Source organism: Dioscorea cayenensis, chromosome 16, assembly GCF_009730915.1.
Source record: "Dioscorea cayenensis subsp. rotundata cultivar TDr96_F1 chromosome 16, TDr96_F1_v2_PseudoChromosome.rev07_lg8_w22 25.fasta, whole genome shotgun sequence".
NCBI lineage: Eukaryota > Viridiplantae > Streptophyta > Magnoliopsida > Dioscoreales > Dioscoreaceae > Dioscorea > Dioscorea cayenensis.
In genome coordinates, this window is record NC_052486.1 from 16,391,534 (window position 1) to 16,463,622 (window position 72,089).

Sequence of the window (72,089 nt, forward strand, 5' to 3'; positions counted from 1 at the left end):
CCTTGTACTTAGAGCCTTGAGGAGTATACTTTGGGTTGACTTGAGTGAGCTCACACACTTTCACGATTTCGGGTTTGTTGTCCTTTTTTATTCAAGTTTTTAGCTAGAGCTTCGATTTTCTATGTTTACTGTTGAAATTTCCCTTACTTGTAGAATGCTCTCTTTGCATACTTTGGTGAACCTAAGGCCAAGAACTTCCAATATTTCCTTCATCTATGCACAAAATGTTTAATTTTTTTGCTTGAGGACAAGCAAAAAGCTTAAGTGTGGGGAGTTTGATAAGTGCTTTGTGCGATATGAATGCTGAAGCATTCTTTCCTTATGTTAAGCATTACATTTCTCGGGTTTTTTACACTAATATGTGTTTTTTTATGTTACTTTTTATGCGAGGGTTGGGTTGTGAGGCCGATTATGAAGGAAAAAAGCCAATGTGGATCATAATGCACCGATTTTGGAGGAAATCATGCTAAGGTTGAAACGCGAAGACATAGGTCGGGTGTGAGATGCTAGAGTGTGTGCCAACCTCCTCGTATTTGAGTGAGCATAACCATTTGGAGTGGCACAAGGGCAGTCATACTCAAGCATTCTGACTTATGCATATAGAACAAGATCTCCACCAACTTTTCCATCATTGAAGAAGCAAAACGATCCACGACGTGAACGTGTGCCCGTTTACGTTACCTCGATGAAAGTATGGATTCGGGAAGTATTTTCGAGGCCGGATCTCGTAGGCGAGCACCGTAGCAACACCGTAGTAAAAGCACTGTAGAGCACTGTTCACAGCCGGCCGAGAAAGCTACAAAACAGAGAATCCACACGGGCGTGTGGAATTTCCAAATGGCCGTGTGAAAAATCCACATGGACATCTACAGGGGCGTGTGGATCCCCGATTCCAGCCCTATTTAAAGCCCATTCAGCCCCGATTTCAGCATTCTTTTCTCCATCTTTTCCCCAACTTGAGAGAGGGCTTCGGCTAGGGTTTTGAGAGGTATTGGCTAGGGTTTTGGAGAGGTTCTACAGCTTCGACATCGTAATCTCTTTGGAAGAAGGTTGGTAGGGGAGCTTCCGTCGAGGCGTATCCTACACCGGACAAGGGGATCTTCAGACGATGAGTAGAGGACTTTCCACAAGACCATCGACACAACTATCGAGGGGGTTTTCCATGGATTAATTGCTTTTACATTCTATTTCTTTAATTGTACTTAGCTCCATGGAGAGCTAAACCCCTAGTGAGTACTTGGGTATTTGTGAACCCTAGGATGTATTCATTTCTTTGAATCTCTTTATTATACTTTCAATTAATTGATGTTTATTGTGAGTTCAAACCTTGAATGATTGATTGTGTGAATACTCCCCTAGAGTGACACTAGGGTTGAGAGTTCTTCTTGGTAACATTGTGAGTGAGTGACACACCACGAGTGATAGACAAAGCTAGGTTGGAGAGGATTGAGAGGGTGAGTCGAGAGGTACAAGAGCGTCCTATTTCCCCTCCGATGTGTTAGATTCTACCTCTGTTCCTCGAGTTCTTTGCGGCCACAATAGAGTAAATGTTGTAAGGGATGACCTTCCGCTGGGGATTAGGTGCGGGTGCAACGGAGTAAAGCGTAGAAGTGATCTTAGTATCTAGGGCTTAATTGTGGTTAGGGACCTTCCGCCTGGACCAAAGGGTTGGGTTTACAATTAGGATGAGATTTAACACTTGGAATGCCTAGAACTTATTGCAATTCTATGCGAGTGCGAGGTTCAAAGGTTATTCAATCTCTCCTCCGGGACATGTATAGAGTTAGGCATAGTTGACCTTAGATTTGGGACTATGTAATTTATGATTTCCATGACTCACTTGCATTGATTAGGAAGCATAATAGAGGGTTCTTGCACTTGAAATGATTGTCCTAGGTGGAGCAATGTCTGGGTACCCCATTTTTATCGATTGTCTTACCGTCTCCTTTACTTGTGCTCTCTTACTTGTTGTTTTTACTTTTGAGAATTGAATCATTGTCATACATATCACTATTCATCTTTCACATAGCTAAGAAGTGAATTAAGTGTTTTTATTCCCTACTCCCGGTGGATACGATACCTGCTCATCCGGGATTATTACTTCGACAAACCCGTGCACTTGCGGGATATACGCAAGAGCACATTGTCAAATTTCTGCACAGGCATGGATAATTTCCACACGCCCGTATGGATTCTCTAGAATTCTCTTTTTCAGCCAGCTGTAAACAGTACTTGCTACAATAATTTGCTACATTATTTTCTACAAAAGCCTACTATAGTATCGTCCCGAAACACTCCCAAATCCATGTTTTCATCGTGGTAACATCAACGAGCACACGTGTACATCATAGATCGTTTTGATTTTTCAATAACCAGCCTCATTGGTGAAGATCTTACTATCAATGCACAAGCTGGGATACTCGAATGTGACTAAATTTGTGCCCCTCCAAACCATTGTGCTAGCTTGAATACTCGGAGGTTGGCACATATTGTCGCATCTTGAACCCGACTTATGTCTTCGCGTTTGACCCTTCTCAAGATTTCCTCCAAATAGTGCATTCATGATCTACATTGGCTTCTTTATTTAACATTCAGCTTCACAACCCTATATGCATGAAAGTAACACAAATGCACAAGTATTACCACTAAAACCTGATAAAGATAATGCTCATCATAAGGAAAGAACACTTTGCATTCTTATCACACAAGCACTTATCAGCGTGTGTCTTCCCTAGATGACTCAGAAAAATTTCTACAACACTTATACATATACAGAGACTTCATAAAACACTGAAAATTTGACCAGAGACTCATAAAAGCATGCTCAGACGACCTAAAACTTTACCAATCACATTTAACCACACTAAAAACACCAATGATCCATGAAAAAACACAATAATAGCATGTAAAGATCAAGACACCAACACTAAAGCTCTTATTCATGGACAAATTAAACTACTATCTAGAAAAACAGTAAAGACTTGGGTTGTCTGCTAAGAAGCGTTTGTTTAGCATTACTAAGCTTGACGGAACTATCTTTACCTCACGGAGGTTCATGAATGAATGTTGCCCTCTTACCTACAACTTGAAAGCACGATTAACACAATTTTTTAAAGGTAGAGGGAGATTTATCAAGTTTGTTACCACACAAGGGTTCGTCACCCTTATATCGTGAATGCTCATCCCCACTAGCATTGGGGCGCTTCTTGTGACATATCCTTAATCTCTTAAACTTTTGAATCATCCTCTTCATGACTCTCACGGTAGGTTATACCTTGTCCTCTAGACCAAGTGATAAAACTTCTTTATTCTCCACCTCTTGATCTAGCCACCCCTCCAATGGGTCCGGACTCATCATTTCCTGCACATATTTATCGATTAACTCATCAGTGGTGTCAAGAAAATAAATAGTATCATCAAAATCAAGAGAATGTCACATGGCTTCGGCTAGGCAATTTGTCAACTTATCATCACCAACTCGTAATGTTAACTCCCTACCGTCTATGTCAATGATAGCTTTAGAAGTGTGTAAGAATGGCCTCCCACGTATCAATGGAACCTAGAAATCCTCATCAACATCTAACACCACAAAGTTCACAGGAAAGATGTACTTAGCAACCTTCATAAGTATATCTTCAATGATGCCCTCGGATGTCCAACTGATCGATAAGCCAATTAAAGTGTCATCCGAGTGGGCCTAGGTTCTCCCAAGCCTAGCTTCTGAATGAATGTATAAGGCATGACATTGATGCCAGCCCTTAAATCCGCTAATGCTTTTTCTTCACCCAAAATGCATATTTTTTTACAACACCGCAGAACATGAATCATCTAAAATTACATATGCACTCTCCTCCAACTTTCTCTTATTGGTTAAGAGATCTTTGAGAAACTTTGCATAACTGGGCATTTGAGACAACGCCTCTAAAAATGGGATGTTGATGTGCAACTGCTTGAATAGACTTAGGAACTTCTTGTATTGCTCATTATTTTGGTCATTCTTCAACCTTAGAGGATAAGGGATTCTTGGCTTGTAAGGTGGGGGTGCCACCTCTTTCTCTTTAGCTCTCTCCTCAATCTCTACTTCCTTGGGTGACTCAACCATTGTCTTCTCGATAGAGAGCCTACTCTCAACTTCACGACCACTTCTCAAAGTGATCGCCTTCACATGCTCTCTTGGGTATGTCTCCGTGTTGCTAGGCAAACTCCCTTGACGTCTTTCCGAAAGTGACTTCGCAATTTGACTGACTTGATTCTTCAAGTTGTGCAATGATGCAGTATGGTTATGAAGTGTGGCTTCAACCGATTGGAATCTCATATCCGATGATTGAATGAACTTGGTCAATGCTTTTTCTAAATCATTCATCCAGTTCTCCAACCCTGAAACTCTATTCTCCATGTTCAAAGCTTGCTATTGTTGTTGGAAACCCGGTGGTGCCATGGCCTTTCTATTGCCCTTGATTACTTTAAGAAAGGTTCTGGTGACTCCTCTACCTCGAATTGTAGGTATTGCTCTATGGATTTCCTTGAACTCTCATTGTATTGCCTACAAAATCCACCTGTTCCACTGAAGATGTACAACCAATAGCAATCGGGCAATCAGATGAAGCGTGTCCTCTCCCACATCCAGTACAACTCATCACAGCTGCCAATGTAGGGAAGTCAGAGTGTCTAACTTCTTACTCAAGGACTCAACCTGGACTGCTAATGATGTTACCGCATTAATCTCATGAAGTCCGGGTACCTTCTTCTTGTCTCAAGAGTTCCACTGATATATGTTCATAGACATCTCTTCAATGAGCTGTTACGCTTCTTCGGGGGTCTTACTATCTAAGGTACCTCCTGCTGTAGCATTAAGTAATTACTTCGTGCTTGGGTTCAAACCATTGCTGAAAGTATGGATAATCATCTACTCGGGGAACCCATGTTGAGGACATTTCCGCAGAAGATCCTTAAACCTATCCTATATCTCAAAAAAGAGATTCCAATTCTGTTTGCACAAAAGAGGATATTTCATTCCTGAGCTTCACAGATTTTTTGGGAAGGAAATATTGGGTAAGAAAAGCTTCTACCATCTTCTCCAAGTAATGATCGATGCTCTAGGTAATGAATGTAGCTATTACTTTGCTCTCCACTTCAAGGAAAATGGGAAGGCCCTCAACTTGATAGCATCATCTGTAACACCATTAATCTTGAGCATGTCGCACACTTCTAAGAAGTTCTCAATATGATTGTTTGGATCCTCGTAGGCCAAACCATTAAACTGTGTCGACTGCTTTAACATCTGGATGAAGCATGGCTTGAGCTCAAAACTCTTCGCTGTAATCGGTGGCCGCACAATACTAGATTGCGTGCCAAGAACTGCGAGTCTTGCATAATCTGAGAATGTCCTCTGATGCTTATAAGTTCTTGTGTATTAGTAATATAAAGTATTCTTTTCTTACGATGAGCATTACTTTTCTCAGATTTTATCTCTAATACATGTGTATTTGTGTTCTTTTGTGCATGTAGAGTTATGGAGACAAATATAGAAGAAAGAAGCCAAAGAAGATTGTGAGTGCACTTAGTTGATGAAATCTTGGAGTGAACAAACGTGAAGACACAAGTTGTGCTTAAAGACATGTGAGTGTGTGCCAACCTCCGTGTTGTTCAAGGAAATATGCAAATTGGAGGGGCACAAAGGCAATCACACTCATGTGTTCCGATTAGTGTAAAGCTAGCAAGATTATCGTCTAATGTGCTTTTATTTGAAGATGCAACAAAATCTACATCGTAGACATGCGCCCATTTATGTTGCCTCGATGAAAAGTGTGGATTCGGGAGTATTTTGGCAAAGTACTTTAGTAGGTTACTGTAGTAAATCACTACAGTAATTAACTGTAGTAAATCACTACAGTAATTTACTGTTCATAGGCCCCATAAAATCAATTTTCTGCAGATTCACAAGGGCGTGTGGAAATTCCATATGCCCGTGAAGATACCCGATTCTAGCCCTATTTAAGTCTCGATTTCAGCCCAATTTCAGAATCCTCTTTTCCATCTTTTGGCTATCTTTTCTCAACCTTTGGAGGCACTCACGGCTGCGGTTTGGAGAGGCTTCAGCTAGGTTTTGGAGGGGTTTACAGCCTTTGACATCGAGTTTCCTTCATAAGAGAGTTATTGGGGAAGTTTTCATCGGCACCGATCCTGCGAGGTATACCCTAGGCTTGATGAGGGGACCTTTGGAGAAGACGCTGCCACTCCACATGACCATCGACACAAACACCAAGGTGTTTTATTCATGGATTTAATATTTTTACTTTTGATTTCATTATTGATTGTATTTTGCTCCATGGACAGCTAAACCCCTAGTAGGTACTTGGACTTGTAAACCCTAGGGTGATGTTATCTCTTTGACCTTTTATTATGCTTCCTTTAATTGATCTTTTAATTGAGTTCTAATCTTGAATGCTTACTGAGTTGATTTTCCCTTAGAGTGACACTAGGGTTGAGAATCCATTTTGGTAATTCTTGTGGATGAGTGACACACCATGATGGTTAGACAATACCAAATTGGAGAGGGTTGAGAGGGTGAGACGAGGGGTAGCGAAGCATTCCTTTCCCTTTTGGCGTGATTTATCTTACCTCCACGTTTCAAGAGTTCTTTACGGTCACAATAGAGTAAAGTGCTAAGAGATGAACTCCGCTGGGCCTTCGTTGCACAAGCAATAGAGTGAAGCGTTGAAGTGATCCTCAGTATCTGGGGCTTAATTGTGACTAGGGGTCTTTCACCTGGACCAAAGGGTTAGATCTATTTTAGGGAATAGGGTTTATCACTTGGAATCCCTAGAGCCTAAAGCAACCTAGCAAAGTGTGAGGTGTCGAGACTTGGAGATTTCTCCACTGGGGCATAGTATAGGGTTTGTCACTGTTTATCTCAAGTTTTGGGACCATGTGTTTAAGGATCTCCATGACTCATTAAGCATTAGTTATGGAACATAATGATTGGTCCCCTTGCATATATCCCGCAAGTGCACGGGTTTGTCAAAGTAATAATCCCGGGTGAGCGGGGTCGAATCCACAGGGAGTAGGGAGTAAAGACACTTAATTCGATTCTTAGCTATGTGGAGTATGAAAAATGATAAGTGTGGTAATGATTCAATTCTCAGAAATTAAAAGCAACAAGTAAGAGAGCGAAAGTAAGGAGGCAAGGCAATCGATAAAGATGGGGTACTCGGATGATGCTTCACCTAGGATAATCGCTTCAAGTGCAAGAACTCTCTATTATACTTCCTAATCAATGCAATGGTGAGTCGTGGAAATCCTTACATACATAGTCCCAAATCTAAGGTCAACTATGCCTAACTCTATACATGTCTCGGAGGAGAAATCGAACAATCTCAACACCTCGCACTCGCATAGAGTTGCAATGAGCTCTAGGGATTCCAAGTGATAAATCTCTTCCTAGATTCGGACCTAACCCTTTGGTCCAGGCGGAAGGTCCCTAGCCACAATTAAGCCCTAGATACTAAGATCACCTCAACGCTTCACTCCATTGCACGCGCAACTAGGCCCCAACGGAGGTTCATCCCTTAGACCATTCACTCTATTATGGCCGCAAAGAACTCGAGGAACGGAGATAGAATCTATCACGTCGGAGGGGAAAGGGGATGCTCCTGTACCTCTCAACTCACCCTCTCAACCCTCTCCAACCTAGCTTTGTGTAACGCTCGTGGTGTGTCACTCACTCACAAGGTTACCAACAAGAACTCTCAACCCTAGTGTCACTCTAGGGGAAATGTTCATACAATCAAGCATCCAAGGTTGGAACTCACAATAAACATCAATTTATTGAAAGCATAATAAAGAAGTTCAATGAAATGAATACATCCTAGGGTTCACAATCACCCAAGTACCCACTAGGGGTTTAGCTCTCCATGGAGCTAAGTACAATCAAAGAAATCGAATGTAAAAGCAATGAATCCATAAAGAAACCCCCTTGATGGTCATGTCGATGGTCTTGTGGAAAGTCCTTTACTCGTCGTCCAAAGATTCCTTCGTCCGGTATAGGATACGCCTCGACGGAAGCTCCCCTACCAACCTTCTTCCTCAGGAATGACGATGTCGGAGCCATAGAACCTCTCCAAAACCTTGGCCAATACCCCTCAAAACCCTCGCCGAAGCCCTCTCTCAAGTTGGGGAAAAGATGGAGAAAAGAATACCAAAATCAGGGCTGAATCGGCTTTAAATAGGGCTGGAATCGGGCAACTCCAAGGGCGTGGACGCTACACGCTCCCGTGCGGAATTTCCACACGGGCATGGATAATTTCCACACGCCCGTGTGGATTCTCTGTTTCTCTGATTTCTCGGCCGGCTATGAACACTGCTGCTACAATACATTCTACAGCTCTCTGCTACAGTCTTTAACCTGAATAGCTTCCCAATTCCATATTTTCATCGGGGTAATGCAAACGGGCACACATTCCCATCGTGAATCACTTGCTTCTTCAATAATATATATGTTGGTGGAGCTCCTGTTCTTATATGCATAAGACAGAATGCTCGAGTGTGACTGCCTTTGTGCCTCTCCAAATGGATGTACTCACTCGAATGCGAGGAGGTTGGCACACACTCTAGCATCTCACACCTGTCATATGTCTTCGCGTTTGAACCTTAGCAAGATCTTCTCCAAAATAGGTGCATTATGATCCACATTGGCCTATTTCCTTCATACTCAGCCTCACAACCATACCTGCATAAAAGTAACATAAAAACACACATATTAATGTAAAAACCTGAGAAAAGTAATGCTCAACATAAGGAAAGAATGCTTCGCATTCATATCACACAAGCACTTATCACTCATTAAGCATTAGTTATGGAACATAATGATTGGTCTTGCACATAAAACAATAGTAGTAGGGTGAGCAATGTCCGGATGCCCCATTTATCGTCGATTGCCTATCCTATCTTTGATTTGCGCCTCCTTCTTCTTTTCTTATTTCTATTTGCACTGATTCTTATTCACATCATTATCGATTCATCTTCATTCTAGTTAAACAGCAATCTTTGTGTTTTTAATTACTATTTCCTGTGGATTCAACTACCCACTCACCGGGGTACTATTACTTTGACAAACACGTGAACTTGTGGTACATACGCAAAAGGGCGTTTGTCAAGTTTTTGGTGTCGTTGCCGGGGAATAGATGTTTTAGAAACACTTTGGACTTTGATATTTTAACTATTCACCATTTATTCTATTTCACACTTTCTTATTCTTTCATCATTCTCATTTGTTTCTTTTTCGTGATTTCAGGAAGAATGATTAACATGCCCGAATTATTTGACACAATCATAGGAACGGTTGATGATATAGAATAGAAAGTTTAGATATTTGCAGTACAGTCCAGTTCGTTTTGTTCCCTACAAGAGCAATTCACCATCAACCACCCCATGGAAGGATCAGTTGTTGATTGCATGGACAGAATTCAGGATCAGAGTTGTGAGTTAGATATTGTGCTGGATCAGTTTGAAAAGTCCGCATTGGCATCTATGAGCAATCATTTGGAAGAAAGTTTAGAGAGGGTCATTGCTCAGTTCGACTCATCCTATCATGAATAAAGACAAGAACTTTTCTCGTTCGTTGTGTCAACTTTAGTATAGGAAATTTGTGAGATAGAGGATGTGGTTGTTGTTGAAGGCCATTCAGATGCACATGCAAAAGCGGAAGAGGTGGAGAATAATCTTGAACAAGCATCGAACGATTTTGAGGAAATTAATAGATTGAAGGAAAGTAGATTACGATCATCGATTAAGGAATTACTTGAGTTAGAGCTTAAAACTTTACTGGCACATTTGGAATACACCTTTCTAATGGAAGGGTCAGAGATCCCGGTGATTGTGGCTTCAAATCTTTCTCCAGATTAGAAGGACAAGTTTGTGAGCATGCTAAAGAAGCATAAATCTACCATTTCTTGGAAGATCTCTGATATAAAAAGAATAAACCCGTCATTTTGCACTCATAAAATATTAATGGAAGACAACTATAAATTTGTGATCCAACCCCAAAGAAGATTAAATCTAAATATGAATGAAGTTGTCAAGGCTGAAGTGGTAAAACTTTTGGATGCGGGTATCATCTATCCCATCTCCGACAGTACATAGTTGAGCCCAACTCAAGTAGTTTTGAAGAAGGAAGGAATGACAGTTGTGAAAAATGAAAAGAATGAATTAATTCCGACCAGTACAGTTACAGGGTGGCGCGTCTACATTATCTATAGAAGGTTGAATAATGCAACTCGAAAGGATCATTTTCCATTGTCGTTTATTGATCAGATGTTGGAGCGATTGGCAGAGCATCGGTTTTACTGTTTCCTCAATGGTATGTCAGGATACTTCCAAATCCCCATAGCTCCAGAAGATCAAGAGAATATAATGTTTACTTGTCCCTATGGTACTTTTGCTTACAAAAGAATGCCTTTCGGGATGTGTAATGCACCGGTGACATTCCAGCGTTGCATGACTGCCATCTTCGACGATCTTCTAGAAGACATCATGGAGGTGTTTATGGATGACTTTTCAGTGTTTGGAGATTCCTTTGACATCTGTCTAAAGAACTTGGAGAGAGTGCTCATAAGATGTGAAGAGACAAATCTTGTTCTTAATTAGGAGAAGTGTCACTTTATGGTCCAAGAAGGCATTGTACTTGCGCATAAGATTTCTCAAGTGGGAATGGAAGTAGACAAGGCAAAGATTGAAGTTATAGAAAGAATTCCTCTACCTACAAATGTGAAAGGAGTCCGAAGTTTCTTGGGGCACACAGGCTTTTATCGGAGATTCATCAAGGACTTCTCGAAGATAACTCAACCGTTGACAAAGCTCCTTGATAAGGATTCCCCCTTTTATTTTGGAGATGAATGCTTGATTGCTTTTAATATGTCGAAGGAGAAGTTAGTGCAAGCACCCATTTTGATCACACCAGATTGGAATAAACCCTTCGAGCTCATGTGCGATGCAAGTGATTATGCCGTTGGAGCAGTATTGCGTCAGAGGAAAGGCAAATAGTTTTAACCGATTTACTATGCTAGCAAGACCCTCATGAGTGCTCAAGAAAATTATACAACTACAGAAATAGAATTGTTATTAGTGGTGTTTGCTTTTAATAAATTCAGGCCATACCTCATCTTATCGAGGGTTAATGTATTTACAGATCATTCAGCACTCCGTTAACTCATGAACAAAGCCGATGCTAAGCCAAGATTGATTTGTTAGATCTTATTTTTTTCAAGAGTTTGATATGGAGATAAAAGATAAAAGAGGAATAGAAAATGTGGTTGTAGACCATCTGTCTCGATTGGAGAGGTGTGCATGTCAAGAGCCAGCAAGAAAAAAAATTTATGATTTCTTTTCCTAGGAGCACTTGTATGCAATTCAGAGTTCATAATCAGAGGACACTCCATGGTTCGCAGATTTCACAAATAACTTATGTGTGAAGCTACTACCGTCTCTTTGCTTTGTCTTGTACATAAATAAGTCCCCTATGCTTGGAACTTTGAGGAATATACTTTTGGTCGACTTGAGTGAGTCTACACACACTTACATGATTTTCAGGTGTGTTGTCCTTTTTTATTCGAGTTTTTAGCTAGAGCATTGGTTTTTTCATATTTAGTGTTAAAATTCCCTTACTTTTAGAATGCTTCCCTTGCATGAATTGGTGAACCTAAGGCCAAGTACTTTCAATATTTCCTTCTTCTATGCTTCAATGTTTTAGTTTTACTTGAGGACAAGCAAAAGCTTAAGTGTGGGGGAGTTTGATAAGTGTTCATGTATTAATAATATGAAGTATTCTTTTCTTACGATAAGCATTACTTTTCTCAGATTTTATGGCTAATACATGTGTATTTGTGTTTTTTTGTGCATGTATGGTTGTGGAAACAAATATAGAAGAAAGAAGCCAAAGTAGATTGTGAGTGCACTTAGTTGATGAAATCTTGGAGTAAACAAATATAAAGATACAAGTTGTGCTCAAAGACATGTGAGTGTGTGCCAACCTCCGTGGTGTTCAAGGAAATATAAAAATTGGAGGAGCACAAAGACAATCACACTCATGTATTCTGACTTGTGCAAAGCTAGCAACATTATCGTCAAATATGCTTTTATTTGAAGATGTAATGCAATCTGCAACATAGACGTGTGCCCGTTTATGTTGCCTCGATGAAAAGTATGGATTCGGGAGTATTTTGGCGGAGTACTGTAACAGATTACTATAACAAATCACTACAGCAATTTACTGTAGAAGTTACTATTTATAGGCCACAAAAAATCGATTTCCTTAGGATTCACACAGGTGTGTGTAATTCCACACACCTGTGTGGATGCCTGATTCCAGCCCTGTTTATGTCGCGATTTTAGCCCAATTTCAAAATCCTCTTTTTCATCTTTTGACTATCTTTTCTCCACCTTTGGAGGTGCCCACGGCTAGGGTTTAGAGAGGCCTTGGCTAGGTTTTGGAGGGGTTTACGGCCTTCGACATCATGTTTCCTTTGGAAGAGAGTTATTAGGGGAGCTTTCGTCGGCACCGATCCGGCGAGGTGTGCCCTAGGCTTGACGAGGGAACCTTTGGAGAAAATACAACCACTCCACAAGACCATCGACACGAACACCAAAGGGGTTTTATTCATGGATTGCATATTTTTACTTTTAATTTCATTATTGATTGTATTTTGCTCCAGCTAAACCCCTAGTGCGTACTTGGACTTGTAAACCCTAGGATGATGTTATCTCTTTGACCTTTTATTATGCTTCCTTTAATTAATGTTTTAATTGAGTTCCAATCTTTAATGCTTGTTGAGTTGATTTTCAGTTAGAGTGACACTAGGGTTAAGAATCCATTTTATAATCCTTGTGGGTGAATGACACACCATGAGGATTAGACAATACTAGATTGGAGAGGGTTGTGAGGGTGAGTTGAGAGGCAGCGGAGTGTCCCCTTTCCCTTCCGGTGTGATTTATCCTATCTCCACATTCCGAGAATTCTTTGCGGTTACAACAGAGTAAAGTGCTAAGAGACGAACTCTGCTAGGGCTTAGTTGCAAAGCAACACAGTGAAGCGTTGAAGTAATCCTTAGTATTTAGGGCTTAATTGTGAGTAGGGGTCTTTCGCCTGGACCAAAGGGTTAGATCTATTTTAGGGAATAGGGTTTATCACTTGAAATCCCTAGAACCTAAAGCAATCTAGCATAGTGTGAGGTGTCGAGATTGAGAGATTCCTCCACCGGAGCATAGTGTAGGGTTAGTCACGTTTGACCGTAAGTTTTGGGACAGTGTGTTTAAGGATCTCCACGACTTATTAAGCATTAGTTAGGGAACATAATGATTGGTCTTGCACTTGAAACAATAGTCCTAGGATAAGCAATGTTCAGGTGCCCTATTTATCGTCAATTACCTCTCCTATCTTTTATTTGCATCTCCTTCTTCTTTTCTTATTTCTATTTGCATTGATTCTTATTCACATCATTATCGATTCATCTTTATTCTAGTTAAATAGCAATCTTTGTGTTTCTAATCACTATTCCCTGTAGATTCGACTACCCACTCACCGGGGTATTATTGCTTTGACAAAACCGTGCACTTGCGGTACATACACAAAAGGGCATTTGTCAGCTGTTCATGATGTTCTGCCATATTATCAGACCCTTCAACTTCTATCTCAGCTTGATTTATCTGTTCTTGCACAGGTTCTTTTCCTCGTCTATGAATTCTTCTTCCAATATTTGGATCACTTTCAACCAATGTCGAAGGGTTTACTCAGGTTCATAACCTGGAGATGCAATCAAAGAAAGAAAAACAAATTAGAACAATGGAAGAATAATAAAGTGTGAAATAGAACAAGTGACGAATAGCTAAGATAGCAAAGCTGCAAAATTCTTCCAAAATGCCTACTCCCAGGCAACTGCTCCAAAAACTTTATATACTCCTAGCAAGTGTGTACCGCAAGTGCACGGGTTATCGAAGTAATAAAGTACACCCGATAAGTGAGTAGTCATATCCATAGGGAATAGTTGTTAGGAAGCAAGTAGTGATGCCATTTAGATATCAAGTGAATCGATTCGTGATTTGCGTGAACAATATCAATGCAAATAAAATAAAGAAAAGAGAAAGGAAACGCAATAGGAATAAGTAGAGGTAACCGATAGAAAGATGGGATACCCGGACATTACTCACCCTAGGAATATTATTTCAAGTGCAAGACTAATCATTATGCCTCCTAACTGATGTTTAATGATTCATGGAAATCTAAAAACACACGGTCCCAAACCTAATGTCAACCATGACTAACCCTATACTATGCCCCTCGGAAAGGAATGCTCTAGACGCCTTACCCTGTATAAAGTTGCTTAAAACTCTAGGGACTCCAAGTGATAAACCCTAATATAGATCTAACCCTTTTGTCCATGCGAAAGACACCTAGTCACAATCAAGCCCAAGGGCTAAGGATTACTTCAACACTTCACTCTATTACTTGCGCAACTAAGCCCCAGTGGAGTTTGTCTCATAGCACTTCACTCTATCATGACCGCAAAGAACTCTTGGAATGTGGAGGTAGAATAAACCACATCGGAAGGGAAAGTGGGTGTTCCGCTACCTCTTGACTCATCCTTTCAACCCTCTCCAACCTTACTTTTTCTAACCCTGATGAAGTGTCACTCATTCACAAGGATTACCAAGATAGATTCTCAACCCAAGTGTCATTGTAAGGGAAAATCAATTCGACAAGCATTGAAGGTTGAAACTCAATTAAAGCATCAATTAAAGAAACATAATAAGAGTCAATGAAACAAAATCATCCTAGGGTTTACAAGTCCAAGCACCCACTAGGGGTTTAGCTCTCCATGGAGCAATACACAAGAAAATGTGAAATAAAGAGTAAATGCATGCAATCCATAGATAAAACCTCCTTATAGTCCGTATCGATAGTCTTGTGGAGCCACCTCGTCTTTTCCAAAGGTTCCCTTGTCAAACCTAGGGCACACCTCGCCGAATCGATGTTGATGAAAGCTCTCCCAATAGTTCTCCTCTAAAGGAACTCGACGTTAAAGGCCGTAGAACCACTGCAAAAACCTAGCAAAAGCCTCTCCAAACCCTAACCATGAGCACCTCCAAAGATGGGCAAAAGATAGGAAGATCCCCAAAGACTCCTCAAAAGACTGTATTTATAGGGGCTTGAATCGAGCATCCACACGGGCGTGTGGAATTTCCACACGACAGTGTGGATTTCCAGAAATCAATTTTCTACGAGCTGTAAACAGTAACTACTATAGTGATTTTGCTGCAGTAACTGCTACAATACTTCCCCAAAAATGCTCCCGAATCCACTCTTTTCATCGAGGCCACATGAATGGGCACACATCCATGCGGTAGATCGCGTCATGTCTTCAATGAAATCATATTGATGGGGCTCTTGCTAATATTGCAAGAGTTAGAACAAATGAGAGTGACTGCCTTTGTGTATTCTCTTTAGCACAATGGAAGTTGGCACACACCCACATGTCTTTGAGCACAACTTGTGTCTTCATCTTTATTCGATCCAGGTACTTCATCAACAATTGCATCCACGATCTACTTTTGGTTCTTTTTCTTCTAAACTTGACTCCACAACCCTAAATGCACAAAAGAACACAAATACACACGAATAAGCGATAAAATCTAATAAAAGTGATGCTCAATGTAAGAAAAGAATACTTCATATTATTTATACACAAGCACTTATCAACATCTTAAGAAGGAAGAGACTCTAAATTCTTTTGTTCAACCTCCGAGTTCAAAGGTCTACAAGCTCAACGTTAATCTCCAATAAATTCACTATTGTATTCAGGCAACAACATTATCAATCTTCCTCTTCTCCCATTTGTCGTCTTCCAAAATAAACTCGTCACACATTTGAAAGTATCATTTCACTTGAATGAAAAGCATTTTCATATCTTGCAACTACAGAAAAATATACGAGATAATTCCCCGGTACTATTTGTGATGGCGAGCGATTAAAGAGTTTGTAGACATTAACACATATGAAGGAGCATTTAAGAGCAGAAGTTAGCAGCTCGTCCAGTAAACGAAAACAAAACTTCTCCACAATTCAAGAAGTACCGCAATGATCTGCAACAATATTTGGAGTAGGTGACCACTTGAATCATGTTCTCAATTTGCACATTAGCCATTGTTAAGGCACTAAAATTTTATCAGTACTTCAACATTTGGTGTCCCAGGCATGTTGATAAGTGCTTGTGCAATATGAATGCGAAGCGTTCATTCCTTATGTTGAGCATTACTTTTCTCGGGTTTTTACACTAATTTGTGTGTTTTTATGTTACTTTCGTGCAGGTAGAGTTGTGAGGCCGAATATGAAGGAAAGAAGCCAATGTGGAGCACAATGCACTGATTTTGAAGGAAATCTTACTAAGGTTCAAACGCGAAGACATAGGTCGGGTGTGAGATGCTAGAGTGTGTGCCAACCTCCTCGTATTCTAGTTGGCACATCCATTTGGAGGGGCACAAAGGCAGTCACACTCGAGCATTCCGACTTATGCACATAGAACAAGAGCTACATCAACTTGCCTATCATTGAAGAAGCAAGTGATCCACGACGTGAACGTGTGCCCGATTGCGTTACTCCGATGAAAGTATGGATTCGGGAAGCTATTCATGCCGGATACTATAGCAGAGCACTATAGCAAACAGGTAGCAAAGTGCTTCGTGAGCGAGCATTGTTCACGGCCCCTGATGGACTCGCCCTACGATGGGCGACCTTGTGAACCACACATGGGAGTGGGTAATTTCCACACGCCCGTGCGAAATTCTGCAGATGAGTTCTCTCCATCCCGAGAAGACACAGGGGCGTGTGACGGCCCCTGTGAGTTGGGCACGTGAATGTCCACGCCCGTGCGGAATTCCCACACGGGCGTGTAGAACATTTGACAATATTTCTCGGATATCCAGCGAAGCCACAGGGGTGTGCGTCTGCCCCTGTGATACCTTCGTTTGAGGCCGCACGGGTGTGGGCTATGCCGCACGCTCGTGTGGATCTCCAAGAATTAAAAGACTGTCTGCTCTCCCAATACAATAGTCACACCTTGCTCCTCAACTGACCCTAGGTCGCGCAAAGAACATCTTCCGACTTTCTCTTGACCTCCTCTTGCTGTCATTGAATCAATTGATTGTGCATTGTGTGAAGTGTTTTGCTTCAACTCATCGGTAAGACCTTATTTCTTCTCATCATCGACTTCCTTTGAGTCTAGCTGATTACATGCGATTTAAATGGATAATACACATCGGTTTCTTGCTAAAATGGTTATGATTTATTTTTGAGAAGATCTGGGAGTGAGATGGGGTTGTAGCTGGGAGAATGACTGCAAAGGCCGTGCGTTTTCCACGTCCCATGAAAGTACACGGACGTGTGGAATTTCTGCACGGCCATGCGTTATTATTTTCCTACAGAAATTAATTGATTTTCAGTTGGGGTTGCTATTTCAAAAAGGGAATTATGTGGAATGGACACGTTGATACCCGTTGCAGATTGTAAAGAAATAGATACCCAGTTAGAAGAGGAGGAGAATAACTGTGAACATGAGGCAAATGATTTCGAGGAGATTGATAAATTGAAGGAAGGCAGCTTGCGTCCATCAATTGTTGAACCACTTGAACTTGAGCTTAAAACTCTTCCAACACATTTGGAATATGCATTCTTAATGGAGAACTCTAAACTCCCTGTGATTGTAGCTTAAAACTTGTCTGCGGAGCAGAAGGATAAACTTGTTAGCATGTTGAAAAAGCCCAAATCAGCTATTGCATTGAAGATCTCCGACATTAGGGGTATAAACCCATCATTATGCACTCATAAGATCCTAATGGAGGATGACTACAAATCTGTGATCCAACCTCAGCGAAGATTTAACCCGAATATGAAGGAAGTTGTTAAGGGAGAGGTAATAAAACTTTTGGATGCAGGAATTATCTATCTCATATCAGACAGTAAGTGGGTGAGTCCGACCCAAGTTGTCCCGAAAAAAGGAGGAATGACAGTAGTGAAGAATGAAAAGAATAAGTTAATCCACTAGGACAGTTACTGGTTGGCGAGTTTGCATTGAGTATAGAAGACTGAATGACGTCACTCGGAAAGATCACTTTCCTTTGCCATTTATTGACAAAATATTGGAACGACTAGCGGGGCATCATTTCTACTGTTTCCTTGATGGCATGTCGGGATAGTTTCAAATCCCAATAGCTCCAGAAGATTAGGAGAAAACCACATTTACTTGCCCTTATGGTACTTTTGCTTATAGACGAATGCCTTTCGAGTTGTGTAATGCCCCTGCAACATTCCAGCGCTGCATGACGGCCATTTTTGATGACTTTCTCAAAGATATTATGGAAGTTTTTATCGATGATTTTTCAGTGTTTGGGGACTTTTTCGATGCTTGCTTAAATAATTTGGAAAGAGTCTTAGTGAGATGTGAAGAGACGAATCTCGTCCACAACTGGGAGAAGTGTCACTTTATGGTGCAAGAAGGCATTGTCCTTGGACATAAGATTTCCCAGGCAGGTATGGAGGTGGATAAGCCGAAGATTGAGATAATTGAAAAGCTTCCTCCGCCTACGAATGTTAAAGGGATCCGCAGTTTCTTGGGTCATGCAGGTTTTTACAGAAGGTTCATTAAGGACTTTTCGAAGATCTCCCAACCGTTGACCAAACTCTTGGAGAAGGATACTCCTTTTGATTTCAGAAATGATTGTCTGAATGCATTTAATGTGCTGAAAGAAAAGTTAGTGCAAGCACCAATCCTGACAACACCGAAGTGGGATGAGCCGTTCGAAGTAATGTGTGATGCTAGTGATTATGCAGTGGGAGCGGTCTTGGGTCAGAGGAGAAGCAAGCAATTTCAACCGATCTATTATGCTAGCAAGACTCTACAAGTGCACAAGAGAATTACACCACTACTGAAAAGGAATTATTAGCAGTAGTGTTTGTTTTTGATAAATTCAGACCATATCTCATCCTATCTAATGTCACAGTGTTCACATATCACTCTGCACTCCGTTATCTCATGAACAAGGCAGATGCGAAACCGAGATTGATTCGGTGGATATTGTTATTTCAAGAATTTGATTTGGAAATAAAAGATAAAAAGGGGACAGAGAATATGGTTGCAGATTATCTGTTGAGATTAGAAGATTGTGATGGGCAAGAACCGGCAAGCAAGGAAATTAATGATTTCTTTCCTAAAGAGCATCTGTATGCGATACAGGTATCAAAATCGAAAGATGTTCCATGGTTCGCAGATTTTGTGAATTATTTGTCAAGAAGGGTATTGAAGCAGGGTTTAAGCTTTCAGCAGAAAGAAGAAATTTTTCAGTGACCTTAAGAACTTTTTCTGGGAAGATCCTTACCTGTTCCGTATTTGTGCAGATCAGGTGGTGCGAAGGTGCGTTTCTAGGCAGGAAGGTTGGAACATCATTGCGCATTATCACTCAGGCCCAGTGGGATGGGCATTATGCTTCAAGTCGAACTGCAGAGAAGGTTTTAGCCGCTGGGTTCTATTGGCCAACCTTATTCCAAGATGTTCATCAACTCGTTTTACGATATGATAGTTGTCAAAGGGCTGGAAATTTATCACGAAGGGATGAGATGCCTCAAAATCCCATACAATTTTGCGAGGTATTTGATGTATGGGGGATTGATTTTATGGGACCATTTCCGAAGTCCAATGGAAATCAATATATTCTGGTAGCAGTTGATTATGTTTCCAAGTGGGTAGAAGCCCAGGTTCTTCCAACTAATGATGCAAGAACTGTGGTGAAGTTTTTGAAGAAGCTATTCACTCGCTTTGGAACTCCAAGAATTATCATCAGCGATCGGGGAACCCATTTTTGTAATACATAATTGGCGAAAGTGTTAAAGCGTTATGGAGTTCATCTTCGTCTTGCTACTCCTTACCATCTGCAAACAAGTGGGCAAGTGGAGGTTACAAACAGAGAGCTCAAGAGAATATTAACCAAATCAGTGGAACAAAGGAAACGAGATTGGTCCGAAAGGTTAGATGACACACTTTGGGCTAATAGAACAGCATACAAAACCCCAATAGGGACCACTCCCTATAATTTAGTGTATATAAAATCTTGTCATTTACCGGTGGAATTAGAGCACAAAGCATATTGGGCAATTAAAGTGATGAATTTTGACTTGCGCAAATCTGGAGAACAACGAATATTGCATCTCAACGAGTTAGACGAATGGAGGATGAAGGCATATGAGAATGCAAGGATATACAAGGAAAGAATTCGGAAGTGGCATGACAAGCATATTAAGATTCCGAAGGACTTCAAAGCAGCCGATCAGGTGTTACTTTTCAACTCTCATCTAGGTTTATTTCCGGGGAAACTAAAATCAAGGTGGTCTGGTCCGTATACCATAACCGAAGTTTCACCCCATGGAGCCATTGAGATTAACCATCCGGAGAAGGGCACATTGAAGGTGAATGGACATAGGCTGAAACCATACTATGGCGGAGAGATTTGCAGTGACAATAGAGATGTATTTTTCCTCCATGAACCCCCGTGAGGTAAGACAAGGTACATCAAGCTTAGTGACTTAAAACAAGCGTTTCTTGGGAGGCAACCCAAGTGTTTACTGTTTTCTTATTTTTAGTTAGGTTGTTTGCATGAATAAATTGTTAAGTGTTGGAGTCTTGATTTTTATGATGCTTGTGCTGGGATTTTATTGTGGGTTTTAAAGTCATTGTGTGTTTTCAAGTGGAATTGGCAAAGTATGGTCATTTGAGCAATATTTCATGTTTTTCACTAGTAAAATTAGCATAATATAGCAGGCTCTGAGTGTGTACACATGTTCAGAAATTCTCTGTAGAGCCTGCAGATTTTTCTAAGTCATCCAGAGAAAACACACGGGCATGTGGAATTTCCGCACGCCCGTGGAGTTGCACTGCGAAGCTCATCCAGAGAAGGCACAGGGGCGTGCGGCTGCTCCTGTGAACGACCATGCGACTGTCACACGCCCGTGGGTAATTTTTGCATGGGCGTGTGAATTCCTGCAGAGTTGGGCGGATTATCCCGAGAGCACGCAGGGGCGTGGACTCGCCCCTGTGGGCGACCTTGTGAACCACACACGGGCGTGGGTAATTTCCACACATTCGTGGCGGCCCCTGTGAGTTGGGCATGTGAATGTCCACGCCCGTGCGGAATTCCCACACAGGCGTGTAGAACATTTGACAATATTTCTAGGATATCCAGCGAAGCCACAGGGGCGTGCGTCCGCCCCTGTGATACCTTCGTTTGAGGCCGCACGGTCATGAGCTATGCCGCACGCCCATGTGGATCTCCAAGAATTAAAAGACTGTCTGCTCTCCCAATACAATAGTCACACCTTGCTCCTCAGCTGACCCTAGGTCGCTCAAAGAACATCTTCCGACATTCTCTTGACCTCCTCTTACTGTCTTTGAATCAATTGATTGTGCATTGTGCGGATTGCAGAGGTGTTTTGCTTCAACTCACCGGTAAGACCTTATATCTTCTCATCATCAACTTCCTTTGAGTCTAGCTGATTACATGAGATTTAAATGGATAATACACATCGGTTTCTTGCTAAAATGGTTATGATTTGTTTTTGAGAAGATCTGGGAGTGAGATGGGGTTGTAGCTGGGAGAATGACTACAAAGGCCGTGCGTTTTCCACGCCCCGTGAATGTACACGGGCGTGTGGAATTTCTGCACGGCCGTGCGTTATTATTTTCCTGCAGAAATTAATTGATTTTCTTTTCTAATACATGCAGGTATGGCCACAAGATCAAAGAAGGCAGTTGCTAAACGTCTTAGAGGGCCTACCCCTGAGCCGGAAGTCATGGAATCCACACTTCCTGAGCATCGAGCTCGGTTTGAGCGGTTAGCGAAGCTTAAGTTTGGTCAAACGTGAATCCTGAATATTGGGTCACTCAGGAAGGTGCAACTAGCAGATGACATGGCTGATGAGGTCGAGAAACTATTATCAGCCGGTAGTTGGCACAAGATATTGAATATTCATGACCCTACTATCCGTTCACTCACTCTAGAGATGCTTGCTTCATTTGAGTTCGACCACTCTTATGCTCATTTTGGTAGTGTCGGCGCTATTCAGTTCAGATCTTTTGGGCAACATCATAGTATGAGCGTCACACAGTTCTCCACTAGACTTGGTTTATACGATGAGGAGTATACTGAGACTGAGGAGTACGAGAGTCTTCCAATTGACATGTCGGGTTTATTTCCCACGGAGGCGTATAGAATACTATGTGGTTAGGGGCGATATGAACCAGGAGTGTCTAAGGCCTCATGTTTATCTCGACCTAGTTATAGATATCTTCACGCCATCATAAGCAGGTTAGTGAATGGTCGCGGTGATAGCACGGGAGTCATAAACAAGCAAGAACTTCTGTACTTATACTCCATGGTGCGGAACGAGCCGGTCCATCTGGGGCACATTTTAGCGGAGTATTTAAGCATTAAGGACAGTATCCCAGACTAGGTGTCATTTTCTCGGGTCCATACATTACTATACTCATTTTGAGGATGGGTCTATGAGACGCAATCAGTGGAGCCGAGAAGACAATCATACCAGCACCACTGGGGTTAGAAACAATCGAGGCTCATGGGTTTGGTCCATAAATATCCAAATGGTGTTTATGTGCTGAATATACCATTTCGAGGATAACAGTGATGAGCCTCAGTCAGCACCAATGGAGACTGAGGCACCTCCAGCGGCGGAGAACATACCCCCGTACGTTCGTTTACACCATCTCAAACCCATGATCGCTTTGAGAGACTCGAGAATGCTTTAGGAGTGGTGCGGGCAGAGGTTTCCGAGATCAGGGCCACGCAAGCCGCCCAATACACAGAGTTCATGGCACGCTTCGACGTATTACAGCAGATCTTAGAGCGAGACGTCGCCTCTTCATTTGTTTTGCGACTGAGGACTCCTCATGCTCCCTCGACATCTACGACACCCTCATCCCCTACCCCGGCACCGGTGGACCCACCATGTGCATCTTCACCAACAGCAGCAGCAGCACCTGAGCCCGAGGGCGACACCGACATTTGATTTTTTTAGTTCTTTTTCTTTCTATGCATTTTATTTTTAGACTTGTTCACTCATAAAGGATTCTCCTTCGAGTTTATTTTTCATTTTGCATCTCGAGTTGTATTCATTGTCTATCTTTTATATATACTCGAGATATTTTGTTTTTATTGAGCTTTACTGAACCCCCTCGTGTATGCGTGCAGATGGTCTTGTCTTCTTGGGAATTGAGACTTAGTCATGGGCACGGCCAAGGTGCTTAGGCACTTAGCCGTGTGAGCTTCACAACCCGTCGGAACACTACCCCCATGGAATTAGCTTCATCAAACGCAACACTAGGAGTCAGGGGAGTATTGTTTTGATTGCTTCTCCCACATTTGCTTTTGAACGATATATATTTTGAGTGAGCTTGCATGTGTACACTGGGGACAATGTACAACTTAAGTGTGGGGGGGAGTTTCAAAGTGCACACATTCTTTTCTATTGTTCTTGATTGATATATGCTCACATAGCCAATGGCGGTTCACCTTAGTTGTAAGGATTATATTCTTGAGTTTAGGAGAATTTCTAACATTGAATGTTTTCATGCTCTAGTTTTGCTTGAATGTCTACGATTTTTTGCCCGATTTATACTTGTTACACTACTCACTTATTAGACTCTTTTGGAAACTCAAGTTTGATGTTAAAGGGACTAGTTATAGTTATTTCTTCTGTTGAATTCAAAAAAAAAAAAGTTTAGTTTTATTGGTTATTTGTGCTTGTTGGGTGGAAAGAGCTACCACCTATGAAGTATGAAGCTACTCTCATAAGTCGGATACTAGTTATGCCCTAATGAGAGAAAAAGCTATCTCATAGGATGAGTGAAAGCTACCACTCCGGTAAAAAAGGCTACCACCTCGAAAGTGTGAAAGCCACCTTAGCGGCCGCTTTGGAAAGGGCTACCTTAGAGGATGTGTGAAGCTACTACCATCTTTGAAATTGTTGTCACTTTTGTAGATAAATAAGTCCCTTGTACTTAGAACTTTGAGGAGTATACCTTGGGTTGTTTTGAGTGAGTTCACACACGTACACGATTTCGGATTTGTTGTCCTTTTTTATTCAAGTTTTTACCTAGAGCATTGATTTTTATATTTAATGTTGAAATTTCCCTTACTTGTAGAATGCTTTCTTTGTATACTTTGGTGAACCTAAGGCCAAGCACTTTCAATATTTTCTTCATTGATGCACAGAATGTTTAATTTTTGCTTGAGGACAAGCAAAAGCTTATGTGTGGGGCAGTTTGATAAGTGCTTGTGCGATATGAATGCAAAGCGTTCATTCCTTATGTTGAGCATTACTTTTCTCGGGTTTTTATACTAATATGTGTGTTTTTATGTTACTTTCGTGTAGGTAGGGTTGTGAGGCCGAATATGAAGGAAAGAAGCCAATGTGAGATGCTAGAGTGTGTGCCAACCTCCTCGTATTCTAGTTGGAACATCCATTTGGAGGGGCACAAGGCAGTCACACTCGAGCATTCCGACTTATGCACATAGAACAAGAGCTCCACCAACTTGCCTATCATTGAAGAAGCAAGTGATCCACGACGTAAAGCGTGTGCCCGCTTATGCTACTCGATGAAAGTATGGATTCGGGAAGCTATTCAGGCCGGATATTGTAGCGAGCAGCAGTCAGGAGAAGATCATGTTCATGTACCGGGTCGTGAAAAATGTAAGTTCGTAGAATTTACACGATTTTAGTATTCTTTTCTCCATGTTTTCCCCAACTTGAGAGAGGGCTTAGGCTAGGGTATTGAGAGGTATTGGCCAAGGTTTTGGAGAGGTTCTACGGCTCCGACATCGTTATTCCTTAGGAAGAAGGTTGGTAGGGGAGCTTCAATCGAGGCGTATCCTATACCGGACGAGGGAATCCTTGGACTGACTGAGTAGAGGACTTTCCACAAGACCATCGACTACGACTATCGAGGGGGTTTCTTTTATGGATTCATTGCTTTTTACATTCTATTTCTTTTGATTGTACTTAGCTCCATGGAGAGCTAAACCGCTAGTGGGTACTTGGGTATTTGTGAACCCTAGGATGTATTCGTTTCATTGAATCTCTTTATTATGCTTTCAATTAATTGATGTTTATTGTGAGTTCCAACCTTGAATGCTTAATTGTATGAACATTTCCCCTAGAGTGACACTAGGGTTGAGAGTTCTCATTGGTAACCTTGTGAGTGAGTGACACACCACGAGCGTTAGACAAAGCTAGGTTGGAGAAGGTTGAGAGGGTGAGTCGAGAGGTACAGGAGCGTCCCCTTTCCCCTCCGACGTGATAGATTCCACCTCCGTTCCTCGAGTTCTTTGTGGCCATAATAGAGTGAATGGTCTAATGGATGAACTTCCGCTGGGCTTAGTTGCACATGCAACGGAGTGAAGCGTTGAGGTGATCTTAGTATCTAGGGCTTAATCGTGGTTAGAGATCTTTTACCTGGACAAAAGGGTTAGGTCTATAATTAGGAAGAGATTTATCACTTGGAATCCCTAGAGCTCATTGCAACTCTATGCGAGTGCGAGGTTGAGAAGTTATCTAATTTCTTCTCCGGGACATGTATAGAGTTAGGCATAGTTGACCTTAGATTTGGGACTATGTAATTAAGGATTTCCACGACTCACCATTGAATTGATTAGGAAGCATAATAGAGGGTTCTTGCACTTGAAACAATTATCCTAGGCGGAGCATTATTCGGGTACCCCATCTTTATCGATTGCCTTACCCCCTTCTCTACTTTTGTTCTCTTACTTGTTTTTATTGTTGAGAATTGAATCATTGTCACACTTATCATTATTGATTTTTCACAAAGCTAAGAAGCGAATTAAGTATTTTTATTCTCTATTCCCTGTGGATTCGATAGCCGCTCATCCAGGATTATTACTTCCACAAACCCGTGCACTTGCGGGATATACGCAAGGGGATCTTGTCACATGTCCTTGTGCTTGATTTGTTTGTTTCCCACTAATTGATGATGTAATTAAACTTCAATAAACAAAAAATTCAGACTTTCAGTTGCCATCACACCACTAATGAGTCACCCACTCACTAGAGGTGGCAATATTTTGTCCGGGCCTACCGGCCCAATTTTGTCCGGCCCGGAATAAAAATGGTTTGGACAAAAGTTTTATTAATCCAGGCAGGGTTTGGCCAATGCTTAATTGTCTAAATTTAAATCCGGACCGGCTCCGGACAAAGAAATTCGGACAACCAGGTTTTTGTACCTCTAAAATTTTAGAAGACCAAATCATGAGCCCAATTGTTTTTAAGCCCAATTTTCCAAAAACTTCAAACTTATATGATTTTTTTTATTAAGACTTGGAATTTTGTATGATTTGATTTGAGTTTTGGATTGTTGGATGTATTTAATTTGAATTAAGTCATTTTTTATAATTTAATATTTGAGTGAAGTTAAATGTATTTTATAAGATTTAGACAAAATTCAGACCTCCGGTCAACCCGGTTTTAAAAAAAAACCGGGTCTGAACAAGTTAGGTTTGTCGGGATTTAAAACCAAAACGGGTCCAAACAACAAATTTATTTATTTATAGTAATAGTTACCCGGACCCAATTTTGTCCGGACCCAGATTTTTGCCACCCCCACCACTCACCATGTCGTGTGATGACCTCGTTAGCCCCATTCACCCACATAATTACTAGTTGTGTAGATTCACACAAAGACAAATTACATTGTAGGCTCACCATGCTCAAAAGTCTTCAAAAAAACATCTCTTCAACTCGCTTGTATCTCTCATCCACTCATTCATCTTCATTACTACCACCTTTTGTTACTGTCTAAAGTTAAATAATTGAGGCACAATAGAACACAACAAAAACTGAAACATCAAATGACAAACAAGCATGACATGTGACAGTACCCTTGTGTCACTCTCTGTGTCCACAGCTCAATCATATAGCATCACAGAGAATAAAAAATGGAGAATAAAGAGAAGGCGCCTTTGTGAAAGCAAATAATTTAATTAACAAAAACCAAAACAACCCCCCACCCCAACAACAGCATAGAATAAGTGATAGAACCTCCAAACATTTAGCATAAAATTTACATCAACATCATGTAGGAGTATCAAGTATGCTCTCTGTAACAGAATATATCCAAAGCTGAAGTAGAACTACGACATCATAAAGAAATGCAAGTGAACAGAGTATCAAGTATGCTCTCTGTAACAGAATATATCCAAAGCTGAAGTAGAACTACGACATCATAAAGAAATGCAAGTGATATATTCATAATCTAGATACGAAGGATATAAAAACTAAGTACATAGATTGGTGGATAACATATCTTCCATTACGCATGTCCCTTCCATCTCGGATACGCATTGTCCTCCCTATTGTTCCTGAAGGCACAGCATCCGACCGAGTAGACGATAATAAGGAAAATGAGGAAGATGATGTTTACGATGGCCACCTTCTTCCAGTCATGCTTGAGATTGGCAAGAACACCGGCCTTGCAGGACTGGCAATCGTAGCAAAGAATTTTAGGATCATTCTGCCAAGTGTTGCAGTCCGAGTTGCCGGAAATAAAATTAGTAGGCTTGGTCCAAACAGTTTCGCTTTGGTAAGTGAAGTTGCAGGCGGTAGGAGGCTTGCAGCATCCAGACTGTTAAGAAGCAGCAAATTCCGCCCAATCAAGTTTAGAAACTAGAAATAAAACTCATAAATATATTCACAAAGACACCATGACTCATTGACATTAGAGGTATTGATGAAGTGACAAGTTACCAAAAAAAAATGAACAGTTCACATGAGAAGATAACTAAGTAAATTGCAAAGACTTGACAAACATATATGGCATGCTTCCACTGTGGCATTGCCATCTGATTAAGGCCGAACAGAAATGCAAGTTGGCTTAGAAATGGAAAAGAATAAAATTGAGCCAGAGAGCCATGCCACATTCTTAAATCAACACAATTAATTTTGCAACAAGACCAGAAAGTTCAAATAATAGAAAACTGCCTCAAATTTTTGGCAAGATACTGAAAGCACTGCTGCTACATGGATGAAATACAGATACCACAGCATATTCTGAGTGTGGCACATATACTTTGGGTCAATGAAACAGAGACTATCTGAAATCTATTCCAGGCTAAAATTTTATGGACAAGACCAAAGCCAAACAGAAACAGTTCCTAAAACAAAGATAGACAATGAATTTTTCAGGGATAAAATAATAGATCCATCCAGCTAAATTTAACTGAATCATTTTGCTATTATAATAAACAATTTTATCAGCCGGATAAAAATTGGCAAGTAAATTATGACAATAACCCTCATGTCGTAATGGTATAATAATGTAATACTAGGTGAAGCATAAAATAATAAATTACTACAGACAATCAAAATCACGAAAACACAAATTAGCCATCCATAATTCATAGCATAACACACGTTCTCTCTTACTTAATAATGACCCCAGACTATATCAAAATAATATTACAAAATGTAAGTTGACTAAAAGCTGAACCAAGGTCAAAATGAGAAAGTTAAAGGATCCTAAAATTCGGACATATGTGCAAGCACAAAGATATAAAAATTATAAAAGTTTGGCGAATCTAAACAAATAAAAAAAACATAGAATGAAAACTAAGAAAGCTGATCATTAGGAAATCCTAACTGGAATGGAACGACGCACACTAGCACAAAGGAATCACAAACAATTTATTTAATAAGAATCCGGGCGGAAAAATAATACCAAAAGCTCCCAAAAGTAACAGTCCACATTCAAAGATCTTCCTATAAAATCAATCATATCAAAACACAAAAAAAAACAAACAAGAAAACTAATCTTCCATTTGGATAAGGAATTTTCAAAAGAAGCGACACCTTCCAAGATTTTTTGATGACTGCATGGAGAGAGTTCTTTAACAAAATACAAAGAAATGGTTTAGAAATGTGTTATTCAACAATTCAGACAAGAGAACAAACAACAGAAACTTGAATCTTGAACAAAAACACAAGAAGAAGTAACCATTACTAGTGTAAAGCTTAGCAAAAAGTGGAGCCCTTCACTTAGGTCTGCAGAGGGTCACATAGCCCTTCACTTAAAGTAACCATTACAGTTCATGTAGAGTAGAACGGGCAACAGATTCTCTGGAAACCAATAATGCTGAGTGTTAGGCATGCCCATGTTCAAAGACCAATAGTATTCAAAACAGATAACATGTGAATAAGGTACGAAAAAGCCTGATTACGATACAAAACAAATAGTGCAAGTTGAATATTTCAGCTTTTGAAAAGAAAGTTCATAGAAATGGCTAATCATCCTAAAATTTGTCTTAAAACTTCAAACTAAAAATTTCCACTGCGACTCATGTCCCCATAAGCATCTCTCTTAAGAATGTCAATTTTAAATACAATATAATTATCATCAGTACTCCAGATCTGAAATCTAGTGTCTTAGAAGAAAACCCAACTCAACCCTTAGTCTCAATAGATTTGTACCACTTTAAGTTGATTCAATGGAAAGCCTAGCCATACTGAGGGGCTCCTTCAATCCTTGAGACACTAAACAAATGAAAACCAATATCATAAACATATAAAAGCCACGAGAGCCCATTTCTGAAAGTTGCCCAGTTTTTGTTGTCAAAGCAAGACTTCGAACCTAATCTCAGAAGAATTCTCCGTAAAACACCAGAAAATGTAAGGAAATCCTCGCCAGTTTCAAGAACAAGAGCTCCAAATTAATAGAAAACCCACCCCTCAACAGTCTAAAGTCCAAAACAAAGAGAAATCCTGGTCGAAAAGTCAGATTACTGAGGAAAAGGGGTGGTGGAAACTCTCCGAAGTCCGAATCCCTTTTCCCCACCTGATTATCCGCCTTTTTACTTTGCAAACCTCATAAATATATAATTATAAATCAAAGTTAAGACTTTACGCCAAAAGGCGCAACAATTTCAGAGAGAAAAAAAAAATCATCAGTCAAAGAAATTGAGACACAGTTCATTTCTATAACGGAAATTCAGACAAGAAACTTTAAAACCCCTAATTTCGCCAAAACAACAAAAAAGTAAAACTGATCAGAAACCCAGATCTAAACATCAAATCTATAAACTTTATAATTAAAAAAAAAAACAATCTTTATACCTGTAGGGGTGAGAGATTCTCATTGATAAACTGATCAAATGTCTGTTTTTTCTCACTCAAACTCGTGCAAACCTTGCTATCCTGAATGCAACTGCGAATCTTAGCCCAATTCCCCTCATTGTTCACTCGCTTCTGCAACCAATTGGAGTAATCCCCAAGCCTGTACTCCTTATACCCGCGTTGAGAAACGACCTCGCCGGCGCCTTTATTGGTGACGACGAAGGCGAAGATGGTGAAGCAGAAGAGGAGGACGATGAGGAGGAACATGACGAGGAGATAGATCCAGAGGAGCCATGAAACTCGGCAACAGGCGCCGATGAGGCCGGCGAGGGAGACGATGAGGAGGAAGGCACCAATGGCGATGATGGGCTTCTCGAGGAACTTCTCACAGTCTGTGCTGGCGCGGGTGGAGAGCCAGATGCCGCCAGCGAGGATGGGGATGGAGAGGAGGAAGACGATGAAGTTGAGAAGGCCTACGAGGTTGTTGCTCAGGCGGAACATGTTAGGTTTCGGTACGCGTCAGATGAGTATAAACAAACAAATGTGGAGAGAGAAGGGGAAATGAAGTTGCACAAGAAAGTGCCTGTGTTCACATATAAGTATGTATATATATATTATCGAAAAAGTCAAAATGGCAGATTTATATTTATTGTTTATTTATTTATGTAATATTATTGAATATCTGTTTGTGTATACAAAACACGTTGTTAGTTGTCATCTCACGAAATTTTTATAAGAAAGACAATAATAGCAAGTTGCCATAGAGGTGGGCACCGGGCAGTTAATTATATCCGCCGGATTCAGTTCATCGGAAGTCAAATTGGGAACGGTTCATTCATAGAATAAACCAAGCCCGACCTATCATTGAATCGGCCGAGGCCGAGCCAGGCCTGTTTGACCCAGCGGATGTCATGGATACGGTTTGAACCAAGGACCACAAACTTGGGATAATCACATTACCCAATTGGACTAAAAACCTTTTTTATTTAAGTATAAAACATAAACAAATATAAAGGAGTTGCAAAATATTTTTTTTTTAAATTTAATCCTAAACAACAAAAGTTTAAAATAATTTATAATAACTTAAAAAAATTTAAGACATATCAAAATAATTTCAAAAAGGATAAAAAAAACTACATTTTAATTTGTTTATCTATCAAATTAAATTATTAGCACATTGCAACAAAAATTACATATCAAATAGTATTCTTATTTTAAATTGAAGTTATTATCAACTTATTTATAATAAATAATTATGATTGGCTCTAAATTTCACTTTGGTCTCTAACTATAGGGTTATTATTGTGCTCATCATGTTGTCATTGAAAAAAGTGGAAATTGCTAAAAACACTCCCAAAGTTTGCAATATGTACATATTTTCCTCCTAAATTTGAATATCCATTAAAACCCCTTTCTTTTTTAATACAATGATTTTTTAAACCACCCATAAAAACCCCTTCTTTTTGAAATTGTTTCTTGCGTGGGAAGTTGTGGCAAGTGTGACAGGGTTTGACTATAATGCCCTTGGGTGCAATGAGTTTCTATTTAAAACATGATGTTTCTGTTTAAAATATGAGTTTCTATTTAAAATATGAGGTTTTGTTTAAAAAATAAGTTTTCTGTTTAAGAAATGATTACATGCATTACTTTTCATGCTAACCTAAATTATTTTGTTTGTAGTTATTATTTAATTATGCTAACCTAAATTTTTTCCCACAAACTTATTAAATTTTTAATGTAAATATCGTTATCTCCATATAATAAAGAACGACCGTCTTTATGCTTAGTTGTCTTTGTTTAACTATCGTTGTTTCTGTTTAATATAGTGCGTTTATATTTAAAAAAGTGCTTAAATATCGTTGGTTCTATTTAAATATGTACGAGTGGCCAAGATTAATTGGTTTTTATACCTAGGATTAATTTGTCACGTAAATATTGGTTTTTCTGTTTAAATATCAATGTTTCTGTTTAAAAAATAAGTTTGCTGTTTAAAAAAATGTGGTTTCTGTTTATGAAATGAGTTTACTGTTTAAGAAATGAGGTTTCTGTTAGATTTCTGTTTATGAAATGAGGTTTATGTTTAAAGAAATGAGCTCTGTTTAAAAAATGAGTTCTCTGTTTAAGAAATGAGTACATGCATTACTCTTCATGCTAACCTAAATTTTTTCCCACAAACTTATTAAATTTTTAATGTAAATATCGTTATCTCCATATAATAAAAGAACGACTATCTTTATGCTTATTTGTCTTTGTTTAACTATCGATGTTTCTGTTTAATATATTGTGTTTACGTTTAAAAAAGTGCTTAAATATTGTTGTTTCTATTTAAATATGTACGAGTGGCCAAGATTAATTTGTTTTTATACCCAGGATTAATTTATCATGTAAATATTGGTTTTTCTGTATAAATATCAATGTTTCTGTTTAAACTAATGAGGTTTCTGTTTAAGAAATAAGTTTTCTATTTAAGAAATGAGGTTTCTATTTAAAGAAATTAGCTCTCTGTTTAAGAAATAAACTCTCTTTTTAAGAAATGAGTTCCCTATTTAAGAAATGAGTACATGTATTATTCTTCATGCTAACCTAAATTCTTTTGTTTGTAGTTATAAGTTTGTTTGTCGTTATAATGTAATCATGCTTACCTAACTTCTTTTCCACAAACTTATTAAATTTTTAATGTAAATATCGTTATCTCCATATAATAAAGAACGACCGTCTTTATGCTTAGTTGTCTTTGTTTAACTATCGTTGTTTTTGTTTAATATACTGCGTTTACTTTTAAAAAAATGCTTAAATATCGTTGTTTCTATTTAAATATGTACGAGTGGCCAAGATTAATTGGTTTTTATACCCAGGATTAATTTGTCATGTAAATATTGATTTTTTGTTTAAATCAATGTTTCTGTTTAAAAAATGAGTTTTCTGTTTAACAAAATGAGGTTTGTTTGAAAAATGAGTTTTCTGTTTAAGAAATGAGATTTTATTTAAAAATGAGTTTTCTGTTTAAGAAATCAGGTTTCCGTTTAAAGAAATGAGTTCTCTGTTTAAGAAATGAAGTCTCTGTTTAAGAAATGAGTTCTCTGTTTAAGAAATGAGTACATGCAAAAATAATGCAAAAATAATGAAAAAATGTATGCAAAAAGGTTTAAGAGCTGATAAGTGTCTAAATGTAGGTGTTTTCATATATATATCGTATTTACTTTGCATGTATTTTGTGAGGTTTGATGCCCGTTTTATGCTTAATCGTCTACTATTTGCTTTGTAGGGCATAAGGAAGCCATGAAGAACAAAAAGATATCATTTGGGCGAAAAGAGAAGAAAACAGGAATTTCATACTACCCCCATACTACCCAGTATAAGGGCCGTATGCACTGTAGTAGCGGAATGATTCAGAGTGTCTACCAAGATTTCCATACTACCCAGTATACGGGGCCGTATGGAGGCCGTATGCACCCCGTATGTAAGCAAATCTAGGGTTTTTGAGTGCTATACGACCCCCATACGACCCGTATGACCGGGGGATATATATACTAATTTTTAGGGCAAAAAAGGAACTTTTTTGGCTAGACTTTTTGCTGGGCATATTTTGGGAGACACTTGAGAGGCTTGTGGCGACCTTGGGGAGGAGAAGAAGGGCAAGGAATCTAGAAGATCATCCAAGCCCAAGGTCCAAGACTCTCAAGGCAAGAAGGCAACTTCATTCAAGGGGAGATCTACCACGATTTGAAGGAAGGAGACCCACGGGCTAGAGGAAGCGCCATTGGGCACCCTTTGGCGGGAAAGCGTCATTCGGCATATTCTTTCACCTCCTCCTCCACCATTTCATCTAGGAAGTGTCATTTATGCTTTTGTTTCGTGTTTTGCTTGTTTGTATTGCTTGTTGTGGGATGATCACACACTGGACCCCCAAGGCCACCGGCTGTTGGTGAACCTTGGGGGGTTTTATAATGAATGTTGGATGATAACTTTTTAATTCCATGTTTGGGTAATTTTGAGATTTAATCCATTATTTTCATGCTAAGTGTTACACTAAGGAGAAATCCGTAGCTCTTTTATGAGTGATGCATGTAGATGTGACTTGCTCGCATGTATTAGATCATGAATGGATAAGAAGGGGATACTTGTATCATCACCGAGAAATCGGGTGTTTGGTAGCCTCCATGTAGGTTTTAATCCCGAAGAAGAGTAGGTTTACTCCTAAGTGAGATTTCTCGCACTTAAAGCAATCGTAGGGATATGGATTTGGGAGAAATTCCTATCTATGTTCGTATGGGATTAGGGTTCAATCACCGAGAAATTGGGGTTGTTCTAATCTTGGAATCTCATGGTCCATTTTACCCTTGCATCTTTAGATCATCATCCATGTTGCATGATAACCCCTCAAGTTGATCCACATCCATAGGCCTTTGCATTTCATTGATTCTCTTGCTTGCTCATTGCTTGTTCTCTCTAATTTGTTGGCAAATATCGTTTTAGCTTTAATTACATTTAGTAGAGTAAAATCCATCACTAGAGATCTTAGGCTAGATAATAGCTCAAGAAGGAGTAATAGGAGATCCTTAGCCCCGTGGAATACGATCCTCATGTCTTCACACGAGGTATTACTTGGAGATCCCGTACACTTGCGGGGAAGCAATCAAGTTTTTGGCGCCATTGCCGGGGACCTTAAGGAATTCTAGGAAACTTTTAGATTATTACTCTAGACATTTCATTCTTTTCTCAATTTTCTTTTATTGTTATTTTTTTTTCTTTAATCTTAACTTTTTATCATCTTTTTCGGTTTTGCAAGGTACTGTGCATGACACGCTCAAATCCATCTACATTGATTACACCAGATAGTGAAATTGAAAGAACTTTGCATCGGAGATTGAGAGAGGTTGGTGAAGGATCGGGTACGCAGAACATTGAAATTGAGGATAGAGAGTCTTCAATCATGGCCAAAGAGCGACGCACTCTATCCGAATATGAAAGACCCCAATTCATGGGAGATGAGTTTAGTGTTCAAGCACCGACCGTGGCATCCAACAACTTTGAAATTAAAGCGAGTACAATCGGCATGGTCCGAACTCGGTTCAATTCAATGGTCTAGCAAATGAAGATGCACATGACCACCTTTTCCCTGTTCCTCCAAATTTGTCTCTACATTCAAGATTAATGGGGTGTCCGACGATGCGATCCGCTTTGAGACTATTTCCATTCAGTTTGAGAGACGGAGCTTATCGCTGGCTTACATCATTGTCTCCGGGGTCTATTAAAAACATGGAAAGGATATGGTTGAGAAGTTCCTTGGGAGATACTTTCCGCCAAGCAAAGCGGCGATGTTGAGGCAAGAAATTTCAGCCTTTAAACAAGGGGAGTCCGAAACATTGTTTAAAGCCTATGAGAGATTCAAGGATCTCCTTAGAAGGTGCCCCCACCATGGTTTTTGCCTCATGGATGCGAGTACAAATCATTTACAATGGGCTGAATTATGCTACTCGCCAACTCATTGATGCCGCAGCGGGTGGTTCCCTTTAGCAACAAGTATCCCGATGAGGCCGAGCAATTACTTGAGTCTATGGCAAGCAATGAATCACATTGGGCCTCAAGAGGATCTACACAAAAAGACCGCTGGGCTTTATGAAGTTAGTAGCAATGATGCCTTGGCCACTAAGGTTGATGTGTTGACTCGAAAAGCTTGATCTTCTTATGGGCGTAGTTCGAGGTCGAATCAGTGATGAATTGTAGCACTTATGGTGGTGGGCATGATGCAGCACAATGTCCAATTGCAAGCTCCTCGCCATGCTCTATTGAGAATGTTGACTACATTGGAGGGCAACGAAATCAAGGGAACCCGTATAGTTCAACTTACAATCCAGGGTGGAAGAACCACCCAAATATTTCATGGAACCAAGGCCAACAACAACAAAGAGGTACACCATCTCAAGGATCTCAATTTCAACAACCAGTCTTTGAGAGGAAGTTTTCTACTGAAGAGGTCCTTACCAAGTTCATGCTTAGTACCAATGACAGGTTCAATAGTCTAACTAGTAGCATGGATGCACAATTTGGCAAGGTGAATGCTCAACTCACTCAGCACGCCGAACAGTTCAGTGAGATAGGTTCTGCTTTGAGAAATCTCCAAGCTTCTGTGAAATCTCTTGAGCATCGAGTGGGGGAACTCGTGTTGTCTTCCAAGCAACACGGAAGACAATCCAAGGGAGCACTTAAAGGCCATTGCTCTTAGAAGCGGGAGGCAAGTGGAGACAAGGGTCAAGGTTGACCCAAGTGTCAAGAAAAGTGGGGTAGCCTCCGGGGAAGACCCCAAGCTAGTTGAAGAAAATAGTGAAGACAAAAATCAGGGAAGAAATGACAAGTTCCAATAACAAGGACCAACAAAATCATCCGAGTATAAACCTCCAATCCCTTTATCCAACCAGATTGAAGCATGAGAAGGAGGATGTTCACTTCAAAAAATTCATGAACATCTTCAAACAACTCCATTTGAACATCCCGATAGTTAAAGCGTTGACTCAAATGCCGAAATATGCCAAGTTTTTAATATAGCTCCTTACGAACAAGAGAAAGTTGGAGGAAGAGGGCACGATTGCGCTTACGGGGAATTGCTCGGCCATCCTAGAAAAGAAGCTCCCACAAAAGTTGAAAGATCCGGGAAGCTTCATTATCCCGTGCATGCTTGAAGGTGGAATCCAAGAAAATGCTCTAGCGGATTCGGGGGCTAGCATAAACGTCATGCCTTACACCATGTATTTGAAACTTGGCTTGGATGAGTTGAGACCCACGAGGATGCCCTTACAATTGGCGGATCGATCAACAAGAAAACCTCGTGGGATTGTTGAAGATGTAATTGTCCGAGTGGACAAATTTGTTTTTCCCGTGGATTTTGTCATCATGGACATAGATGAAGATGTGGAGATACCACTGATTCTTGCCCGACCATTCCTCAGCACCTCGGGTGCCTTGATTGACTTGAAAGGAGGAAAGTTAACATTAAGAGTCAGAGAAGAGGAAGTGGTGTACACTTTGTCGGCTGCCATGTGATAAGTGCTTGCGTGATATCAATGTGAAGCATTCTTTCCTTATGTTGAGCATTACTTTTCTCAGGTTTTTACATTAATATGTGTGTTTTTATGTTACTTTTATGCATGTATGGTTGTGAGGCTGAGTATGAAGGAAATAGGCCAATGTGGATCATAATGCACCTATTTTGGAGGAGATCTTGCTAAGGTTCAAACGCGAAGACATAGGACATGTGTGATATGCTAGAGTGTGTGCCAACCTCCTCGCATTCGAGTGAGCACATCCATTTGGAGGGGCACAAAGGTAGTCACACTCGAGCATTCCGTCTTATGCATATAAGAACAGGAGCTCCACCAACATATATATCATTGAAAAAGCAAGTGATTCACGATGGGAACGTGTGCCCGTTTGCATTACCCCGATGAAAATATGGAATTGGGAAGCTATTCAGGTCAAAGACTGTAGCAGAGAACTGTAGAATGTACTGTAGCAGCACTGTTCACAGCCGGCCGAGAAATCAGAGAAACAGAGAATCCACATGGGCGTGTGGAAATTATCCACGCCTGTGTGGAAATTCCGCACGGGCGCGTGTAGTGTCCACGCTATTGGAGTTGCCCGATTCCAGCCCTATTTAAAGTCGATTCAGCTCTGATTTTGGTATTCTTTTCTCCATCTTTCCCCAACTTGAGAGAGGGCTTCGGCGAGGGTTTTGAGGGGTATTGGCCAAGGTTTTGGAGAGATTCTACGGCTCCGACATCGTCATTCCTGAGGAAGAAGGTTGGTAGGGGAGCTTCCGTCAAGGCGTATCCTATACCGGACGAGGGAATCCTTGGACGACGAGTAGAGGACTCTCCGCAAGACCATCGACACAACCATCGAGGGGGTTTCTTTATGGATTCATTGCTTTTACATTCAATTTCTTTGATTGTACTTAGCTCCATGGAGAGCTAAACCCCTAGTGGGTACTTGGGTGATTGTGAACCCTAGGATGTATTCGTTTCTTTGAATTTCTTTATTATGCTTTCAATAAATTGATGTTTATTGTGAGTTCCAACCTTGAATGCTTGATTGTATGAACATTTCCCCTAGAGTGACACTAGGGTTGAGAGGGTGAGTCAAGAGGTACATTCCCCTCCGACGTGATAGATTCTACCTCCGTTCCTCGAGTTCTTTGTGGCCATAATAGAGTGAATGGTCTAAGGGATGAATCTCCGCTGGGGCTTAGTTGCGCGTGCAGCAGAGTGAAGCGTTGAGGGGATCTTAGTATCTAGGGCTTAATTGTGGTTAGGGACCTTCCGCCTGGACCAAAGGGTTAGGTCCATAATTAGGAAGCGATTTATCACTTGGAATCCCTAGAGCTCATTGCAACTTTATTCGAGTGCGAGATTGAGAGGTTATTTAATCTCTCCTCCGGGACATGAATAGAGTTAGGCATAGTTGACCTTAGATTTGGGACTATGTATGTAAGGATTTCCACGACTCACCAATGTATTGATTAGGAAGCATAATAGAGAGTTCTTGCACTTGAAACGATTTTCCTAGGTGAAGCATCATCCGAGTACCCCATCTTTATCGATTGCCTTGCCTCCTCCTTACTTTTGCTCTCTTACTTGTTGCTTTTAATTGTTGAGAATTGAATCATTATCACACTTATCATTGTTGATACTCCACATAGCTAAGAATCGAATTAAGTGTCTTTACTCCCTACTCCCTATGGATTCGACCCCGCTCACCCGGGATTATTACTTCGACAAACCCGTGCACTTGCGGGCTATACGCAAGGGGAACTTGTCACCATGAAACATTCTTTAGATCATGATGACACACTTTACTTCGTTAATGAAACTGATAAATTGATTTCTGATTGTGTGCAGGAGGTGCTCTCTATAAATCCTTTGGATGAATACTTGGGAGAGTTGGAGAATGAAGAACAAGGAGAACCTCACCAACATCCTCAAATTCATAACTTGAAGCAACCAAAAGAGAGGGTGTCCTGCACTAATACTAAGGAAAAAGAGAAAAAAAGAGTCATTTGTCAAGAAGATGTGGAGGGAGATTTATGGGAGAAAAAAGAAAGGTACCAAGCTTCATCACCCCACATCTCAAGGAGGAAAGGTAAATTTTTCACCCCTCTATACTCATGAGCAATTCGAGGTCTTTTCAATGTTGTCACTGAATTTACCAGAAAGAAGCAACACTATAAAGGAAATCGGGGGTGGTTTCAAACTCTTTGAGCCCCCATGAGGTAAGAAATGAGGAACGTCAGGCTTGTGATCTTAAACAAGCGCTTCTTGGGAGGCAACCCAAGTGTTCGGTGGTGTTTTCTTACATTTTTCGTATTCTAGGTCTTAGTTCATTCCAATTTTCGTATTTCTTAGGTTTGTTTGTTTTTTGAATAAGTTCATGCTCACACACTTGGCACATTGTTCTCATCATTTTAATTGTTGTGTATTTGTGCATCTTCTTGAGAAACTCATGTTTTGGTGTCATTTCATGCGCTAGATCATCGTTTTATTCATTTCATTCATTTTTGGAGAAGTCTTCAAGCTTGCCATATCATTTTACATCATTTGAAGCAGGGTTTTGGGGTTTAGAGAGCAAATTTTAGTCATACGGCCATCCATAACCCGTATGGAGGCCTTCTGTGACATTTGGGGCACCAAATAGAGCCTCGGCTCTGTCCCCGACGGCCCCCCATATGGCCCCCCATACTGGGCCGTCTAGGATGCCATCCAGAATGCCCGAGAAGCCTTCTCAGGCCATACGGGACCGTATGGGGGCCGCATGGCCCGGTTCTTGCCTATTTAACCCTCATCACTCTTCTCTCTCTTCTCTTTCTTCCATTATCTTCTTTTCTCTCTTTTTCCACCGACTTTTTCTCTTCTTTCTCACTCATTTCTTGGCCAAATCTCCTCATTTTTTCTCCTAAATATTCTGCTCATCCATTTGAGACGTTGATATAGTAGTTTTCCTCGAGTTTAACGCTAGTTTTCTCAAGATTTTGTCGGTATGCTTTTTCAATGCCCTAGTTTTATCTTTTACATTTCTTGGGCATTCTTGGAGCTTTTGTATGGAATTTATTTAGCATTTTTCTTGGTTTTGGATGGTTTGATTGTTATGGATGAAGTCTCCCTTGAATTTATGTAAACCATTTTTCGATTTTCATGTTTTTGGGGAGATTCTTTCGAAATGAACAGTACCCATACGGCCCCCATACGGCCGTATGGACACGATACATCATATTTTTCATTGTTTCTTCATCCCATGCACTACATTTTGAATTATATTGGATTCCTCTATTCTTGATTGGGTTTTCCATGTTTCTTAGGAATGTTGTGGATGAAGAAATTGACAATCAACCATGGAGTGATATTTGCACCACACGGGTGACCACATCGAACAAGATGTCATGTTGTGATGAGAGACCTAATTCTAAGGACAAGGATGAGCATGTAGACTTTATTTTATTATTTAGACTTTATTTTCTAGTTTTTGTGTTCTCTTTGTATTTTGTTTTAGTTTTTGCATGATTACTCCCCATCTCTCTTTTGTAAGTTTTTGTGGAATGATGATGTCCCCTTTATGCTTTGTAGAGCATTAAGGGAGCTTGGTGTGCCCTCCTTCCATTTGGTGGAAGCCAGACCCGACATGTATAACTAGCCATACCTTTTGTTGGGCCACACCTCATGACGAACACAAGATGAACCGGGGAGTTCGTTTTCACCCTCCTTTATTATTTGCATTGCTTCATCTTGCATGTTTTTCATGATTAGTGTACATTGAGGGCAATGTACAACACTAAGTGTGGGGATGGGTGTATTTCATGTATTAGGATTATTTGCTACATGCTAGTGTTACCTATGATGCCTTTGTTCATTCTTGTAAGATTCTTTTAGCTTGGACTAATGATTGATGTGAGTTACTTGTTTCTATGCTTTATTGAATCCTATTTTACCCCTAGTATTGTCATGTGCACTGAATTTTTTTGTCGATGCCCTGGGAATAGCCAATGTGACTACTCTCTAACTCTCTTGTATGCGTAACACACTACTTTGAGTACTTGGCCTTAGAACACTAAGTTCTTTCTTTCAATGGAATAGCCAAGTGGACTTAGTTTCAAGGTATTGAATTAGAAGGATCTTATTTGGCCATTGAAGTAGCACTTAGTAGTTTAAGACATAGTATTCTTTGTATGTGGAGTGATTAGCATCTGCAGTTGTACTGATTGAAGTCCTTAGGCTAGACCAGATCAGGTCAAATGAGATATAAGATTCACTTATACGACACAGACATATAAGGGGTGAGATAGGATATTTTTATATGCTTATTGACTATGACTCAACATCTATGTATCATTGTCCATTTCTTTTGGAGTCTTATATTTACTTGATGCCAGAGGTAATGCATTTAGCTACTTCTCAGTCTCTTTGTTTTTCATGAGTTGTTAGCTTGGGGACAAGCAACGCTTAAGTGTGGGGATATTTGATAAGTGTCTAAATGCAGGTGTTTTCATATATATATCGTATTCACTTTGCATGTATTTTGTGAGATTTGATGCCCTTTTTATGCTTAATAGTATACTATTTGCTTTGTAGGGCATAAGGAAGCCATGGAGAACAAGAAGATATCATTTTGGCGAAAAGAGAAGAAAACAGAAATTTCATACTACCCAGTATGACGGCCGTATGCACTGTAGCAGTGGAATGATTCAGAGTGTCTGCCCAGATTTCCATACTACCCAGTATACGGGGTCGTATGAAGGCCGTATACACCCCGTATGGAACGTGAATCTAGGATTTTTGAGTGCTATACGAGCCCCATACGACCCGTATGACCCGGGGGGTATATATACTGACTTTTAGGGTAGAAAAGAAACTTTTTTTGGCTAGACTTTTTTGCTGGGCATATTTTAGGAGACACTTGAGAGGCTTGTGGCGACCTTGGGAAGGAGAAGAAGGGCAAGGAAGCTAGAAGATCATCCAAGCCCAAGGTCCAAAACTCTCAAGGCAAGAAGGCAACTTCATTCAAGGGGAGATCTACCACGATTTGAAGGAAGGAGACCCATAGCTAGAGGAAGCGTCATTAGGCACTCCTTTTGCGGAGAAAGCATCATTCGGCATATTCTTCACCTCCTCCTCCACCATTTCATCTAGGGAGTGTCATTTATGCTTTTGTTTCATGTTTTGCTTGTTTGTATTGCTTGTTGTGGGATGATAACACACTAGACCCCCAAGGCCACTGGGTGTTGGTGAACCTTGGGGTGTTTTATCATGTATGTTGGATGATAACTTGTTAATTCCATGTTTGCGTAATTTTGAGATTTAATCCATTGTTTTCATACCCAACCGGTTTGGAATTTGGAGCCCGGTTTCGAACCGGGTTTGACCCGTTATGGTCATGGGTTCAAATCCCATGACCAACATGCACTTAATAAAAAACAAATTACAATAACATTAAAATTACTATGTCCAACCCGGTTTCTAACCGGGTTTTAACCCAACGGGTGACCCGCACGGGTCACGGGTTGGGAAAACCCAAACCCATTACCGGCCCGTCTATAGTACGGGCCGGTTACGGGTTAATGAACCGGCCGCCAGGTCATTGAACTGGCGGGCCGGTTTCGAGCTGGTTCCGGGCCAGGCCGGTTTTTCGGATGGTCCGCACCCATCTCTAAGCTGCTCCGATGTTTTATTTTTTTAAAGTGCCCCTTAAATTTCTCAAAATTTTGAATTACTTTTAATTTTTAAAATTTTTATTTGTTTGTGATGTCACCCTTGCGTTTGAACACCGAAGGGAATAGAGTGCAGGATAGCTCATGCTTGGTATTACCCTATGCACGCTGTCAATGATGGGGGATTGTTTTTGAAATTTTTTATTAAAATATTGTTAGAAAAATATAACTAAAGTAAAAACATACATGGAATTGTTTATACTTATTTATTCATAAGTGCTTGTGTATAAGTAATACGAAGTATTCTTTTTCTTACATTGAGCATCACTTTTATCAGATTTTATCGCTTATTCATGTGTATTTGTGTTACTTTGTGGATGTAAGGTTGTGGAGACAAAGTTGGAAGAAAGAAAGCAAAAATAGATCGTGAACGTAATTGTTGATGAAGTTCTTGGATTAAACAAACGTGAAGACACAAGTTGTTCTCAAAGATATGTGAGTGTGTGCTAACCTCCATTGTGCTCAAGTGAATACTCAAAGTGGAGGAGCACAAAGGCAGTCATACTCACATGTTCCGAATTATGCAACATTATCAAGAGCTTCGTCAATGTGGTTTCCTTAAAGACAAGACGCGATATATCACATGGATATGTGCCTAATCATGTGGCCTTGATGAAAAGAGTGGATTTGGGATTATTTAGGTGAAATGCTGTAGCAGTAATGTAACAAAATCACTATAACAATTACTGTTCACAACGCGCAGGAAATGAAGACCTCAAAATTCACATGGGCGTGTGGAATTTTCACACGCCCGTGTGGATGCCCGATTCATGTCCTAATAAATACCGCGTTTTGAGGAGTCTTTGACAATCTTTTTCTTATCTTTTGCCCATCTTTGGAGGCACTCGCGGCTAGGGCTTGGAGAGGCTTTTGCTAGGTTTTTGGAGCAGTCCTACGGCCTTGGACATCAAGTTCCTTTGGAAGAGAGCTATTGGGGGAGCTTTCGTTAACGTTGATTCGGCGAGGTGTGCCCTTGGCTTGACAAGGGAATCTTTATAGAAGATGAGGCGTCTCCACAAGACCATCAATATGGACTACAAGGGGGATTTTATTTATGGATTGCATCCATTTACTCTTGATTTCATATTTGCTTGTGCATTGATCCATGGAGAGCTAGACCCCTAGTTGGTCCTTGGACATTTAAACCCAAGGATGATTTTGTTTCATTGACTCTTATTATGTTTCTTTAATTTATGTTTTAATTGAGTTTCAACCTTAAATGCTTGTTGAATTGATTTTCCCTTAGAGTGACACTAGAGTTGAGAATCTATCTTGGTAATCCTTGTGGATGAGTGACACTTCATTAGGGTTAGACAAAACAAGGTTAGAGAGGGTCGAGAGGGTGAATCAAGAGGTAGCGGAACATCCCCTTTCCCTTCCAATGTGGTTTATCTACCTCCACGTTACAAGAGTTCTTTGCGGTCATGATAGAGTGAAGTACTAAGAGACAAAACTCCACTGGGGCTTAGTTGCACGAGCAACAGAGTGAAGTGTTAAAATAATTCATAGTGCTGGGGCTTAATCGTGACTAAGTGACAACACCCTTTTGCGTGTGAACCGCAAGTGTACGAGTTTGTCAAAGTAATAATACCCTGGTGAGTGGGTAGTCGTATCCACAGGAATAGTAATCAGAAACACAAAGATTACCATTTAACTAAAATGAAGATGAATCGATATTGGTTTGAACAAAATCAATGAAATTTGAAATAAGGAAAGAAGAAGGAAGAGAGACGCTATAAAAATGAGAATAAAGGCAATTGATAGAAAGTGGGGCACCTGGACATTGCTCCCACTAGGACTATTGCTTCAAGTGTAAAGCCCACTATTATGTCTCCTAACTGATGCTTAATGAGTCATGGAAATCCTACAAAACATAATCCCAAACCTAAGGTCAATCGTGAATAACCCTACACTATAACGTGGCAGAGAAATCGTTCAGTATCAACACCTCACACTGTGCAAAATTACTTAAAGCTCTGGGTACTCCAAGTGATAAACCCTATTCCCTAACACAGATCTAACCCCTTAGTCCAGGTGAAAGACCCCTAGTCACAATTAAGCCCAAGATACTAAGGATTACTTCAACGCTTCACTTTGTTACTTGCGCAACTAAGCCCCAGCGGAGTTTATCTCTTAGCACTTCACTCTATTGTGACTACAAAGAACTCTTGGAATGTAGTGGTAAGATAAATCACGCCGGAAGGGAAAGGGGACGCTTCGCTACCTCTCGACTCACCCTCTCGACCCTCTCCAATCTTGTTTTGTCCAGCCCTCATGGTGTGTCACTCACTCACAAGGATTACCAATGTAGGCTCTCAACCATAGTATCGCTCCAAGGGAAAACCCATTCAATAAGCATTCAAAATTGGAACTCAATTAAAGACATCAATTAAAGAAAACATAATAGAAAGCTCAAAGAAACAATATCATCCTACGGTTTACATGTCCAAGTACCCACTAGGGGTTTAGCTCTCCATGGAGCAAGATACAATCAATAATGAAATCAAAAGTAAAAACATGTAATCCATAAGTAAAACCCCATTAGTATTCGTGTCGATGGTCTTGTAGAGAGGCCACATCTTCTCCAAAGGTTCTCTCGTCAAGCCTAGGGCACACCTCACCGAATCGATGCCGATGAAAACTCTCCCCAATAACTCTCTTCCAAAGGAACGCGGTGTTGAAAGTCATAGAACCACACCAAAAGCCTTGCCAAAGCCCCTCTAAACTCTAGCCACAAACACCTCCAAAGAAGGTGAAGAGATAGGAAAATGATGGAAAAAAGATTCTCCAAAACGGGTTGAAATCGCGACTTAAATAGGGCTAGAATTGGGCATCCACATGGGCGTGTGGAATTTCCACATGCCGGTGTGAATCTGCAGGAATTGATTTTTCAGCAACATATGAACAGTAACTGCTATAGTAATTTTAGTACAATGATCTGCTACAATACTCGGCCAAAATACTCCCAAATTCACACTTTTCATCGAGGCTATATGAATGGACACACATTCATGCGGTAGATCACATTGCTTCTTCAACAAAATCATATTTGATGACAATCTTACTATCATTGCACAAGTCGAAACACATGAGTGTGACTGCCTTTGTGCCCCTCCAATTTGCATGTTCACTTGAGCACAATAGATCAGCTTGGGACATACTCATATGTTTTTGATCTCAACTTGTGTCTTCACATTTGTTCACTCCAAGATTTCATCAACAACATGCATTCACGATCTACTTTGGCTTCTTTCTTCCATACTTGTCTCCACAACCCTACATGCACAAAAGTAACACAAATACACATGTATGAGCAATAAAATCTGAGAAAAGTAATGATCATTATAAGACAATAATACTTCGTATTACTAACTCACAAGCACTTATCACTAGGGTCTTTCGCTTGGACTATATTAGGGAATAGGGTTTATCACTTGGAGTCCTAGAGCTTTAAGCAACTTTACACAGTATGAGGCGTCGAGAGTATTCCATTCTGTCGGGGCATAGTGTAGGATTAGTTAAGTTTGACCATAGGTTTGGGACCGTGTGTCTTTGCATTTCCATGACTCATTAAACATCAGTTAGTAGGCATAATGATTAGTCTTGCACTTGAAACAATAGTCCTAGGGTGATCAATGTCCGGGTACCTCATCTTTTCTATCGATTACCTCTCCTTATTCCTATTGGGTTTCCTTTCTTTTTTCTTTATTTTAATTGCATTGATATTGTTCACTTAAATCACAAATTTGTTCACTTGATAGCAAAATAGCATTACTACTTGCTTCCTAACAACTATTCCTTGTGGATACAACTACCCACACACCGGGGTACTTTATTACTTCGATAACCCGTGCACTTTCGGTACACACACACACAAGGGGTGTGTCATCTATTGTTGTATTTTATGCTAAAAATATATAAAAGGAAACCATCATCTAAAGGATGTCCCAACATTTTAAAATTTAGGGGCATCCATAATAGCTATTTTATTCTAATCCAATAACTACAATATATTCATAAATACATAAATAGTTTAAAACAATACTAAATAGTATAATATAGTGTTATATAGTAAATTTATATAGTATTTATGTGAGCAATTGCTGCATCCTAAACATCAAAAAAATGCAAATTTAATGTATTAAGATTTATATTATAAATGTAGAAAATTTTCACTCTGAATTAAACAAGAAAACTAAATCTCATCTCTAACGTTGTTGTACTCAATGGTTTATTATTTTTTTAGTAATGCTATATACGAAGACAACCTTACACGAATTCGCAACATAATTTACTTTACCTGCCACCTCAGTAACCCATTTCTCTCTCCTATTCAGTTCAAGTGTAGGACTCTTTTTTATTAAAAAAACTGATGCCCTAATTCCTCTTCATCTTCATCCTTGTCTTCACCTCACATCAACCCTTTGCCGATCTTCGGTCGTCGGTCGCCAGTCGGCTGACGTCTGTCACCAACTGACTGCCATTCACCATCCTTATTTTTACAACAGCGTCTCACATCCCTACCCCCGGGCTGCCCGCCTCCCATCTTTCATTGCTCACTGCCTTCATTTCATCTTTCTATTACTATGCATAGTTATGCATGTGAAAGCTTGTGTGTGTGTGTGTGTGTGTGTGTGTGTGTGTGTGATGAGAGAGAGAGAGAGAGAGAGAGAGAGAGAGAGAGGAACTAATGAGTGTATGCTTGTGTGTGTGTTTGGTGAGTATGAGACAAAGAGCGCTTATGTCCATGTGTGTTTGTTTGAGTGTTTTTTAGAAAAATCATATTGAATGTATCTCAAAAATGAAATGTATGATAGATATGATAGGTGATACGAATCGTGCAATCCCACAAGTATACGGGTTATCAAGTAATACCTCTCCTGCAAACACGATAGGGTCGTATTCCCAAGGGCATGAGAATCTACCCTTACTTCTTTTTCCTGATGTTGTTTAACCTACAAGTCCGAATGATGGAGAGAATGTAAGGAAACTAAACAAATCCAAGTAGAATGCTAGTAACGAAGGCAAAATACGGGGAGTAATCAGGGCAAAGTAGTGGTCACAGATGGGGATCCACTCAAGGCTACTAAAGTGTGTAGGATGCTAGAACGAACATGCAAGTGGCTAGTTAGACTGAGAAAACCTTAGTTTAGGCCAACCCGATGGTCACGGCTATTGACCCCTAATTCGGTATGAGTATTGGATATGGAATATCTTCTGCCCAAATCCTCCTATGATTGCAATAGGAAATAGTGGTTTTCTCAAGCTAGGGTTAAAATGCAAACTAGTACTCAACCCTAGAAATGGGGGGGAGTACAAATATCCGATGGTGATGACGTATTTATATGTTTATCCCTTCTAAGTTTGGTGAATCTGACACGCGGCCGAATTGCACATAAACCGCAAGTGCACAGGTGTCAAAATAATAACTACCCAGTGAGTGGGTAGTCAAATCTACAGGGAACAGAAGTATTAGTATTAACCACTTCTTAGTTATCTAGTCGGAATCAATAGATGTGATGAAATGAACTAATTGCAAGAGAAGGTAATAAGCAAGAAAACTGGCAAGATATAAAGTAAAAGAGATCTCAATCAATGAAGAAGAGGTATTTAGGCAATGCTCCCCCTAGGATCTAACATGAAGCTCATGATTCGCTAAATGCATCTAAACCGAGTCTAAAGAGTCGACGTAATCCAAGAACAACTGACCCTTGCCTCCAAGCAATCAGTACTAGTCCCGTACAATGTCCCGGTGGAGAAATCGCTCAATCTCAAGACCTCACACCTCATATGACCGTAATGAGATCTAGGAATACCTAAGAGTGAATATGATTCCTAACCCCCTACAAGGTCCCAGCGGAGAAATCTATTAGTCTCACGCCTTACACTAAATATGGTTGCATAGAGTCTATGGAATACGGAGATAGGTAACACTCAATCGAAAAGGAAAGGGCAAACTCCACTATCTCATGACTCACCCTCTCAACCCTCTTTAACCTTGATGTTCTAACTCTAATGAAGATCTCTCACATCAAAGTAACAAATCATGCAATGTAGACCAATCACAAAGATCAATAACACATGCAAGAAATGAAATCACAAGGTTAAAACTCAAATCAATTCGGATTTAATAGAAACATAAAGCAAATCTATATAAAAGAATAGATCCTAGGGTTCACATGCGCAAATACCAACTAGGGTTTAGCCCTCCATGGGACAAGTTACAACACAATGATGAATACAATGTAAAGCAATGAAAACCATAGAGAAACACCACCTCAAATTCGTGATGATGGCCTTGATGGATCGCTCAATGCTTGAAGAATCCTCTTCCGAAGCTAGGTTGCCGAAGGCACCCTCTATGCTATGATGGAGAGAAGATCGATCAAAGTTGATGATGAACACCCTCCAATATCGCCAAAGACCTCCTTCACAACCCTAGTCGCCTTGCCCTCTAAATGTTCACCAAAAGCATCGCAAAAGGTCCCCAAAGAATAGGGCAAATGGCCTATTTATAGCCTGAAACTGTCCCTGTCATGTGCCCCTATGAGCCCATGTGGATTTTCCACGGGCCATCGTTGGCTGCAGGAATTTGCACGCGGGCGCGTGGAATTTCCTCACGGGCACGTGAACAGTAATTTTGCTACATTACTACTATAGTAAATTGCTATACTGTTTTCACAAAACCTAATTGCACAAAAGAACACCAAATACACAATATGAGACATAAACCATGGTAAAAATGATACTCAATGCATGTAAAACATATATAAAAATATGTTTACTTAAGCACTTATCAGAGTCAAACATTAGGGGCAATGGTCATGTAACCAAGTATTAGTTAAGAATTGATACACAGAGTTCTCATGTATACCAAGGCATTCAAATATACCAAACATGGATCGCAAATAAGCCAAAAAGCAATATATAGAACAAATCATCCAAAGAACACAAGTTCACCCCCAAGGTTCACCTACATCCTGTGACCTTGGGGGTTTAGTTGTTCATAGTCACCAAATACATCAAGAGATTCATGCAAACAACCAAACAAAACATAAGAAACACTGCCTCAAAGGATGGAGGCCGGAGAAGCTTCCAAAGATCCCACTCAAAGGGGTGACTTCCTGTCGTCTTCAACCTCCTCAAATCAAGCCCTAGGAGTAGATATTTCTACAAATCACTCTCTCCTTGCCAAATCCGCCATGGAAATGCCCTCAAAACCCTTCTTCAACCTTAGATCAACAGTGATGATGATGAGCTCCAAGAATAGGTACCTTCCTTTTCAAAGAATTGCCCAAATGTTCCTTATAAATAATGGCTTCGGGGTAGCTTATGGGTGGCTTCAAGGTCAATATACGGGCCATGAGGTTGCCCCGAAAACGAGCCAAAAATTTCAATAAATTGCTACAGTACTGCGACAGTAAAACTACTATAGTACTGCTGCTCTCTGAATTACTTACGGTTGACTTCACAGCCATAAAGTTGCCCGTAAGGATTTCCAGACTTAGAATTTTTCCAAAATCTTCGTGCTTCAGGCAACTATAGTGCCTAGGGCCCATAAAATGCCATTTTCGGTGTTGATTTCTTCTCAAATTGCATCGTTAAGCTCACCTAGGCTTCCTTTGTGAGTGAAACACGAAATTAACCAATTAAACCATAAAAAGGGCATTGGCTCATAAATAAAATACAATAATCATGCTTGCATATACGTATAAAATATGTACATTTAGACGTTTATCAAGAGGCTCATGGATGAAAACTTTGAAAAATTTTTCGAATTTAATCATCTCAAGAATAGTATTAGATTATAAAATTGTATATGATGAAGTAATTTTTGTTAATTTACTGTACTATTTATTTATATTTTGCATTTATTGCAACATTGATAAATGTAAGCATTCATTACTCTAGATTTTAATAGAAAAGGAATTAAGAATTGCTCATTCAAATTTAATTAGAATTTAGTTTAAATTGCTACAAATTCACTTATTTAAATCATCTGAAGTTATTGTATTTGATCTTATTTTAGTTTTGTTGTAATGTGAAAAAAATAAGAAAGATGACCATATTGGAAGCCTTATTAAATTGATCAGGAATATCAATATGGAATATTAGGGAGTCGGGTTTTATGAGTGGAGCAAGAATGGGATAAAAGTTGGATCTTATAGTTTACAAATCTTGGATAAAGAAAAATTGATACAACTAGAATTATCTAAAAAAGTTGTTCAAAAGGATGGTATGGTGCTTGGTTCTGAAGAAGAAGTTTATAATTTGTATATTGAGTATGCTCGTCTAGAAGGGTTTGGCATCACAAATAAGAGTTCAAGATTGGGTTATGATGGACAGGTAAAATATTACACGCTAACATGTGTAAGAGGTGGCAAAAGAATATCCACATCAAAAATCTCTTTTAACCCAAGGCTATCTACAAAAATAAATTGTTTGGCCAAGATTAATATTTTCATTGGCAATGATGGACATTTTACTATTTCTAATGCTTATTTTGAGCACAATTATGCACTTAGTCCACAAAAATCTCGTTTTCAAAAGTGCAATAAAAAAATGGATACATATGTCAAGAAAAAAAGACATGAATTAAATAACCAAGCAGGCATAAGTTTGAGCAAAAATTTTCATTCCTTGGCTGTTGAAAGTAGGGGATATAAAAATTTAACATACACTTAGAAAGATTGTCGAAAGTATATTGCAAAAGTAAGGCTATTCAGACTTGGAGTTGTGATGCTGAGACTCTTGGAAATTACTTTTCTCACATGTAATGGAGAAATCCAAACATTTTTCACTTGAAAGATATGGATGAGGAACATTAGTTGAGAAATGTATTTTGGGATGATGCAAGGTCTATAGCGGCCTATGAAGCTTTTGGTGATGTTATTTCTTTTGATACAACTTACTTAACAAATAAGTAAGATATGACTTTTGCTCCATTTAATGGCACAAATCATCATGGAAAAACTATATTATTTGGATGTGTTTTATTATCCAAGGAAGATACAAAAACTTATATTTGGTTGTTTAAAATTTGGTTGGAATGTATGTCAAACAAGGCCCCTAAAATGATCATTACAGTTTAATGCATGGATTTTTAAGGTGTAATTAGAGTGGTCTTCCCAATTGGTTGTTTAAAACTTGGTTGGAATGTATGTCAAACAAGGCCCCTAAAGTGATCATTATAGTTCAATGCATGGATTTTTAAGGTGTAATTAGAGTGGTCTTTCCAAATTCTCATCATCGTCTTTTCCTTTGACAAATTATGAAAAAGGTTCTTGAGAAGCTTGGAGAGCTAACTGAATACAAAGCAATAAATTTTTTTTTTAAAAGCATTGTTTATGAAGCAATATATATTCAAGAATTTGAAGGAATTTAGTTGAAGATGATGAAGGACTATAACATTGAAAAAAAATGAATGATTGAATTTTTTTATATAAAACTATCATCATTGGGCTCCTATGTATGTTAAAGGGGGTTTTTTGGGTTGGAATGTCTACCACACAAAAAAGTGAAAGCATAAATGCTCTCTTTGATGATTATATTGACCCAACAACATCATTGAAGCAGTTTGTAGAGCAGTATGACAATGCCTTCAAAAGTAAGATTGAGAAAGAAACTAAAGCTGATTTTGCTTCCTTCAACTCAAGTTTTCTGATGATACTGATTGCTATTTTGAGAAGCAACTACAAGAAGTTTACACAAATGAGATTTTTATGTTGTTTCAATATGAGTTCAGAGGAATGATATATTGCAATCTTGCACTTGTTAGTTTAGTTAGAACAATATGTACATTTCAAGTGATAGATATTCTTAAAGGAAAAAGAGGCTGATCGATGATCGACAAGTGCATGGATCATTAAGTAATACCCCTCATGCAAGTACGAGGGGGTCATATTCTATTGGGTGCCAAGAGCTTCTATTACTTCCCCCTAGATGGCACTGTCCAGTCTAACAAATATAGGTTTAAAACAAAACAAGAAAACTAAAAAGAAAGATAACTATAAACAAGTTGTACTAAGGCACACCACATGAACAGATTAAAGAAGCAAATAACAATAGAAGTGCAAGGCCTGGGCAAGGATCCCCTGGGGCTACTAAAGCTAGAGAGATGCTAGAATTACACAGACAATGGTGGTTGGGCCAAGAGACATCCAAAGGTAGGTTACCCTGATGATCATGGTGATAACCCATAATCCCATACAAGTATTGGATCGGAATAGCTTTTGCCCAAATCCTTCTATGATTGGATTAAGAGTCAGGATATCTCTAATTAGGGCCAAAACTTAACCTAGATTCAGCCCTAATGGTTGGAGTGGTATGAAATACTCGATGGTCACGGTGTATTCATACATGAATCTTTTCTAAGCCATGTTTGTTTAGGTCACGCTACCAAGTACAACCTAAAAGTTAAATCGTAGAGTTTTCATTCAAATCAACACATCAAAGATCACAAGGCTTAAACCACAAACCACACAAATACCATAAATGTAAATTAACCATCCATACAAGCAAGTTCATCCCAAGGTTCATCGGATGCCTGGCGACCTTGGGAGTCTAGTTCAACATGAATAAGGAGGAGATCTCAAAATACATAAACAAATATGATCAAAATCAAAGAAAACCTCCTTGATGCTTGATAAGTTCTTGTGTGATATGAATACGAAGTGTTCATTCCTTATGTTGAGCATTACTTTTCTCAGGTTTTTACACTAATATGTGTGTTTTTATGTTACTTTTATGCAGGTAGGGTTGTGAGGCCGAGTATGAAGGAAATAGGCCAATGTGGATCATAATGCACCTATTTTGGAGGAAATCTTACTAAGGGTCAAACGCGAAGACATAGGTCAGGTGTGAGATGCTAGAGTGTGTGCCAACCTCCTCGCATTCGAGTGAGCACATCCATTTGGAGGGGCACAAAGGCAGTCACACTCGAGCATTCCGACTTATGCACATAAGAACAAGAGCTCCACCAACATGTATATCATTAAAGAAGCAAGTGATTCACGACGGAAACGTGTGCCCGTTTGCGTTACACCGATGAAAATATGGAATTGGGAAGCTATTCAGGTCGAAGACTGTAGCAGAGCACTGTAGCAGAACTGTTCACAGCCGGCCGAGAAATAAGAGAAACAGAGAATCCACACGGGCGCGTGGAAATTATCCACGGCCGTGTGGAAATTCCGCACGGGCGCGTGTACCGTCCACGCCCGTGGAGTCGCCCGAGTCCAGCCCTATTTAAAGCCGATTCAGCCCTGATTTTGGTATTCTTTTCTCCATCTTTTCCGCAACTTGATAGAGGGCTTCGGCTAGGGTTTTGAGGGGTATTGGCTAGGGTTTTGGAGAGGTTCTACAGCTCCGATCCGGCGAGGTGTATCCTAGGCCGGACAAAGGATCCCTTGCGACGAGTAGAGGACTCTCCACAAGACCATCGACATGACCATCGAGGGGGTTTCTTTATGGATTCATTGATTTTACATTCGATTTCTTTGATTGTACTTAGCTCCATGGAGAGCTAAACCCCTAGTGGGTACTTGGGTGATTGTGAACCCTAGGATGTATTCAATTCATTGAACTTCTTTATTATGCTTTTCAATAAATTGATGTTTATTGTGAGTTCCAACCTTGAATGCTTTGATTGTATGAACATTTCCCCTAGAGTGACACTAGGGTTGAGAGTTCTTGTTGGTAACCTTGTGAGTGAGTGACACACCACGAGCAGTTAGACAAAAGCTAGGTTGGAGAGGGGTTGAGAGGGTGAGTCGAGAGGTGCAGGAGCATCCCCTTTTTCCCCTCCGACGTGATAGATTCTACCTCCGCTCCTAGAGTTCTTTGCGGCCATAATAGAGTGAATGGTCTAAGGGATGAACCTCCGCTGGGGCTTAGTTGCGTGTACAATGGAGTGAAGTGTTGAGGGGATCTTAGTATCTAGGGCTTAAATTGTGGTTAGGGACCTTCGCTCGGACCAAAGGGTTAGGTCTATCATTAGGGAAGAGATTTATCACTGGAATCCCTAGAGCTCATTGCAACTTTATTCGAAAGTGCGAGGTTGAGAGGTTATTTAATCTCTCCTCCGGACATGAATAGAGTTAGGCATAGTTGACCTTAGATTTGGGACTATGTATGTAAGGATTTCCACGACTCACCATTGCATTGATTAGGAAGCATAATAGAGAGTTCTTGCACTTGAAGCGATTATTCTAGGTGAACCATCATCTGAGTACCCCATCTTTATCAATTGCCTTACCTCCTCCTTACTTTTGCTCTCTTACTTGTTGCTTTTAATTGTTGAGAATTGAATCATTGTCACACTTATCATTGTTGATATTCCACATAGCTAAGAATCGAATTAAGTGTCTTTACTCCCTACTCCCTGTGGATTAGATACCCGCTCACCCGGGATTATTACTTTGACAAACCCGAGCACTTGCGGGATATACGCAAGGGGACCTTGTCAAGTTTTTGGCGCCGTTGCCGGGGAGTAGGCGTTTAGAGATACTTTGCACTTTGTTTTCTTAGCTATTTACAATTCATTCTATTTCACATCTCTTCTCTATCACCGTTCTGATTTGTTCTAAAAAAAAAAAAAAAATTTATTTCACACTTTCTTATTCTTCCATCATTCTCATTTGTTTTCTTTTGTCATGTTTTACTTTTTCTTGCAAGGGTTTTAAATGATGATTGACCCAGTCGTTGCTTTATATTTGCAAGTGGAAGCTCTCAGTAAAAAAGTTGACAGAATTGTTACTTCACGACAACAAAACATTCCATGTTACCACGCATATCATCCAATTGAAGTGGGCTACCCAAATGTATTATGGGATATTGGTGAACAACATTGGGAGGCACCTCAAGAGGAATATCAAACGGGTGAGATACTCGGAGAGGATGCATTTCAATTACAAAGAGTATTAGCTAACTTTATTGAAGCATCCGATGTCTGCGACCAAAATATGGAGACCACACGAAGATGTCATGAAGCCTCCTATAAAAACCTTGAGCATCAACTAGGAGGGATACTTGACACACTCTCCAGGGAACAACAATTATTTGAGCAAGCAAGTCAAGTTCCTTATAGAGAAGATGTGGTAGTGAATGACAATGAAGAAGTGGGGCGGAACGAGTATGATGTTGTCGAGATTGAGAGGATACAAGAAGAACCGTTCACTCAATATGATGATTGTTTGAGTGGACAGTATGTTTGTGAGCAAGAAATGGTGTAAGGAGAGTTGGTGAAGACATATTGCTTTCAAGTTGAAAGGGAAGAAGACGCAAATCCTAAGGTAATGGAGCAAGCATCTCTCTTTGGGATTAATCAACTCATAAATTGCAAGAAAGAGATTTTGGGTTTGGAAGAAGACGTGTTTAGGAGATTGAAGCCATCCAATGACCCACCTGTGCTAAGCTTGCACAATTCCCAACCCAAATTGTTTCCTTGGAGGCCAAAGGTAAGATGGTTGGACTCTCCAACAAATATTCCACCCCGGCAAGCAAATTTTTGGTTTAAGGGAAGTAACTATACAATGTCTAGTCGGGAGGAACATACTCTTTTCAAGCCTCCATAAGGTAAAGAAGAGGCCAAAGGTACGTCAAGCTTAGTGACGTAAAACAAGCGCTTCTTGGGAGGCAACCCAAGCAATTACTGTTTTCCTAGTTTTTAGTTTAGTGTTTGCATGAATAAGAGCTTGAGTGTTGGTGTTTTGATTCTTATAGGCCATTGCTATGCTTTTCTTGTGGACCGTTGGTGTTATCTTGTGCTTTCATGTGTTTTGGCGAAGTTTTGGTCGTTTGAGCTATTTAACATGTTTTTCACTGGTAAAACTTACATATTAGGGTAGGCTCTGAGTGTGTAAACATGTTAAAAAATTTTCTGTAGAGCCTGCAGAATTTTCTTAGCCATCAAGAGAAAACACACGGGCGTGTGGAATTTCCGCACGCCCGTGGATTTGCACTGCGAACTCATCCAGAGAAGGCACAGGGGCGTGCGGCTGCCACTGTGAACGACCATGCGACTATCACACGCCCGTGGATAATTTCCGCATGGGCGTGTGAATTCATGCAGAGTTGGGCGGTTTATCCCGAGAGCACACAGGGGCGTGGACTCATCCCTGTGGGCGACCTTGTGAACCACACACGGGCGTGGGTAATTTTCTCAAGCCCGTGCGAATCTCTGCAGAGGATCTCTCCATCCCGAGAAGACACGGGGCGTGCGTTTGCCCCTCGTGAGTTGGGCTCATGAATATCCACACCCGTGTGGAATTTTTCGCACGGGAGTGGGTCTTAGAGAATTTTTCTCGGGTTGCATGGAGAGTCCACAGTGCGCAAGTGCGCCTCGTGGGTCGGGCACACGGGCGTGGGTAGTTTCCACACGCCCGTGTGGATGTACAAAAATGCTAGAACCCCAGTTTTTCTTTAAAATCTTTTCAGTTTTCTTCATCTTTTAACCTTCAAACGTTTTGAGAACACATCCTTGCTCTTTCCTGACCTCTCACCATTGTTTTAGAGGGTTGTTAATTGAGTTTTCCGGCCATTTTATAGTCTTTCATTCTCATTTTGTCGGTAAGCTTCTCTTTCTCTTTTCTTTTCCAATCTTCATTTATTTTGCAGCACCAGCGTCATCTTCACCAGCAGCAGAAATAGATGTACTAGCTATTGACACCGACACTTGAGGCGTCTTTACATTCTTTGTTCTTATTTTTCACATTTTATTTTTTGCATTTTATTTTGGATTTGTATACTCAGAAAGGATTTTCCTTCTGAGTTTAATTTAATTTCGCATCTCGAGTTGTATTCATTGTCTATCTTTTATATATACTCGAGATATTTTATTTTTATTGAGCTTCACTGAACCCCCTCGTGTATGTGTGCAGATGGTCTTGTCATCATGATAATTGAGATTTTGTCATGGGCACGGCCAAGTTGCTTTGGCACTTGCCCGTGTGAGCTTCACAACCGGTCGGAACATTACGCCCAAGGACTTAGCTCCGTCAAACGCAACACTAGGAGTCAGGGAAGTATTGTTTTTATTTCTTCCCCCACATATATTCTTCATTGATATACATTATGAGTGGGCTTGCATGTGTACATTGAGGACAATGTACAACTTAAGTGTGGGGGGGAGTTTCATAGTGCACACATCTTTTCTATTGTTGTTGATTGTTATATGCTCACATAACCAATGGCGGTTCACCTTAGTTGCAAGCATTGTATTCTTGAGTTTAGGAGAATTTCTAACATTGAATGTTTTCATGCTCTAGTTCTTTCTTGAATTTCTAGGAATTTTTACCCGATTTATACTTGTTACACTACTCACTTATTAGACTCTTTTGGAAACTCAAGTTTGATGTTAAAGGGACTAGTTATAATTGTTTCTTATGTTAAATTCTAAAAAAAAATAAAAAAAATTGAAAAGAAGGAACAAAATAGTTTTATTGTTTATTTGTGCTTGTTGGGTGGAAAGAGCTACCACCTATGAAGTATGAAGCTAATGTGGTAGGGTTGTGAAACCAATTATGAAGGAAAGAAGCCAATGTGGATCACAATGCACCGATTTTGGAGGAAATCTTGCTAAGGTTCAAACGCGAAGATATATGTCAGGTGCGAGATGCTAGAGTGTGTGCCAACCTCCCCGTATTTGCGTTTGCACAACCATTTGGAGGGGCACAAGGGTAGTCACACTCAAGCATTCCGACTTATAAACATAGAACAAGATCTCCATCAACTTATCTGTCATTGAAGAAGCAAAGCGATCCACGGCATAAACGTGTACCAGTTTATGTTACCTCGATGAAAAGTGGATTCGGGAGTATTTTTGGCATAATACTGTAGCAGGTTACTGTTACAAATCACTATAACAAACACTTAGCAGTTACTATTCACAGCCGGCCGAAAATGACAGTTTTAGAGAATCCACACGGGCGTGTGGAAATTACCCACGCCCGTGTAGTCGCCCGATTCCAGCCTTATTTAAAGCCGATTCAGCCCCGATTTTGGTATTCTTTTCTCCATCTTTTCCCCAACTTGAGAGAAAGCTTTAGCTAGGGTTTTGAGGGGTATTGGCTAAGGTTTTGGAGAGGTTCTACGGCTACGACATCGCGCATCGTTTGGAAGAAGGTTATTAGGAGAGCTTTCGTCGGCATCGATCCGGCGAGGTGTATCCTAGGCTGGACAAAGGATCCCTTTCGACGAGTAGAGGACTCTCCACAAGACCATCGACACGACCATCGAGGGGGTTTCTTTATGGATTCATTGCTTTTACATTCGATTTCTTTGATTGTACTTAGCTCCATGGAGAGCTAAACCCCTAGTGGGTACTTGGGTGATTGTGAACCCTAGGATGTATTCGTTTCATTGAACTTCTTTATTATGCTTTCAATAAATTGATGTTTATTGTGAGTTCCAACCTTGAATGTTTGATTGTATGAACATTTCCCCTAGAGTGACACTAGGGTTGAGAGTTCTTGTTGGTAACCTTGTGAGTGAGTGACACACCACGAGCGCTAGACAAAGCTAGGTTGGAGAGGGTGAGTCGAGAGGTACAGGAGCGTCCCTTTTCCCCTCCAATGTGATAGATTCTACCTCCGTTCCTAGAGTTCTTTGCGGCCATAATAGAGTGAATAGTCTAAGGGATGAACCTCCGCTGGGGCCTAGTTGCGTGTGCAATGGAGTGAAGCGTTGAGGGGATCTTAGTATCTAGGGCTTAATTGTGGTTAGGGACCTTCCGCCTGGACCAAAGGGTTAGGTCTATAATTAGGAAGCGATTTATCACTTGGAATCCCTAGAGCTCATTGTAACTTTATTCGAGTGCGAGGTTGAGAGGTTATTTAATCTCTCCTCCGGGATATGAATAGAGTTAGGCATAGTTGACCTTAGATTTGGGACTATGTATGTAAGGATTTCCACGACTCACCATTTCATTAATTAGGAAGCATAATATAGAGTTCTTGCACTTGAAGCAATTATCCTAGGTGAACCATCATCCGAGTACCCCATCTTTATCGATTGCCTTACCTCCTTCTTACTTTTGCTCTCTTACTTGTTGCTTTTAATTGTTGAGAATTGAATCATTGTCACACTTATCATTGTTGATATTCCACATAGCTAAGAATCGAATTAAGTGTCTTTACTCCCTACTCCCTGTGGATTAGATACCCGCACACCCGGGATTATTACTTCGACAAACCCGTGCACTTGCGGGATATACGCAAGGGGACCTTGTCAGTAACCCTTGTGAGTGCAAGCCACACCATGAAGGTTAGACAAAGCTAGAGTGGAGAGGGTTGAGAGGGTGAGTCGAGAGGTAGCGGAGCGTCCCCTTTCCCCTCTGGTGTGATTTATCCTACCTCCATTTTCTCAAGTTCTTCGGTCACAATAGAGTGAAGCGGTAGAGGATGAACTCCGCTAGGGCTTAGATGCGTGAGCGACAGAGTGAAGCGTTGAAGTGAACTCTAGTATCTGGGGCTTAATTATAACTAGGGGCCTTTCACCTGGACCAAAGGGTTAGGTCTACATAGAGGAATAGGGTTTATCACTTGGAATCCCTAGAACTCTATGTAACTTTATATAGTGGGAGGTGTTGAGATTATTCAATTTCTCCGCCGGGGCATAGTATAGAGTTGGTCACGGTTGACCTTAGATTTGGGACCTTGTATTGTACGATCTCCATGACTCATTAATGTATTAGTTAGGAAGCATAATAGTTGGTTTTGCACTTGAAACGATTATCCTAGGTAGAATAGTATCTGAGTACCCCACTTTATATCAATTGCCTTTCCTCTCACTTATTTGTGCTTCTCTTTCTATTCTTTTATTCTTGTTTACATTATATTTTATTAACACAATTGACAAGATCCCCTTGCTTATATCCGCAAGTGCACGGGTTTGTCGAAGTAATAATCCTGGGTGAGCGGGGTCGAATCCACAGGGAGTAGGGAGTGAAAATACTTAATTTGATTCTTAGCTATGTGGTATATCAATAGTGATAAGTGTGAAATTGATTCAATTCTCAACAATAAAAACAACAAGTGAAAGAGCAAAAGTAAGAAGAGGGTAAGGCAATCGATAAAGAATGGGGTACTCGGATAATGCTTCACCTAGGATGATTGCTTCAAGTGCAAGAACTCTCTATTATGCTTCCTAATCAATGCAATGGTAAGTCGTGGAAATCCTTACATACATAGTCCCAAATCTAAGGTCAACTATGCCTAACTCTATTCATATCCCGGAGGAGAGATTAAATAACCTCTCAACCTCGCACTCGAATAAAGTTACAATGAGCTCTAGGGATTCCAAGTGATAAATCGCTTCCTAATTATAGACCTAACCCTTTGGTCCAGGCGGAAGGTCCCTAACCACAATTAAGCCCTAGATACTAAGATCCCCTCAACGCTTCACTCCATTGCACACGCAACTAGGCCCCAGCGGAGGTTCATCCCTTAGACTATTCACTCTATTATGGCCGCAAAGAACTCTAGGAACGGAGGTAGAATCTATCACATTGGAGGGGAAAAGGGACGCTCCTGTACCTCTCGACTCACCCTCTCCAACCTAGCTTTGTCTAGCGCTCGTGGTGTGTCACTCACTCACAAGGTTACCAACAAGAACTCTCAACCCTAGTGTCACTCTAGGGGAAATGTTCATACAATCAAACATTCAAGGTTGGAACTCACAATAAACATCAATTTATTGAAAGCATAATAAAGAAGTTCAATGAAACGAATACATCCTAGGGTTCACAATCATCCAAGTACCCACTAGGGGTTTAGCTCTCCATGGAGCTAAGTACAATCAAAGAAATCGAATGTAAAAGCAATGAATCCATAAAGAAACCCCCTCGATGGTCATGTCGATGGTCTTGTGGAGAGTCCTCTACTCGTCGTCCAAAGATTCCTTCGTCCAGTATAGGATACGCCTCGATCGAAGCTCCCCTACCAACATTCTTCCTAATGGAATCACGATGTTGGAGCCGTAGAACTTCTCCAAAACCTTGGCCAATACCCCTCTAAACCCTAGCCGAAGTCCTCTCACAAGTTGGGGAAAAGATGGAGAAAAGAATACCAAAATCGGGGCTGAAATCGGCTTTAAATAGGGCTGAAATCGGGCGACTCCACGGGCGTGTACGGAACACGCGCCCGTGCGGAATTTCCACACGGCCGTGGATAATTTCCACACGCCCGTGTGGATTCTCTGTTTCTGCTATTTTCGGTCAGCTGTAAACACAAATGGTTTGCTTTGCTTCTTCAATGACGGATAAGAGGATGGAGATCTTATTCTATGTGCATAAGTCGGAATGCTTGAGTGTGACTGCCCTTGTGCCCCTCCAAATGGTTGTGTAAACTCAAATACAGGGAGGTTGGCACACACTCTAGCATCTCGCACCCGACTTATATCTTCGCATTTGAACTTTAGCAAGATTTCATCCAAAATCGGTGCATTGTGATCCACATTGGCTTCTTTCCTTCATAATTGGTTTCACAACCCTACATGCACGAAAGTAACATAAAAACACACATATTAGTGTAAAAAACCCGAGGAAAGTAATGCTCAACATAAGGAAATAATGCTTCGTATTCATATCGCACAAGAACTTATCAAACTCCCCCACACTTAAGCTTTTGCTTGTCCTCAAGCAAAAATTAAAATGTTATGCGCATGGATGAAGGAAATATTGGAAGTGCTTGGCCTTAGGTTCACCAAAGCATACAAAGAGAGCATTCTACAAGAAAGGGAATTTCAACACTAAATACGAAAAATCAATGCTCTAGCTAAAAACTTGAATAAAAAAGGACAACAAAACCGAAATCGTGTAAGTGTGTGAACTCACTCAAGTCAACCCAAAGTATACTCCTCAAAGCTCTAAGTATAAGGGACTTATTTATCTACAACAAGAAAACAACGAACATTTCAAAAATGGTAGTAGCTTCACACATCCTCTAAGGTAGCCCTTTCCCAAGCGGCCGCTAAGGTGGCTTTCACACTTTCGAGGTGGTAGCTCTTTCTACCGGGGTGGTAGCTTTCACTCATCCCATGAGATAGCTCTTTCTCTCATTAGGGCATAACTAGTATCCGACTTATGAGAGTAGCTTCATCCTTCATAGGTGGTAGCTCTTTCCACCCAATAGCATAACTAAACAATAAAAACTATTTTTGTTCTTTTTCATTTTTCTCGTTTTGTTTTTAATTTAACATAAGAAACAACTATAACTAGTCCCTTTAACATCGAACTTGAGTTTCCAAAAAGAGTTTAAAAAAATGAGTAGTGCACTAAGTGTAAATCGGGCAAAAAATTCCTAAAAAAATTCAAGCAAGAACTAGAGCATGAAGCCATTCAATGTTAACAATTCTCCTAGACTTAAGAATACAATCTTTGCAACTAAGGTGAACCGCCATTTGCTATGTGAGCATATAACAATCAAGAACAATAAAAAAGATATGTGCACTATGAAACTCCCCCCCACACTTAAGTTGTACATTGTCCTCATTGTACACATGCAAGCCCACTCATAATGTATATCAATGAAGAATATATGTGGGGAAAGCAATCAAAACAATACAACCCTGACTCCTAGTGTGCCGTTTGAATGAGCTAAGTACTTGGGCGTAATGTTCCGACGGGTTGTGAAGCTCACACGGGCAAGTGCCGAAACAACTTGGCCGTGCCCATGACAAAGTCTCAATTCCCATGATGACAAGACCATCTGCACGCATACACGAGAGGGTTCAGTGAAGCTCAATAAAACAAAAACAACTCGAGTACACAAAAGATAGAGTAATGAATACAACTCGAGACAACAAAATGCAACTAAACTCATAGGGAAAATCCTTTCTGAGTATACAAATCCAAAATAAAATGCAAAAAATAAAATGCGAAAAATAAGAACAAAGAAGGTAAAGACGCCTCAAGTGTTGGTGTCAATAACTAGTACATCTGTTTCCATTGCTAGTGAAGATGACACTGGTGCTGCAAAATAAATGAAGATTGGCAAAGAAAAAGAAAAAGAGAAGCTTACCGACAAAAATGAGAATGAAAGACTAGAAAAAGCGGCCGGAAAAACTCAATTAACAACCCTCTAAAACGACGGTGAGAGGTCGGGAGAGCAAGGATATGTTCTCAAAAATGTATGAGGGTGAAAAAGATGAAGAAACCCGAAAAAGATTTTTAAAAGAAAAACCCCGCGGTTCTAGCATATCTCGAAAAATCCACACGGGCGTGTGGAAATTACCCACGCCTGTGCCCGACCCACGAGGCGAGGGCGCACGCCCTTGTGGACTCTCCATGCAATCGAGAAAATTCTCTAAGACCCACGCCCGTGCGAAAGTTCCACACGGGCGTGCACATTCACTGGCCCAACTCACAGGGGCAAACGCACGCCCCTGTGTCTTCTTGGGATGGAGAGATCCTCTGCAGAGATTCGCACAGGCGTGCAAAAATTACCCACGCCCGTGTGTGGTTCACAAGGTCGTCCACAGCGGCGAGTCCACACCGTGTGCTCTCGGGATAAACCGCCCAACTCTGCAGAAGTCACACGCCCGTGCGAAAATTACCGACGGGCGTGTGATAGTCGCATTGTCGCTCACGAGGGCGGCCGCGCACCCCCTGCCTTCTCTGGATGAGCTCGCAGTGCAAATCCACGGGCGTGTGGAAATTCCACACGCCCGTGTGTTTTCTCTGGATGCCTTAGAAAATTCTGCAGGCTCTGCAGAAAATTTTTTTAACATGTTTACACACTCAGAGCCTACCCTAATATGTAAGTTTTACCAGTAAAAAACATGAGAAATAGCTCAAACGACCAAAACATCACCAAAACACATGAAAGCACAAGATAACACCAACGGTCCACAAGAAAAGCATAACAATGGCATATAAGAATCAAAACACCAACACTCAAGCTCTTATTCATGCAACACTAAACTAAAAATTAGGAAAACAGTAATTGCTTGGTTTGCCTCCCAAGAAGCGCTTGTTTTACGTCACTTAGCTTGACGCACCTCTTCCTTACCTTATGGGGGCTTGAAAAGAGTGTGTTCCTCCCGACTAGATATTGCATAGCTACTTCCTTTAAACCAAAAATCTACTTGCCGGGGTGGAATATTTGTTGGAGAGTCCAACCATCTTACCTTTGGCCTCCAAGGAAACAATTTGGGTTGGGAATTGTCCAAACTTAGCACAGGTGGGTCATTGGATGGCTTCAATCTCTACCCACATCTTCTTCCAAACCCAAAATCTCTTTCTTGCAATTTATGAATTGATCAATCCCAAAGAGAGATGCGTGTTCCATTACTTTAGTAGTTGCTTCTTCTTCAATTTCAACTTGAAAACAATCTATCTTCGCCAACTCTCCTTGCATCATTTCTTGCTCACAAACATACTGTCCACTCAAACAATCATCATATTGAGTGAACGGTTCTTCTTGTATCCTCTCAATCTCGACAACATCATACTCGTTCCGCCCCACTTCTTCATTGTCATTCACTACCACATCTTCTCTATAAGGAACTTGACTTGTTTGCTCAAATAATTGTTGTTCCCTGGAGAGTGTGTCAAGTATCCCTCCTAGTTGATGCTCAAGGTTTTTATAGGAGGCTTCATGACATCTTCGTGTGGTCTCCATATTTTGGACGCAGACATCGGATGCTTCAATAAAGTTAGCTAATACTCTTTGTAACTGAAATGCATCCTCTCCGAGTATCTCACCCATTTGACATTCCTCTTGAGGTGCCTCCCAATGTTGTTCACCATTATCCCATAATACGTTTGGGTAGCCCACTTCAGTTGAATGATATGCGTTGTAACATGGAATGTTTTGTTGTCGTGAAGTAACAACTCTATCAACTTTTTTACTGAGAGCTTCGACCTCCAAATATAGAGCAACGACTGGGTCAATCATCATTTAAAATCCTTGCAAGAAAAAGTAAAACATGACTAAAGAAAAGAAATGAGAATGATGGAAGAATAAGAAAGTGTGAAATAATTTTATTTTATTTTATTTTTTTAAAAACAAATAAGAACGTTGATAGAGAAGAGATGTGAAATAGAATGAAGGGTAAATAGCTAAGAAAACAAAGTGCAAAGTATCTCTAAATGCCTAAATCCCCGGCAACGGCGCCAAAAAAAAACTTGACAAGATCCCCTTGCTTATATCCCGCAAGTGCACGGGTTTGTCGAAGTAATAATCCCGGGTGAGCGGGGTCGAATCCACAGGGATTAGGGAGTAAAAATACTTAATTTGATTCTTAGCTATGTGGTATATAAATAGTGATAAGTGTGAAATTGATTCAATTCTCAATAAAAAAACAACAAGTGAAAGAGCAAAAGTAAGAAGAGGGTAAGGCAATCGATAAAGAATGGGGAACTCGGATAATGCTTCACCTAGGATGATCGCTTCAAGTGCAAGAACTCTCTATTATGCTTCCTAATCAATGCAATGGTGAGTCGTGGAAATCTTTACATACATAGTCCCAAATCTAAGGTCAACTATGCCTAACTCTATACATGTCCCGGAGGAGAAATTGAACAATCTCAACACCTCGCACTCGCATAGAGTTGCAATGAGCTCTAGGGATTCCAAGTGATAAATCTCTTCCTAAATATAGACCTACCCCTTTGGTCCAAATGGAAGGTCCCTAGCCACAATTAAGCCCTAGATACTAAGATCCTCTCAACACTTCACTCCATTGCACGCGCAACTAGGCCCCAGCCGAGGTTCATCCCTTAGACCATTCACTCCATTATGGCCGCAAAGAACTCGAGGAACGGAGGTAGAATATATCATGTCGGAGTGGAAAGGGGACGCTCCTGTACCTCTTGGCTCACCCTCTCAACCCTCTCCAACCTAGCTTTGTCTAATGCTAGTGGTGTGTCACTCACTCACAAGGTTACCAACAAGAACTCTCAACCCTAGTGTCACTCTAGGGGAAATGTTCATACAATCAAGCATTCAAGGTTGGAACTCACAATAAACATCAATTTATTGAAAGCATAATAAAGAAGTTCAATGAAACAAATACATCCTAGGGTTTGCAATCATCCAAGTACCCACTAGGGGTTTAGCTCTCCATGGAGCTTAATACAATCAAAGAAATCGAATGTAAAAGTAATGAATCCATAAAGAAACCCCCTCGATGGTCGTGTCGATGGTCTTGTGGAGAGTCTTCTACTCGTCGTCCAAAGATTCCTTCGTCCGGTATAGGATACGCCTCGATCGAAGCTCCCCTACCAACCTTCTTCCTAATGGAATCACGATGTCGGAGCCGTAGAACTTCTCCAAAACCTTGGCCAATAGCCCTCTAAACCCTAGCCGAAGTCCTCTCACATGTTGGGGAAAAGATGGAGAAAAGAATGCTGAAATCGGGCGACTCCACGGGCGTGTACGGAACACGCGCCCGTGCGGAATTTCCACACGGCCGTGGATAATTTCCACACGCCCCTGTGGATTCTCTGTTTCTGCGATTTTTGGCCGGCTATGAACACAAATGGTTTGCTTTGCTTCTTCAATGACGGATAAGATGATGGAGATCTTGTTCTATGTGCAAAAGTCGGAATGCTTGAGTGTGACTGCCCTTGTGCCCCTCCAAATGGTTGTGTAAACTCAAATACGGGAAGGTTGGCACACACTCTAGCATCTCGCACCTGACTTATATCTTCGCGTTTGAACTTTAGCAAGATTTCATCCAAAATTTGTGCATTGTGATCCACATTGGCTTCTTTCTTTCATAATTGGTTTCACAACCCTACATGCACGAAAGTAACATAAAAACACACATATTAGTGTAAAAACCCGAGGAAAGTAATGCTCAACATAAGGAAATAATGCTTCGCATTCATATCGCACAAGCACTTATCAACAATCATTATTTATCTTCACTTGGTTAAGTAGCGACTTAAGTATTTTTATTCCTTACTCGCTACCCCACTAACCTGGGAATTTATTACTCGACAAACCTGTGCACTTGCGGATCATACGCAAGGGGTGTTGTCAAGTTTTTAGCACCGTTGCCGGGGAGTAGGTGTTTAGAGATATTTTGCACTTTGCTATCTTAGCTATTCATTCATTCTATTTCATATCTTATTATTTTATCATTGTTCTAATTTTGTTTTCTTTATTTTGGTGCAGCTCAAGGTTATGACCTGAGGGAACCCTTCGATATTAATTGAAGGTGATCCAGAACTTGAATGTACACTCAGAAGAATTGGAAAAGAACCCGTGCAAGAACCGTTGAATCTAGCTGAAGGGGAAGTTGAAGGATCTGACAACATAGCAGAACAGAATGAACAACAGAGAACACTTTCTGATTATGCCAGACCGTTAGTATTGGGGACATAGTCTAGCATTGTGTGACCCCCCATTACAGCTCCAAATTTTGAGCTGAAGCCAGCATTCATCTAGATGATTCAGTAGTCAGGGCAATTCAATGGTTTAGCCGATGAGGATCCAAACAATCACATAGAGAACTTCTTGGAAGTTTGTGACATGCTGAAGATCAATTGTGTATCGGATGATGCTATCATATTGAGGGCTTTCCCTTTTTCTCTCAAAGGAAGGGCTAAGCAGTGGCTTCATTCCTTGCCAAAATCATCCATCACGACTTGGAATGAGATGGTTGAAGCTTTCTTGCAAGATACTTTCCTCCGGGGAAGTTGGCCAAGCTTTATAATGAGATATCATCGTTTGTGCAGATGGAACTGGAATCATTGTTTGAGACATGGGAGCCTTCAAGGATCTCTTGTGGAGGTGCCCACAACACAAATTTTTCGAATGGATGATTATTCAAACTTTCTATAATGGGTTGAATCCAAGTACGAGATAATTGCTAGATGCCGCCGCAGGAGGTACAATGGGGAGTAAGACCCCCGAAGAGGCTCGATAGTTGGTAGAGGATATAGCCATGAACAGCTACCAGTAGAACGCGCGAGAAAGGAAAAAGGTGATCAAATTCCATGAAATAGATATAGTCACTTCTTTGGCTGCCCAAGTGGAATCATTGAGTAAGAAGTTAGACCTTTTAACTTCTAATAGAGTGGCGGCCGTGACTACTTGTACCGGGTGCAGTGGAGGACATGCTCTATCTGAGTGGCCGATCTCTTTTGGTGATGCATCTTTAGTGGAGAAAGTTGACTTTGTGGGTAATGCAATGAGGAACTAAGGTAATCCTTATAGCAACACCTACAACCAAGGTTGGAAGAATCATCCTAACTTTTCATGGAGTAAGCAAGGATAGCAAAAAGCTATGGCACCACCGAGTTTCCAACAACAACAAGCCCCAAACATGGAGAATAGAGTTTCAGGCTTGGAGACCCGGATGACTAATTTGGAGAAAGCCTTGACTTGATTTGTACAATCATCGGATACACGGTTCCAATCGGTTGAGGCTACACTTCATAACCACACACATTCATTGCAAAATTTAGAAAATCAAGTGGGGCTAAATCACGAAGTCTCTATTGGAGAGGCCACAAGGAAGCTTGCCAAGCAATACCGAGACTAATCCAAGAGAACATGTGAAGACAATCACTATGAGAAGTGGTCGTGAGGTCGAGGGTAGGTTTCCAAGTGAGAAGACCAGTGTTGTAGCACCCGAGGTCGTAGAGGTTGAGGAAAGAGTGAACAAGGAGAAAGAGGTGGCACCCTCACCTTACAAGCCAATAATCCCTTATCCCTATCCCTCTAGATTGAAGAATGACCAAAACGGATGAGCAGTACAAAAATTTTCTGGGTTTGTTTAAGCAACTACATATAAACATTCCCTTTGTTGAGGCATTATCCCAAATGCCTAGGTATGCCAAGTTCTTGAAAGATTTGTTGACCAATAAAATGGAAATTGGAGGAGAGTGGCTCCGTGATTCTAGATGCATCTTGCTCGGCGGTCTTGCAAAAGAATATTCCAAACACGAAGAAAGACCCAGGAAGCTTCATTATCTCGTGCAACATTGGCAATTTGGGTGAAGAGATGGCATTGGCAGACTCAGGGGCCAGTATCAACATCATGCTATACTCTTTCTTTCAGAAGCTAGGCTTGGGAGAGCCTAGGCCCACTCGGATGACTTTGCAATTGGTGGACCGAACGGTGAGACATCCGAGGGAGCATCATTGAAAGACGTGCTTGTCAAGGTGAACAAGTACATATTTCCTATAGACTTCGTAGTGTTGGATGTCGATGAGGACACAGATGTTCCCTTGATACTTGGGAGGCTATTATTGCTCACCTCTAAGGCATTGATTGACATGGACGGTGGGGAGTTGACACTAAGGTTTGGAGATGACAAGCTCACATACCGTCTCACTAAAGCCATGCAACATTCTCTTGACTTTGATGATACTTTATATTTTCTTGACACTACCGATGAACTAATCGATGGATATGTGCAGGAAATGTTGAATCCGGACTAGTATGAGGGGTTGCTAGACCAAGAGGTGGAGAACGAAGAAGTAATGATGCTTGATTTAGAGAAAGAAGTGCCATCTACCTCGGGGATTATACAGGAGGTGCTCTGGAAGATGAAAAGGCTAGGAGACACCACAAGAAATGCACCAAGGTTGTTGGGAATGTGCAAGAATAGAACAAGGTTGATGAACCCTTGTTAGGTGGTACCAAGCTCGACAACTCTCCCTCTACCTTCAAGAGACTATTTTCATTATGCTTCCAAGTCATAGGTAAGAGGGAACCTTCATCCATGAGTCCCTGTGAGGTAAGAAGAGGTACGTTATGCTAAGTAACATTAAACAAACGCTTCTTGGGAGGCAACCCAAGTCTTTAATATTTTTCTAGCTTTTAGTTTAGTGTTTGCATGAATAAAGCTTTAAGTGTTGGTGTCTTGACTCTTGGATGCATTTGCTGTGATTTTCTCGTGGATATTATGGTGTCATCATGTGCCTAATCATGTGTGGTTAAGAATCTTAGTCGTTTGAGCGTGTTTTTAATATTTTCTCTGTTTAAAATTGCATTGTTAGACAGGCTCTGAATGTATATTTGTGTTCAGGAATTTTCTACAGAGCCGACGAAGTTTTCTAAGTGTCTAGAGAAAACACACGCCCGTGTGGAATTTCCGCACGGGCGTGCGTTTTCGTTCAGAGCTCATCCAGAGACGGCACAGTGCGTGGACTCGCTCCTGTGAATGACTTTGCGAATTTCACAAGCCCATGGGTAATTTCCGCATGGGCTTGTGTCATCCTGCAGAGACTGAGAATTTTTCCCGAGAAGACACAGGGACGTAGACTTGCCCCTGTGGCCGACCCAGTAACAAATGCACGAGTGTGGGTAATTTCCACATGCTCGTGTGAATCTCTGGAGATGAGCCCCTTTCTATCCTGAGAATACACAGGGGTGTACGTTTGTCCCTGTGAACTGGCCCTGTGAAGTTCTACGGCCATGTGGAATTTCAGTACGGGTGTGGGAAACACTTAGAGAATTTTCTCGGTTAGACAGAGGAGCCATAGGGGCGTGGAGATGTGCTTGTGGGTCGGGTGCACGGGCATGGGGAATTTCCGCACGCCCATGTGGATGCGCTCATAAGCATAAGGTGTTTTCCCGAGAGTACACAGGGGTGTGCGTCCCCTGTGGAGCTCTCTAATGGAGTCACATGGGCGTGGGTGATTTCCACACGCCCTTGTGGATACGCAGAAGTCCAAGAGACGCTAGTTTTCCTTAAAATCTCTTTGCGTTTCTTCTTTTTTTACACCTTCAAATCTCTTTAAAGAACACCATTAATCACTTCCCTGACCTCTTACCATCGATATAGAAAGGTTTTACACGAGTTTCCCGGCTGATTTTCGAAGTTTTCAACTTTTCCTCATTGGTAAACCTTCTTTCTCTTTTCTCTTTGCTATACTTGATGTTAATGGTTAAAAATGATGAATGTTGTTTCATTCCTATGATAAAATGATCTATGCATGCTTAGAGTGAGTTTAGAAATGAAATTTTCGGTGTATTTTTGGAATTTGGACGAGCAGTCGTGTGGTTTTCACGCCCATGAATCCACATGGCCTTGAAGAATTTCCACATGACCATGTGGATTCCTGTAGTATTATTTCATGAGCTTCTTTAATTTTTGCAGATATGGCACCTCGTTCGAAGAAGCATGAGGGTAAGCATCCTAGGGAGACTTCACCT

At 40.5% G+C, this 72,089-nt stretch overlaps 1 protein-coding gene and 2 non-coding genes across 3 annotated transcripts; 1 reads left to right on the plus strand and 2 right to left on the minus strand.

Moving 5' to 3' along the window:
• Positions 1-4,916: 4,916 nt before the first annotated feature.
• Positions 4,917-5,024, plus strand: LOC120279903. Its single transcript, XR_005542206.1, has one exon. It is a non-coding gene; the product is annotated as a small nucleolar RNA R71 (small nucleolar RNA).
• A 22,127-nt stretch (positions 5,025-27,151) lies between these two features.
• Positions 27,152-30,809, minus strand: LOC120279179 (tetraspanin-8-like). Its single transcript, XM_039286045.1, has 2 exons — positions 30,227-30,809; positions 27,152-27,743 (listed from the first exon to the last, which is right to left on the minus strand). The coding sequence occupies exons 1-2, from the start codon at positions 30,725-30,727 to the stop codon at positions 27,432-27,434; spliced, it is 813 nt and encodes a 270-aa protein (XP_039141979.1). The 5' UTR covers positions 30,728-30,809; the 3' UTR covers positions 27,152-27,431.
• A 4,735-nt stretch (positions 30,810-35,544) lies between these two features.
• On the minus strand, positions 35,545-35,651 carry LOC120279858. Its single transcript, XR_005542159.1, has one exon. It is a non-coding gene; the product is annotated as a small nucleolar RNA R71 (small nucleolar RNA).
• Positions 35,652-72,089: the final 36,438 nt, after the last annotated feature.

What these genes read in the sequence shown, in the direction of transcription:
- LOC120279179 (XM_039286045.1), bottom strand. Translation starts at nt 30,727, where the DNA reads ATGTTCCGCCTGAGCAACAACCTCGTAGGCCTTCTCAACTTCATCGTC. An exon ending in AGAATCTCTCACCCCTACAG is followed by an intron (nt 27,744 to 30,226) that starts GTATAAAGATTG and finishes GCTTCTTAACAG; the next exon opens with TCTGGATGCTGCAAGCCTCC.